Source organism: Orbicella franksi, chromosome 12, assembly GCF_964199315.1.
Source record: "Orbicella franksi chromosome 12, jaOrbFran1.1, whole genome shotgun sequence".
NCBI lineage: Eukaryota > Metazoa > Cnidaria > Anthozoa > Scleractinia > Merulinidae > Orbicella > Orbicella franksi.
The window spans coordinates 21,840,573-21,911,215 of record NC_138156.1 but is presented as its reverse complement, the minus strand read 5'-3'; the positions used below and the strand labels follow the sequence as shown (position 1 = coordinate 21,911,215).

The 70,643-nt window shown below is 40.2% G+C and overlaps 6 protein-coding genes and 1 pseudogene across 7 annotated transcripts in view; 4 read left to right on the top strand and 3 right to left on the bottom strand.

The window, feature by feature from the left end:
- LOC145462898 (uncharacterized) overlaps nt 1-1,791 on the bottom strand; it is a 16,718-nt gene extending 14,927 nt beyond the window's left edge. Inside the window, exon 1 of the mRNA XM_081446558.1 lies at nt 585-1,791. The gene's annotated coding sequence lies outside the window, so the exon portion shown is untranslated. The remainder of the gene's footprint in view (nt 1-584) is intronic.
- Nucleotides 1,792-11,465: 9,674 nt separating this feature from the next.
- On the bottom strand, nt 11,466-16,023 carry LOC145463509 (uncharacterized). The gene is made up of 4 exons (XM_081447260.1): nt 15,870-16,023; nt 13,904-13,965; nt 12,399-12,498; nt 11,466-11,747 (listed from the first exon to the last, which is right to left on the bottom strand). The coding sequence occupies exons 1-4, from the start codon at nt 16,019-16,021 to the stop codon at nt 11,693-11,695; spliced, it is 369 nt and encodes a 122-aa protein (XP_081303386.1). The 5' UTR covers nt 16,022-16,023; the 3' UTR covers nt 11,466-11,692.
- Nucleotides 16,024-16,457: 434 nt separating this feature from the next.
- LOC145462907 (uncharacterized) lies at nt 16,458-20,277 on the top strand (annotated as a pseudogene). The gene is made up of 2 exons (XR_014041265.1): nt 16,458-17,195; nt 18,376-20,277. The product of XR_014041265.1 is annotated as an uncharacterized LOC145462907 (transcript).
- A 2,486-nt stretch (nt 20,278-22,763) lies between these two features.
- On the top strand, nt 22,764-39,668 carry LOC145462306 (cys-loop ligand-gated ion channel-like). Its single transcript, XM_081445805.1, has 8 exons — nt 22,764-22,946; nt 27,244-27,402; nt 28,458-28,649; nt 30,360-30,620; nt 30,755-30,910; nt 34,475-34,651; nt 36,272-36,319; nt 37,045-39,668. Exons 1-8 carry the CDS (start codon nt 22,764-22,766, stop codon nt 37,183-37,185), a joined length of 1,317 nt encoding a protein of 438 aa, XP_081301931.1. The 3' UTR covers nt 37,186-39,668.
- Nucleotides 39,669-40,842: 1,174 nt separating this feature from the next.
- Nucleotides 40,843-49,677, top strand: LOC145462903 (cys-loop ligand-gated ion channel-like). Its single transcript, XM_081446568.1, has 8 exons — nt 40,843-41,358; nt 43,603-43,734; nt 44,116-44,307; nt 45,068-45,325; nt 45,468-45,623; nt 46,535-46,711; nt 47,815-47,862; nt 48,791-49,677. The coding sequence occupies exons 1-8, from the start codon at nt 41,182-41,184 to the stop codon at nt 48,926-48,928; spliced, it is 1,278 nt and encodes a 425-aa protein (XP_081302694.1). The 5' UTR covers nt 40,843-41,181; the 3' UTR covers nt 48,929-49,677.
- Nucleotides 49,678-49,836: 159 nt separating this feature from the next.
- Nucleotides 49,837-60,636, bottom strand: LOC145462901 (trifunctional enzyme subunit beta, mitochondrial-like). The gene is made up of 20 exons (XM_081446565.1): nt 60,451-60,636; nt 59,350-59,400; nt 58,622-58,700; nt 58,425-58,469; nt 58,059-58,090; nt 57,886-57,953; nt 57,605-57,692; nt 57,034-57,155; nt 54,938-55,003; nt 54,776-54,831; nt 54,577-54,613; nt 54,083-54,130; nt 53,424-53,463; nt 53,050-53,174; nt 52,799-52,878; nt 52,324-52,371; nt 51,494-51,581; nt 51,328-51,402; nt 50,548-50,712; nt 49,837-50,125 (listed from the first exon to the last, which is right to left on the bottom strand). The coding sequence occupies exons 1-20, from the start codon at nt 60,527-60,529 to the stop codon at nt 50,090-50,092; spliced, it is 1,428 nt and encodes a 475-aa protein (XP_081302691.1). The 5' UTR covers nt 60,530-60,636; the 3' UTR covers nt 49,837-50,089.
- A 90-nt stretch (nt 60,637-60,726) lies between these two features.
- The window catches only part of LOC145462895 (uncharacterized), a 33,037-nt gene continuing 23,120 nt past the window's right edge, over nt 60,727-70,643 (top strand). The window contains exons 1-2 of the mRNA XM_081446545.1: nt 60,727-63,011; nt 68,554-70,643. The exon at nt 68,554-70,643 is cut by the window's right edge and continues 1,105 nt beyond it. Coding sequence (XP_081302671.1) covers nt 60,848-63,011; nt 68,554-70,643 — 4,254 coding nt within the window. The 5' untranslated portion in view covers nt 60,727-60,847. The remainder of the gene's footprint in view (nt 63,012-68,553) is intronic.

Sequence of the window (70,643 nt, the reverse complement as noted above, 5' to 3'; positions counted from 1 at the left end):
AAAATCGTGAATTAATTTCTCTGAAATTTGATTTCTGACATTTCTCGAGTTAGCCAAGAATAACGAACCAACGCACAAACCCTGCTTTCAACAAGGTTTCACCTTGGTTACAGAATTCTACAGATTAACTCTAATCCAAGGTTTATTTAACCCTCTTTTGAGCAACCGGACTGTGAAGGTTGACTTTAGCTCAGTTTTCGTTTGCCATCTTTATGAATTCGGAATCTCCTCCTCTTCAAGACACTGCCAAAACTGGAGACGTTTGAATGGAATTCATTGGCCGTGGAAAGCATTCCTAAACCTGCATTACGCAGTATTAGTTGATTATGAAGTTCCATTCTTTTTCAAGTTGTCACTAAATTTGATCAAATTGTTAAACAAGATACGATCACTACAAAGGAGTCAGTACGTGTATCTACGGATTGGAAGAACGCCAACAAGTGTAAAGAGTAGTTGTTTATTGATCACTTGATTAACTCCGAACCTCTTAACCATGGTGTAAATTAACGTCAAGAAAGTCGGGAAAAAGAGCAATTTACCGCTAATTTGTCTTTATGAGACATCAAATGAGAGATATACGGTACCTTAATCCACTCCAGGTCAAACCTGCGCACCCAATTCACGATGAAACTAAATGACTTGACGGAATCTATGGAAAGCAGATTGTACGTCGTGCATAACGAATGGAACAAACCCGGGGGGGGGGGGGCACTGCCATATATGGGCTATATAGGTATGTGCCGCTATGAAGGGTATGGTTTTCAAGCAGTTTACTCTAGGATAGGGTATATAAATCAGAACGTTTGGGTCTAGAATAGGGTATCATTTTTCACAAAACTGACTAGTTGGTTGAAGATTTTACCTAGACTAAGGAAACCAGGAATTGCCACTCAAAAATATATATAAAAAAATCAAATCAGCAAGTTTAAATTTACGCAAATCAGCCTCAACAGTGTCGATAGATGGGGGATTTGGGGAGTTTACTCTAGTATAGGGTAGCAAAATTCAGCTGAACTAGCTCTGGTATAGGCTAAGGGTTCCAGGGTCCCAGCGGCACATCCCCACCCAGAAATTCCCAAAGTACCTCCCCCGGGGGAACAAACTGATTACGAGTAACGCCTTCAGGCATCCTGCATAAAACCTAAAACTAAAGTCGCACTCGGACCAGGCTGGTCCACATTGCCAGTACTAATAGCAGTTTCCGTATCATTCAGAGACTGAAAGCATTGCTACTCACTCTCGAAGGGATGTTTGTTCGGCACGTCGGGATACCTTGCAACACTTATGTCCATCGAAACAATGCACCTCCATAAGCTACATGCATGGCTAGATAATTACATTGGTCTGTCACCAGACAGCTCATTGTTGCTTAAGTGAAAAGACTCGAAATCGAAATTGTTGAGTCGATTTTCAATCGTGACTATAATTCCAAAAATCTGAACTTGGCGGTCTTCTAAATGTACCTAGTGAAAAAAAGTCGATCCAACTCAATATGTGAGTCAGAGAAGTTGTCAAATTCTCGAGTAATTTTCTGATGTCTGGCTGCCTAACACGTTTTGCATCAGCGAGGCTCGATACAAGAACGCAAGAACACAAGACCCACAGAACGCTTTTGTTAACAATGTATTATGACTATGTAAGATCAAAAGTGAAAGAGCTTCGGTAGGCGAAACTTACTATCTGCTCGATAAAACTGATAGAACGTGAGACTTTCATATAAATTCATCCTTTTGAACTAAACATTTGCCCAGTTTTCCGATTCTTTTTCGCTTCAGCACAAATGCAAAACTGGCTAAGTCTTTTGTTAGAAGTGGAAAGCATTTTTGAAACCCTGTTTCGCAGCCTTTTTTGATTATGAAGTTACTAGTCTTTTTCAAGTTGCCAGTTACCTTGACATAAGAATTGAACTACATACAATAACTTCAGAGAATTCGTAACATACATTGACAATAACGTTGATAAATTATACTGCCTGGCAAGAACGCCAACATCAGAATGTAAGCAGTCACAGTTTAAAATTTATCAGTTGATTAACTCCGAATCTCCGAAACATGCTATGAACGTCAAGAAAGTACAACTGACTGCTAGTTTAGCTTAATGAGACCTCAACTGAGGGACACACAGTACGTTATAATCGGCTCCAGGTGAAATTTGCGCACTCAATGAAGGATAACACTGGATGAATTAACGGGAATCTATGCTTCAGTGTCCGTGTATTCCAAGAAGCGGTACACAAAGAATTAAACTGATCACGCGTAATGCCTTCAGGCATCCTGCATAAAACTAAGACAGGCTCTTAGTGAGACATCGTCTCCAAATTCGTCAACACGAGAAATTGGGAATATTTTAGCCCAATTACAGGGATGCAAGAGAAGGCACGCAATGTGTGCGAAAGTCAGCGACTTTCCAGACTAAATTTCTCTTTGTAACGCTAGTAAACGCAAGTTAAAAAGAAGCAGAGGAAGTTGCGAATAAATGCTTCCAGCTTTAGTGATGAAGCTTTTAAATGAATTTGCACCAGATTAAAAGTATAAAAAGTTAACGTTTAAAAACGGCACATCCTAAATATTTAGTAGTACCAAAGAATCATCCTTGTTCTTACGATGTGATCAGTTGTGATGTTATAGCGATGTTTCGAATTCGCGCTGCTAGTCTTCATCAGGCGATTGGATCATTGGCGACAGCATCGTGAGACAGACGACATTTCATTGTACACTGCAGTATTTGTCACTTTAATTATGATGGTATATTTGTATGTGTGTAGGTTAGGGGGAGGCAAGGAAAAGTGATCTAAAGTCACACTACCATATAGACAAGTATGGATGTTAATCAAAGGTACACGCACAGCAGTTGGTTGAGAATTAAAGGACTGAGTAGCCTACGAAGAGGCTCGGTAAGGACGGAATATCGGATATGTAGACATGATTGATCATCGCAGTTATACACACAATTTAAGCAGTTGTGAAATTAAATAAAGCCTGATGATCAATCATGTCTTCATAACATTCTCCGCAGTCCAAATATGTGAATTTCATATATTCCTTTGTATTCTTCAATATCTACGGGTATATTACAAACTCACAATGTGGCCAGTTCCCAATTGGCTTGATATATAGGTCAGTTGGTAGAGCACTGCACCGATATGGCAGAGGCCATGGATTCAAATCCCGTTCTGGTCTGAATTTTTTTTCAGGCTTTAATTTCACAACTGCGTAAGTTGTGCGAATAACTGCGATGATCAATCACGTCTTCATACAAACAACACCGTGAAAGCACTTTTAAAAACAATGAACACGCACAATTGGTTTAAAATTGCCCATGATGATTTCTTATTTGCCAGTTGCACTATCTGCCTGGAACCTTAAGCCATGTGTCTCCTTGTAAAATAAAAAAACAAAATTTGCTAATTTTTTTCTGGGTCTGCGCAGCATGGCCTCAGTAGTGTGCCATCAATCGATAAACCCCAGCAGTTTTGCAGTGGACTTCCGGCACTGTGAACAGTTTCTGCAAACGACTGTTCATCAATGCAATTCTGGTCCAGTTCTCCAAAAAGTGGTTGAACCTGTCTTATGTGACATTCAGCAACTTTAAAAAGTGAGGATAAAGAGCTTGAAAGAGGTCGCGAGGCCTCATGATTAGTGCGCATGCCTCCGGATCGAGCGGTACGAGCTCGGGCCATGGCCGGGGAAATTGTGTTGTGTTCTTAGACAAGACATTTTACTCTCAGACTGCCCCTCTTCACGCGGGCTTATAGACCGGTACCGGCGAATTTAACTCTGGGGGTAACCCTTCGATGAACTGGCATCCCATCCAGGGGAGTGGGGGGGAGGGAAGTAGAAATATTCCTGGTCGCTTTATGCCACAGACCTGCGACAAAACTGAGTGGAAGCCAATACAACTGCTTCCGAACCTCTCCACGGTTTGCGACTAAAGTCGATCAGATTAGTGGGAGAATTCAACATGTTAGAAATGATGGGGAATACCGTATCCCCAACAGTCGCTGCACCGTGGACGGCTACGATGCAACTACGAACACCGTCTGCGAATTTCAAGGTTGCTTTTGGCATGGCTGTCGTAAATGCTATCCCAACAGATCCGAAACACACCTTAGATTGGAGCATCGCTGCACTGCCGTATCTCTGCACCCAGGAAAAACTTCAATTCTTGCGTGACAAAGATTACAACGTTTTTTTTTTTTTTTATTGCAATATCTTACATTACATTACATACAAAAATTACCTACTACTTACAATGTCAACGTAACTTACAATTTAATGATAATAACAAAACTTACAATACTAACATTATTTACGATTTTAATAACTTACATTACAGTAATATCTTACATTACAATTTGTTAATATCTTTCACGTAACTGAGAGGTTAGCTACAATAGGAGACTTTCTCACATATTAATTTGTGACTTAGATTTATGTTTCTCAATTTTAATTTTGTTTCTCAACATCGCCAAGAAAGCATCGAAATAAAACTCTTCTTCTTTTCTTGAGGCAGTATATAAATAATATTTGGCTATAATAATGCAGAGGTTTAAACCAAGACGACGAGCGAAGTTATCTGTCACGCCATATATTATTTCATTTTTATCGAGAGTGATCCTATCCCCGTTTTTGGAGCTCCACCAATTCGTAAAGAGAGACCAAAAATGCTGAGCTTCAGAACAGGTAACAAAAAGGTGGGTTAACGTTTGTCTTTCTCCACAGAGGTGACATTTATCATGTTCCTTTAATGAATCTCTAAAAAGTGTCGAATTTGTGGGTAGAATGTGATGAATTATTTTGTATTGGAAAATGGCGAGTCTAGTGTCTTTTGTAACATTAAAGGGAAGGCTATAAATGAGTTGTATTGTATGTTCTTTTAGACTAGTTACAACGTCATCGAAATGTGGGAATGTGATTGGCGGAAAATGAAAGAAGAAAGGGAGGACGTCAGGAACTTTGTAGCCAGCCTCGATTTGGTGGAGCCAATAAATCCCCGTGATGCCTTCTGCGGCGGACGAACAAACGCTGTCAAACTTTATCATCTGGTCGACATAGTATTAGGAGAGAAGATTTATTACTATGATTTTACATCTCTCTATCCATTCATCAATAAGAATTCTGAGTATCCTGTCGGCCATCCTGAAATTATATTTCAGCCGGAAGACACAGACATCCAAATTTACTTCGGGATTGCCAAAGTCACAATCTTACCTCCAGAAAAACTGTTTCATCCAGTACTTCCGCTGCGTGAAAATGGTAAACTGACATTCCCGCTATGTAGAGCCTGTGTACAAGAAGAGATGGAAAAACCAATGCTACAACGGTCCCGGGTTTGCAGTCACAGCGACAGTGAAAGACAAATTACAGGTACATGGTGTATCCCCGAACTGAACAAAGCCGTTGAGAAGGGCTACAAAATAACTTACATTCACGGAGTGTGGCATTTTTCTGAAACGAGGAAAGGTCTCTTTAAAGACTATGTGAATACATGGTTAAAGATTAAAGAGGAGGCGAGCGGCTGGCCAGCTCATGTAGGCAATGATGCCGTCAAACAGCAAGAACATCTGAGATCCTACAAAGCGAAAGAGGGCATCGAACTCAACCGCCACAACATTGAAAAGAATCCCGGCAAACGTAGCCTTGCAAAAATGATGTTGAATTCCATGTGGGGAAAGTTTGGCCAGCGCAAAAAACAAAACTCAAATCAAAGAGTTCGGGGATCCTATGAGGTTCAGTGCATTCCATGAAAGTGATGCACATGACATTTGCTACGTGAGTGTATTGTCTGAAGACATCGTTGAAATTCACTATAAACTGAAATCTAATGACAAACCTGTCTCACCAAACCTCAACATTTTCATCGCTTGTTTCGTGACATGTTGGGCTCGACTTCGTTTGTATGCAGCTCTGGACATGCTACGGAGTGTGGCACGACGGGTTTCAGCCCATGAAAGAACAGGGGGTCAAGTTTCACGAAGGCGTTCCCGACACAGATCAACTGAAAACGTGGTTTCCTAAAGGCGGATTACTCGTGTTGGACGATCTAATGGCTGAAGGAGGGAACGATAAACGAGTGTTGGATCTGTTCACCAAACATTCTCACCATCAGAACGTCACCGTGCTCTACTTGTGCCAAGACATGTTTCCGCCGGGGAAATATGCCAAGAGTATTTCCAGAAACGCCCACTATGTCGTAACCTTCAAGAATCCACGAGATCAATTAGGCATGAGAAATTTACTGTTACAGGCATTTCCCACCCAATAGCAAGTTTTACAAGACACGTTTCAACGTTTGACAGAACGTCCGTTCGGATACATGGTCTTGGATTTACATCCAGGCAGTTCGGACGATCAAAGGATTCTCAGCCACCTTTAAAGGACGAAGGATGTATGAGATGTCACAAATTCATCGAGACATCGTGATGAGTTCTTCCCAAGATTCAATCACCGCTGTATCTCTAATGAACGGATCCAAGAAAAGCGCCCAGTTGGTAAACAAAGATTTGTTGTACCGATTGGATGGGTTGTTTGCCTTTTACCACCGTCAGTGGTGGTGTCATCGCCAGATGTTTTACCACTTTAAGTGGTGCCACGGTTGTTTGAACGCTTTGGCATTGATCATCGTGGCAGCAGGCATTGTCGTAGGATCCGTCTTAGAAAACAGTCTCCTGATTGCCTGTTTAACCGCCGCTGGAACTGTGATTAAGGGCTGGAACGATTTCAAAAAGTTTTCGTTCAAAATCGACATGTGTCGCTTTGCCTACACCACTTACGACAAAACATTGATCGAATTGAGAACCTACGTGCGAGGACTTCCGATGGAGGAGTTTGAGGGATTTTTAATCAAGATGCAAACCTTGGATGACACAATCACTGATTTCACACCCCCAGTATCTGACAAGTGCGCGCAAGAATACGAACAACGATTTCGCTACGACCACGTCGATAAAAGCGGGAGCACTTACGTGTGAGTGGTAGTATGTGTCATGAAGAGCAAACGAACAGTTCGTAAAAAACCAAGGAGACGTAGGAGGACACAAAAAGGGGGATTGTTACCATTGGCAGCTCTCATTCCAGCTTTAGTAGCAGCAGGCAAGGCGGCGGCTCTAGGAGGAATCTCTGGTGCAGCTGGTTACGGTGTGAAAAAGGGTTTGGAAGTTGCTTCGCGTAAACGTCGACGATGAAAAATAAACCAAAGACCAAGAAAAGAAGTAAACAGCGAGGTGGAGCACTGGCACGACGTAAACATAGATTGGTTGACAAGATCGCCGAAGGAGCTAGTATGTTCTTATCGGGACCCTCACCTACCTTTGCTACGCTGGCTTTGAAATTAGCGGGTCAGGCAGCAAAAGGAATCAGAGACAATGTGAATCACTATAACAAGAGACAACGTGGAGGTGCACTGTTTACTGTTCTCAAGAATGCAGCCAAGATCGGATACAAGCTCGGAAAGGACAAACGGTATAAGAGAATGGGTGTAAAGGGTGTCACAGGCAGTTACAACAGACGTCCTGCACCTTGGGAAGTATGATTCGATTACGCAGACAACGCCCTTTCTTGGAAGCTATTCTCCAAGAGGACAATCGGAACAGGAGACAGGAGATGTTAGAACATGCTAATGCAGATCAAATCAACGCTGTAAGCGAAATGGTTCTCAATCTATTACGAAAGAGAATTCCCGTTCACCCAATCACCATGGCGAAACTGCATCGCTATAAGACAACGCTACGCGAGGTGAGGAAACGCAGAAACTCGGTCAAGAGGCGAAGAGAACATCTCCAAAAACAAAAAGGTAGCGGATTCTGGCAAGGTTTGAACGACGTGTTCCAAGCATGTCAATGTTAAACACCAGAGATGCCCACGGTTATCCACTGCAAGGTTACGACTTCGTCCCCAAGCCCAAAGACACCTTGAGCGAATTGGTCATGTTACTACAACAAGCCAACGAAAGAGAAGACGCCCTGAAACGTGATGTGGAACATTGGCATCGAGCTTACAACGCCCTCCTTCAAGAGCATATGGCATTTAAGTACGAGGATCTGTGTTCAGCTTGCAAACGACACCGCGACGAGACCGAAGCAGGTGAGACCATCCTGTTGTGTAAGGAGCGTTCTACAGTAGAAGAAACAAAACGTAGCCTGGAGCTGAAACTAGAAAAGGTTCATCAAGAGGTTCGTTACTGGCAAGACTGCTACGAAACGTTACTCCAGCAACATTTCGAGGATGACAGAAGAGGTCATGATGGTACCCACAAAAGAGTTTGACCAATTGGCTCAGTATTACAAAGGAGAAATCACCGACAATGCATTGTTGAACAAAGCGGGTCGATTAGCCGCCGAAAGTCACGTGATACTCCGTGATAAATCGATTCCAGATTCGATCGCCATCAAGAAAATTAAACCTCTAGCTCGTCAGAGAGGTCGTTTAACCAAACGTATCAGACAAATTGGTCCTTTGTCGAGCAATAGTGCTGATGTCGGTGAAGAGGAAGATGGGGAGGAAGGAGATTTGGTGAAGGGTCCGTTGGAAACCATGTTCAAACAATTGATTAAGAACGCTTCTCGAGGTACAAAAACACCAAAGATCAAGGAAGAAGCTACACCGTCTACGTCAGGTGTTAAAAAGAAGCAACCCGCTGCTAAAACACCCATTCCACCACCTGACTCGGATCTGGGAACGCTCCTAAGAAAGGCTGACATTCTCCTGGGTAAAGACAAGCGCAAAGGCAAGGGCAAACGTAAGAACGAGGCCGAACGTTTAAAACCTACGAGTGGTTGGGAAGACTGGGCCAAAGGAAAGAAACTGAGAAGAAATCTAAAACACGATTATGACTCGGACTAAGACCCGTACGCGCAAGTATCGTCAACGTGGACGTGGTTTTGACATTCAAAAATTGCTAGGCAAGACGGGGAGTGAATTTCACTGGCCTGGGTACCAGTACATGGGGTCTGGGACCAAGTTGGCAAAGAGACTGAAACGAGGAGACCAGGCATCAACCGACTGGACAAGATTGCCAAACAACACGACATCGATTACACTCGCGCTAAGAATTTGCAAGACAAGTGGAAAGCAGATACAAAGATGATCAAGGCCATAACGAGGTTACCCGGCAACAAAACGGTGACTGAAAAGATTATGAAAAGAATCATGCAGATGAAGAAAAAGTTAAAATTGTAATCGATTCTCCCTTCGGAGTTCATGTTGTTATTATTCAATAAAAGTTGACAAATGAAATATCAGACTCTGTGTTCGTTTTAAAGTAAAGTTTAGTATTAAAATCCTGATTACAATGTGTGTGCTCTATTTTAGAAACCAGGCTTTTTACTCGGTCAACACGGAAACGAGATTAATGACGTCAAAGGGGTGGGGCTTCTGGTTACCATGGATACGTCAAACTCGAGAAAACAATAGAACTCCTTTCCATAACAATACCTTTTCATTTGCATCACAATACCTGTCAAATCTGTACTGGACTAGCCCATACCACTACTGAAGACCTTAACTGTGTTAAAATTACCATATGCTATTGAGGCAAAATTTGACCCTATATGGTCTAAGCTCTTGTAAGCGACCACTAATGCTTGACATTTTGGGTGGTCACTTGCATGAGGTTCCACTGTATTTTCGAAATAGGATTTAAAAAATATGGAGTGATCGTAGAAAACCCGCTCTGCGGAAAAATATTTGGAAATAAAAAATTCGCAGACCCGCTTTTGTTGTTTATATACCAACCTATTTGAGGACAAACGGAACAAATTCCCTTTGACTTGTAGCTGTCAAAAGGGACCCAAAAAATGATTCAGACGCTCACATTTAAAGGTCATGAAAAATTTGACAATTCATTTTGTTTCGAAATTATTGGTGTAGTGGGATAGCCAGCTCTATAAGCTTTAATTTGATATAGGGGTTTAGATATGTACAGTTTAAACTGGTGCTCTAAAGGTGCTTTAAAGGTCCTGAAGGTTTACCGTGACCTTAAATTTATAGGGTAAGAGCTGCACTTCTGGCGGAGCCTCCCCTTGACATGATAAAATCCCATGGCTGAAAAAAAAAAAAAAAAAAACTCCACAGTAGTGGTATTTAGACGTGCCTGAGAAAACGCCCGCCTCCCCCATGGGTGGATCCAGAGTGGAGGGAGCTTGAGAGGGTTGCAGACTTCCTCGCTTTGAGAAACCCTTGTCTTAGGTGTGTAGGAGAAAGACCAACGTGAGTATTCGTACGTTAATTTTAGTGCTTAAACTTGCAGCACTTCCCCCTGTAGCACGGGATCCACCCTTTCAAATCCCAAGGACAGCCCCAAGCGGAACAAGTGAAGAAAACCAGTATTTTCTTTTCTTTTCTTTTTTTTTTTTCGATAATCAAGGAAAACGCAGACCTTGGCTCCAACAGCAGTTTATTAAGCATATTTTTGTAATCGATGCCGACTTAAGGTTACAAACAAAATGTTTAGTTCCTAATGTATGATACGCCAAGAAACTGAACATAACGTATAATAGCAGTGGTGGTGGTGGTAACAAAACAAAATGGAGCAACAGCAAGTGCACAAGAAACTAACTCGAAGTTGAAAGCACAAGTTACAAGAAAATAGGTCTGCGAACTGAAAGCCAACAACGGAAACACATAACTGGATAATACAAACCAAGAAGGCAAGCATGCAAAAATTACGAGGAGCCGAGGGAATAGTACTGCAACAAACCCGGCATCAGCGAAGCAAAGCCCGCATTACAGAAATATCACTGATTAGCGCAAAGCAAAATACTAGACCGCGAGCAGTCTCTCTCTTACTGGCAAATCCGTGAGGAAGAACACTAAGAAGGCAACCCAAGTTAGTAGTCGTGAGCATACGAGCGTCACATTCGAAGCCGCGGGCCGCAAGTAGCGCGGGGGAGTCACGCCCGCACGCTCACTTGTTTTGCGTTTTTCCCCACGGATTTTCGAGGAAATGAGAGCGTGCTCGCAGTCTAGCAAAATATAAGTGTGCAAACTAAAGGGAGCCGAGGGAAAAGCACTGCGCAAACCCCATGTTTGAATTTTCACTATTTGTCAGCCCAAATCTTGAATTTTCAAGATTTGGCACGCCAAATCTTGGATTTCTAAAGTTTGAATTCTCAACATTTGGTAGGTTTACACAAAAACGCAGCAATCTGGGGCAAGAAAGCAAGCACCATTTTTGGGTGGGTATCTAGATGCCGTCAGAGATGCTAACAAAATTATCCAACAACAGGCCAGCAAAAGACCACGCCCACTACAGGCAATGACATGACGCACATAAAACTTCATTAATTTACAACTAAAAGTTTATCGACTAAGAGTTACTGCAGGTCATTGACCCAGAATATACAGAATTGTGCCTATTGTAGTGAACTTTTATCGATGGGGAGACTTTGTGGTGCCTATCATAAAAAGTGTGCTTTTCATTAGGGTTCAATCCTGGACAACATTGCTTGAAAACCACCTTCACAAAAATTAACAAGTCTAATGTCAACTTTAATAGGTGTTGCTCTCTGAGCATCACATATTGATTTATTTATAATGAAAATTTGTAACAAAAAATCTAAGTGTTCTTAGTATTACAATGTTTGCAGAGCTTTCACGTGACACTCTTATGCTACCTACATCTACTTCTACTTCATTACAAGTTGCCAATACATCAATTAATGGATTAATCTAAGGATGACAGACTGCTCGTCTGTTTAGTTTATGGACAGAATCTCTATTTCAAACAGGAGATCAGCATTTGCAGGAATTGTGTGTACAGTTAAGGAGTATAAACAATTCTTATGTCCTAAACAATCACCTGTCTATAATTTTAAGAAGTATAATTTAAGCATTTTTGTCTCTCATTAGTTGTTACCTGTTCTTGTTAAGTGACCAAGAACATTTGGTCATGACTGGCTGATTGTGAGCAACTTTATCATTTATTTTCAATTTACATTGCAGGCATTTTCTTCCCCTCCTCACTTTTCCCCTCTTCCTAAGCCTTCGCATACCTCTCAAGATTTTCAGTCACTTCTCGTACACTTGGGAAGAAAATCACATCAGAATTATTGGTCACGGGACATTTTGTCATCAGAGAGACGTTGTGGTATATACAAGTGATGTTACTTACAAGCTCCAAACACAATACATATACACACAATCAGTGTCACTACTTCTGCTTGGCTAAACTACTGTGAATTTGCCTCAAAATAATAAAATAACTAAGTGAAGCACACCAATTCCCTCCTCCATGCCTTCCAGCTGATTAACTGGTTCACCAATATGCACTGCTCATGTTTCAAAATAAAAATCCCACATGCAAGAACTCATTTCACAACATGCACTGCTCATGTTTAACAATAAAATACAAGCTACAAGTAGAACTCATTTAAGAATAATTATTTGTAACTGAAAGGATATCCCCAAGCTGGAAAACCACGTGATCCATAACCCTTTGCAGCTGGGATAGTGAGCTTGGCTATTTCACCTTTACTCATTGTCATGCATCCTTCATCCCAACCTGGACATGAAAATGAAACACATTATTATATGGCTTGTGTTTGTAGCTGATGTGACGCACACTATGATTGGCTAACTCTGGGACGTTACTCTCCCATGCTGTGCATGGGCCAATTAAAGGCAGGCAAAGACAAAGCAAAAAGCCAAATAATAAACATGTTATTAACCTCAAACATTCGATCTTTACAGGAAAATCTCAAACCTCAGCCTTGCAATATTGACCTGGCTATTGCTCGGTCAATATGGCAAGGTCTTGGTTAATATTAATACACTGATTAACTGTATGCACAGAGGCTGACAAAAAGAGATGTCTGCCTTCATGCACTCACTGCATCCTTCAGTAAGGAAGGCATTTAAAACTCTGACATGAAATTTCTCCACAATGCTTTACATAGTATTTTGGATCAATTAAAAAATAAAACAAAACAAACAAAAATAATATTAAAAAATATATTAAAACAACACATAACACTACACTACCGCAATCTGATTGGTTCTCAGCACAGTCCATATTTTCCTTTCTCTGACCAATCATGGTAATGATGGGAAATGGCAGGTGAAATCGACATGTTGGTCAATTTTCATGAGTAAACAAGAGGTAATCATCAACCTTTGCCCTTTTTACACTTCAATCAACGATTAATCCACACAAGTTTATCTCTATTCACTTTACGATGGCGAGGAAAGTCACTGCAAGTAAATTCAAATGGGTGTTTTAAAGCTGTGGGAGTTTCTTTCGTTGTTTCTAAGTGGCGCTGTAATGACATGTTATCTTGTGTTTCTCCCGGTTTCTCATGGTGTACAATTTTAACTAAAAAAATGAGTCAATTTCAGTTGATTTTACCTCTTTGATCATTGGTGTATTTGAGGGAATTTCTGTGGAATACCCTTAATGAATTTCCTAACTTTCTGCTATTTAATTTACAGTATGAAAGCCTGATTTCAAGTGATTTGCAATGAGTGACAGAAAATTGTTTTTGTAGTACAACTTCAAACTTTGCACAAAAATTCACACCAGAAAATAATTTTGAAGAACTTAGTGGTGAACTAAATACAATAAATATTAATTTGTAAGAAATGTATCCGTTCTTTGATACATGCTTTTGGGTCTAATATCTAAGTTAGCCATTGCAAAATTTTTTACGAATGATTTGTAGATGGCACGTAAGCTGATTTAGAGACACAATGGCATAAACAAACCCACTTGTAAGCCAGTTTGCCACAGGAAAAAAAAATAAACATGTTACTTGCCAGCTTGGAGTCAGTCTGTGTAGTGAAAAACTGTGACCTTGGGCTTGAAAATGTTGCCTGAAGCCATGGGCCTCAAGCAGCATTTTCAAGACCTCAGTCACAGTTTTTCACTATATGGACCTCCTAGGTGGCAAATAGCATATATATACACTGACCTTGGATCACTTTCCCCAATCCAACTTGGAATGTGAATGGTTTCTGACCTGGATCCTTTGTACTTTAAAATAAGATTTTTAACAGTTGTAATAATAATATTACAATAATTATAATTATGAGCTAAGTATTTCAATGGGTGAATAGCCAGATAAACAAGGTGGTACCAAAATATTAAATTGACCATCACTTGCACAAAACAATACCAAGAAGTGTGTTTTTTTTTTCATATTATTATTGTTTTAGTAGAAACCTTCCTTGTTATCACACAGAGTTGTAATCTTGACTGCAAATAATGGTCAGTCTTCAGGCAGTGACTGATCAAATTTTTCCCCTTATCCAGTATTATCCTGTCCATGGTCAGCTATTGCTTCAGGCAAATTTTATTTCAATCATCAGTGACTACCGGTAGATCACTTTACAGATAAAAAGAAATTAACTTGAATGCAATTGGTAGCTCCCTGGTATGCGCCTTTGTGTTGCAATGATTGTGCATCACAAGTATTAGAATAGGGCACTTTGAGCTAAAGTTGAACAAAGCATGGACCATACAGGTCTAGGAGCTGGGCCTCGGGAGAGGGTGGTGAACTCCCTTATATAGGCTATATAGGTATGTGCAGCCCCAAAGGGTATGAATTTTTAGCTGTTCTGCCTTTTGGTCATAAATAGGATATCCATTTTGGTCATTTTGGTCTCAAATAGGGTATGGTTTTGTACTCTTGTTTTGAATATGTTTTTTTTTCTTTAAAGGAGCTACTTTTCCATCATTATTGATAAGACCATCAACAAAAGCCCCTTACAATGCCTTTAACATCGGTCTGAACTAGGTGACTAATCATGAGACAGGTCGGAAACAGGGTATTGATTTAAGGGCTAGGTCTTAAATAGGGTAGAGAAAATTGAATATTTTGGTCTTACATAGGGTAAGGGTTTTGGGAAGCGGGACATATACCCACACCTGATTTTTCTGGGAGTACCCCGCTGGGAGCTGGGGGAACTTAGTAGACTTGCAAATTCAGATAGGCATTCATGTTTAAACTCCACCAATCAAAACATTGCTCTGTCATCCCTTATAGAGTGATGTTGTCGACTTTCATTTTTTAACTGATCAAAATGGTGACTAAGGGTGGGTTCCTTTGGGGTGAACTAGATCAGGATCAGTGATCCAAGATCACTCGGATCATAGTTCATCAAAGGAGCCGAAGAATCCACTCTGGTCATGAATTCATTGGATCCTTTGATGCACCATGATCCAAGTGATCTTGGATCACTGATCCTGATCCAGATCACCTCAAAGAAATGCACCCTAAGTAAGACAACGTTGTACAGAAGATGTGCCTGTTGTTCATCATAGTTACACAGATACAGTGAATGATTGTTTGAACGTTTGATTTGTCCTTTTCAAAATTAACCACTAGCAGCCCTGTAGCGTAAATCAGACACTTTCTATACCTCCTAATTTTTCTTAAGTCAAATGCATGTGATTTTCATACAACCTGCATATAATATTCCGTACATCACCGAAGATTGTAGAAGATTCCCGTGGATGTTCCGACAAATTTCCGGGGTCGCTGAATGTAGCAGCATGAATTGCCAAATCTTGACACCATCTTGCCAAGATTACGCATATTTTGAGGAGATTACTGAGGCGAAGTATGGTGAGATCTTGCTGTGTTGGAGTCTTTCCTGTTCAGATGTATCGCGCACACCTGATATTTGGCCGTTATCATTTAACAAACAAACTTAAAGCTTATAAAGTCTATAGAAGAATGAGAAAAACTAAGAAATGAAATAACTGGTTGAGAGGCATACCTTTAGAGGCAAAAGTTCGTAGAAATATTCAAATACAGATTCCAAAATACAAGTCACGCAATGCTCATTGCAGGAAGTTCAGTGAAATCGAACACGCTTATAATCACGAGTTTCCACAATTTATAATGACTATCATAGTGATCGGAAAATACATACCTCCAAAACTTTTTGGGTGGATTTGTATTTAAAGATCCAGTACAATGTACAGTTATTGTCGCGCCCTTTTGGGGTGTAGGACCGCTCCCAGCTCTCAAGACCTCTTTGTGAACACCCGCCATTTTGTGAAGATTATATGTCCCAGCATTCATTGCCGCTGCTACAATCTCGTTTCCAGTGACTGCGGCCTTGTCGTAGGAGAAAAGCGTGTAGCTAGTCACGTGAGGACCGTGAGGTCTCTAGGAGGAACTTGCCACTGATATGATATATATATTTTAGTACTACCACACCTAAAATGTGTGTAATTAGCTCACAAGAACAAATATGATGGCTACGAAGATACAAGGAATATGTTTAGTTTCTTACAAAGTTCGCAAGACTTTGGTCACTTTACATGCAATTTTGGGAATTATTTTCTGATGAAGTCCCACCTCAGCTTTCGTTGACACGACACGCGGAGACAACAAAGGAGATTGCTCTCTGTCCGTGATATTTGCGTGTGACAGTTTGTTACCTTTGCTGTGTTCAAAGAAGGCTTTTAAGTTCTAAAATTGTCAATGTAAATCTCACCAGAAAATGAAACAAATTTCCATTGTGGAGATGTTTGTCAGCGCGACCGATAAAACGCAAAGCATATACAGTCGATCCGTAGTGAGCCCAAGATCTTTCTTTGTCCTGGGCAAGTTTAAATGAATTTGACCGACTCGACAAAAGTTATTTGCCCTGAGGCATCCGCACTGTTTTTTCACAAGCTGCTGCGTTTCCTGGAATGGGCATGAGGCCATGGGTACTCCAGTTATTGCGATTCAAGTTGAAATAAACAGGGTAATCTACGCCATGCTCAGTAGAATGTAGTGATGTGCAGAGGTGAGCTCTGCTTTCGATGTAGAGCAAGAGGGCGGAAAGAAACAGAACTTGTCAGCGACGCCTGTCATAAAAACAACAGAAAGAAAAGCGGCGTCCGAGGCAGGACGGCAGCTCAAATTACTTTTTCCTTGCTTGACAAACCATCCACAGTGATAAACGTTATGTTTTGACAAGTTTCAACCGCGAATGATCAATGAAACCAATCAGGCGGTTATCCACGCATTCCGGGAGTAGCACGTGGTCTCTACCAGACGCCCTTAGCTGATAAGCCCCAGGACATTCAAAACATACGTTGACGAGCATGACTTCTCTACAGGTTTCTTCGTTAGAATCCATGGGGGACAGACTTCTATCCTATTGAAGCTTGAAGATGTTGAAAAACGTTTAATAGAAATCGAAGACAACACTCATCCAGACAGGGGTAACAGAAGTAATTTTCGTCTCAAAAGGGAAGAGAAGGTAGGCTAAGAAATGAGCTCGTTAAGAGATTTTATATTCCCCAAATTTGTTTCTAGACTTCGGTAGTCAGGTCGTTAGATTAGTCATAGCGTTTACCTAAAAAGAAACGTGGAGTGAAATGGCCAAATTACGATTTAATCATGTCGCTCTGCTTAGACTAATAATATTCATCTTCCTCTACAGTCAAAACAATTAATACTATATGGTTGCATGCCGCTCAGGCATCCAAACTGGCGTGTTACTAAGTTTAACAAAACAATACAATTAGCCGGGTCAGTAGTTTAAGGCAAATAAATGCCTTAATGAGTAGTAACTTCTAATCTTCTTGAAATACCTTCATAGAAATACATCGTAACTTGTCCGAAGTCGTGTGTGTCTTCCCGGGCCATCGATGGTGAATCATGATCAATCTTTCTGAGATACTGTTGCTACCCACAGCTGCAGTACCCCGGCCCCAGCCCTAAGGATATCTAGGCCGTATATATATTAGATTCGCATCCAAGCTCTTTAAGGCGAAGGTCTACCTGAATTTAAGTGAAGTTTTAGGATTCAAAGTTTAAAGAGGGATTAGAAGGAAAAAAGAAGTTTTGGAACCCCACCAGACAGTTGAACGCCCCCCGAAAGGGCACCCCAGGTTGGTGGACAACTGTTTATTGGTGTACGTCTACCAATTTTTAACTTCAAATTCTAATTTTAAAGCAACATCAAATCTTCAAAATTTCATATTTCCATAAATTTTACTAATCCATCGAGAAAAACTATTTATCCCCAAATATACCTAGAAATCACCGCTCTTCGCGGCGGTTTTGATATCTGTACGGTCGTGTTAATTTAGACTCCAATTTCATGTTAAAAGTACTCTTTATTAAATTGTACAATTCATGATTCAACGAAAAGACGGTAAATTTAGTCTTCCTGGCCTCAAAAGGCATACAGGAGAGTTATTTCCTTTTATTTGAGTTACGATAAGCCTTGTGGAAAGCTAGCTCTAGGACAGAACTGTATCAAGATTATCAGTGACGAATCAAATTCTGTGGCTATGTCCAGACAGATATGCATAAACATCATGGAGAAAGTCCTTTATTGTTGCGCAATAACAAAAGTGTATTGTATTACTCATAAACACACGAGTTCCACTCTCCAACGACTGAATTACTTTTTGACTACTGTTCGCTTTCAGGAGATGAAGGATCGCGTTCACAAGCTTGCGAAAGAAAGACAGCTCGGGAAACCAGCCGAAGAAAACGAAGCATCGGCAATGCAGCAGGAAACTGCAGTTTCCTATCTTTAGAGTAAAACTCTATTTTTTGGATAGAGAAACTGTTAAATCGTTCTGCGTGGGATAAGAGCCATTTACACTTTAAATACAAGACCTCATAGAGCTTGAAACTGGACCACATAGTTTAACAAGTTGAAACCAGTTTTTGCAGAAAGGCCCTCTCGACTCCAGCTCAGTGAATTACAATATGTAAAGTGAAACTTTTGGAAACCGGTGATGTAAGACACGAAATAGTGTGAGGTCTATGGCGCGTTTTCAGGGTCAAAATTAAAAACTAACTTTTCCACCTTTCCTTACCTGCTAAGTAAAATCTCTGTCATTTCCTGTCTTTGAAATTAGACAGTACGCATCTCTTTTGACCTCCGAAACAATACATTCCGCGTTTCCTGAATACTAAAATCATAACATCCGGCATATTTTGACCTTTGAACAAAATTCTCTGCATTTCCTGACTTCTCTCGAATTTAAAGTCCGGCATGTTCTGACTTTCAATGTAATTAGTTACCGAATACCATACTACTTAGTTTAAACATCTCAACTAAACATCCCATGCCGGCACCTGACAAGCCATTTAGTTCATAATGAAATCTCGCTGCTGAGCCGACATTCTGATTTGCAACATTTGCAAATGCGCGTTCTCTGACTTCTCGATTCTACCAGGCGTCTTTTCCGCGCAAGCCTGGATCCCCTGATGCAAACCTAGTGCCAGGACCGGGGGTTTTCCCGGGGATTTATGAATGGAGTCGACGGCACAAGAGCAATTCTTGAGCAGTCTCCGCCATGCATCATTCGACCTTGCAAGGAGACTTCAACAGGACACAGTTAGTGAGGATGTGGCTGATTATGATCTGTTCCGATTGGAACAAATTTCTCGCCATTTGGTTCGACTTGCTGACAACATGCAGGTGTTTGATACAGTTCGACCCTCACTCGCCACTTGACGCGAATGTTGTCGGAGGTAGAGCGGAATTGGTATCATTCCTCCCCAGCAGTAGCAAACCAGCCTAGAACGGTTGGGCGTCCTAGGTTCGAGATTCCACGGGAGCAACTGCAATATCTTGCCGATTATGAAATCAACTTACCCGACATGTCCAGAGCCCTTGGTGTGAGTGAGAGTACCATAAAAAGACGTATGCGGGAGTACAATATCTCCATTACCGACAGGACGACAACCATTAGTGATGATGACCTTGATAACATGGTAAGATCCTTTCCTAGGGATTTTCCAAATGCGGGATATCGGAGGGTCCAATCGCAGCTAGTGTTGCGCAATATAAATGTGCCCCAGCTGAGAGCCCGAGAATGCATGCAAAGAATGGATCCGGAGGGACTTCCAATGAGATGGCTATTCCTTACACCAAGAGCTGTGTACTGTGTTAGTGGGCCACTTGCACTATGGCACATAGACGGGAATCATAAATTGATCAGGTGAACCTTATTCGTAATTGATTATAAATAAAATTTATTCAGATTTATTGTGCCTAGTTTCTAATACAGGTGGTTGTTGGTTAGTCTCCTTTCCAGCCGGTTTTTTTTGGCGGGGGGGGGGTGGGGGGATGTCACGCAACGCTTTCTCCAAAGAAGCGTTGCGTGACACCAAAAAACGGCTACGAAGGAGACTAGTTGTCGGTAGTGAGGACAGAATCCATCAAAGGACAGCAAAGTATGGACTCATGTATTTTTAAGTTTCAGATGGAAGATTGTAGTGCATGGTGGAGTTGATGGATACACAAGATTTCCTGTATATCTTAGGGCTGGAACAAAGAATACCGCAGCTACTGTTCTTGGCCTTTTCCAACAAGCAGTGGCAGAATATGGACTCCTCTCAAGGAATTTTTAATAAACCCTTGTTAAAATAAAGTGTACAGTAGCCTCCAACAAAATCACTTTTCAGTCATCAAAATGCTTCTCAAGACAAATAGATTTTCAAATTTTCCACGGTCTTCACCCCATTTTCCTCCCCCCCCCCCCTCCCCCCGTGCAGGAGGAGGTAAGCCATTCCGGCACTCCTCTACACGTGTGGCCTCCTTTATCATGACCCTAGAGTGCGCCGCCTACTTTATGATTTCCTCCTGCTACTTTATTTCAATTTGAAACCCCTGATCACATGTCATGTGTATTATTGTAGGATCCACGCCTACGCGGAAAAGACGCCTGGTAGAATCAAGAGGTCATCAAACGCGCATTTGCAAATTTTGCAAATCAGAATGTCGGCTCAGCAGCGAGATTTCATTATGAACTAAATGGCTTGTCAGGTGCCGGCATGGGATGTTTAGTTGAGATGTTTAAACTAAGTAGTACGGTATTTGGTAACTAATTACATTGAAAGTCAGAACATGCCGGACTTAAAATTCGAGAGAAGTCAGGAAACGCGGAGAATTTTGTTCAAAGGTCAAAATATGCCGGATGTTATGATTTTAGTATTCAGGAAACGCGGAATGTATTGTTTCGGAGGTCAAAAGAGATGCGTACTGTCTAATTTCAAAGACAGGAAATGACAGAGATTTTACTTAGCAGGTAAGGAAAGGTGGAAAAGTTAGTTTTTAATTTTGACCCTGAAAACGCGCCATAGTTTGGCTTGCCTCATTTATATAATGTATGTTGCAGAAGTCGGTTACTATGTTGTTACTATGTAACACTGCAGAGATCCGTTCTGTGTCATCAAAGGTATGTTTCTTCCTGAATTTGTTCGAGCTTTTCGTTTCCTGAGCTTGATATGTAGGTTTATACCTCTTTTGTTCGTTCCGGCACCACATGATTTAAATTTAGCTAAATTTAGATGTTCACGTCTGTTGACTGTTTTGCGTCATGTATACATTTGTAGACATTTTTCTCGCGCCAATAAATTGAATTGTTATTGTTCCCTCTCTTTCATGCCAGTCATTTCAAGGGGACGGTAGTGCATAAACAATGGTGTGACTAGGCGGATTTTTTTTCGTCTCGCGCTCCGCGCTCGTGTATCGCGTTTCGACCTTTCGCTCTCCTGATTGGTGCGGCGTGGTCATCTTGATTGAAAAGTGTATCAAGCTCGCTTGAACGAGTCCAGGAATATCGAGCATGACTTGCACAATGTCGTGCAGCAAAGTTTGTGAAATTGTGCTCGCCTCAGTCAAGATTTTTTAAACTTGACGTGGATGGTATGTATTCGATTTTACTCAGATTAGAGGTTAGATACTTAGTGGCTCTGTTACCACTGGATGCATCAAAAGCTTTTAAAATCTTTCAGCTGCTGTTGTAATTATCGATCGTGCGCGAAGATCAAACAGGAACCAGGGAAGGAGAACCAATATTTGATAGTCTTATTTGGCAACCTCGCTTAGCTTTTCTGTGTCGTTTTTAGTGTCCAGATAACGTGAGACCGAATTATTTTAGAACCTGGCGACTGGTTGTTATTTTCCCTGCAAAAGCGAATTTACCCCCCGAGATTTACTCGCGCTGACAGTTCTCAAACAAAAGGCTTCCGATTTTCGGAGCAAGAGGATGAAATGATCGTCAAGCTAATGAACGGTTAGAGTTTTAAAAACCACAGGAAAAGCTCTTAAGACGAACATTTGACTTATTCAGGCCTTCCAAATGAGTATAGTATGTAGATACATGTAGCACTATTATGATATGATTTTAGCTCGGTGACAAAGTTGTAAATCAATAAATGATCTCAACCGTGAAAAGCAGTAGGCGTTTTTCAAAATCGAGGGCTTTGCGGGCAAGCGTTCCCTCTCTCGCACCACCACCCCCTGCTTCGTCGAATGTTTTGCTCTTGCTCCAATTTACGCGAGGCTCAGAATGCGGAAAAGCTTTTTATACGAGAACGCTTGCTAAGCAGGCTAACAATGATATCGAATTCTTCGTTAGAACCCATAGAGGAGAGGTTTTTTATCGTTCTTTTAAGACTAGCAAGGATTGACGCTTCTCTGTCAGGACTTGAAGATGTTAAGAAACTTCTGGGGGAAATCGAAGATACCACCATGATTTTAGTTCGGTGACAAAGTTGTAAATCAATGAATGATCTCAGCCGTGAAAACCAGTTGGCGTTTTTCAAAATCGAGAGCTTTGCGGGCAAGCGTTCCCTCTCTCGCCCCACCACCCCCTGCTTCGTCAAACTTTTGCTCTTGCTCCAATTTACGCGTGGCCTAGAATGCAGTGATCCAAACAATGCCCCCATCTCTTGAAACAATAGAAGCTACAGGTTTCCAGAACCAATGAAAATACAGGTCTGGAAGAGGTGCTGGATTACTCAGAATGCGGAAAAGCTCTTTATACGGGAACACTTGCTACGCAGGCCAAAAATGATGTCGAATTCTTCGTTAAAGCCCATAGAGGACAGGTTTTCTATCGTTCTTTCAAGACTTGAAAGAATCGAAGCTTCTCTGTCAGGACTTGAAGATGTTAAGAAACTTCTGTTGAAAATCGAAGATAACACTCATCCCGACGAAGACCACAAGTGTGGTTTCCGTCACAACAACACGGAGAAGGTAGGCTTCGAAATCATCGGTAAAAATTTTTTTACCAAAGTTCTAAGTTGTTTTTGTATGAGCAAAGCTTTACTGAGAAAGAAACGCGAGGTAAAATGTCCACATATTATGCATATGCTTATCCATAGTTCGGTGCCAAAGCTTAAATTAATATTCATATAACGCTGCGCTTAAATGAATTTCTTCGATTCAACTTTGAAATATTATGTGACCCCGTGAAAAGAAGGAGATCTCAAAGACGACGTAGTGACTTTCACTCAAGTTGAGAACAGATTACAGTTATAATCTGATAATAGGCCATTTACTTTGGGCTGTCAGTTCTTGTGCATTACTTTGAATCATATGAAGATATTTGCACTCTAACTATGATTTGCATTAAAATGAACCTGAAGGTGGAACACATTTTCATATGACTGGTTTTGCACAAAGATGTGTTTTGAAACAGAGGCAAATGGCCTATTTCAATAGTTCAATTTCTATCCAAGTGATCAAACTTGTCGTAACAGGAACTTACAGCGTGCTATTGGTGAATCAGTAATTACCAATTTCTTAAAATTATCATTAAAACAAATTTCTGCAATTTCTTTTGTCAATTAAAATGTGGATTGAAATGTATACTAATAACTCACAGAATTGTATAATAAACTTTGCATGTTCATTTACCAATTAAAGCTGCATTGATTGACAACTGCAGCTGTTTAACAACACCAGAAAATGCCACGCAAAAGACAACTTGGAAATGGCCCATTGGTACCTTTATATCTCAGATAATTTCAGACAAGACTTCTAAAGAAATAAATAACTTTATGATAAAAATAGTTGCTTGTAAGTTCATAAAAAGGAGTGCCTTCGGAAATTGTTCCCAGTCCCCCTTGTAAAATAGGTACCGGGATCCCGCCAAGATTCTCGGCACTCGCCGGGATCCCGCCGAGGTGGCCCGTTTTTCCGGCGGGATCCTTCCCCTGAAAAATTCCCGCCGCGTATCCCGGCAAGAATCCCGCCGAGAAATCTGTACTTGCCGAGATCCCGCCAAGAAAAAAATCTGCGGCATCCTTGCCGGGAAGCAAAGTCTTGGTAGTATTCCCGGCGACAACTAAATTCTCGCCGAGAAAAAATTCTTGCATGGAAATTCCCGCCGAGAGTTGCACATTCTCGTGGCCGAAACCAAAGGTAGCCCAACCTCTCTCTATGAACCACACAAGCAACACGATATGGCATCGAATTATAAGGGTTTATATGGGATTTTCTACAAGATATCCATGGAGGTAGTTAAAAGTGAAAATTCTCATTAAAAATGGCTTACCTTATTCCATACGTGTGTTGTTTGCTCCTGGTGTGGTTATTTTACCAATATAACTTAATTTAAGCGACTTTTTTGAATTCCGGTATTCCCTTCATAAAGAGAGGACCTTGTCCTCCATGGATATCTTGTAGAAAATCCCATATAAACCCTTATAATTCGATGCCATATGGCGTCGCTTGTGTAGTTCATAGAGAGAGCTTGCGCTGCCTGTGCTATCGTGAGCCATATCCATGTAGTTAAAGTTTTATATTTATTACGACTCAATCCCTTACAGTTCGGCATTTTGAAAAAGAGCCGTGAAGACAAAGTTTTATCTATGAATACGCCGATCGCGTCTAGACAAACTGGAGCTTTTACATGTAATGGCGACGTCTAGCCGAGTGCTCTTAAAGTTTTAAACGTGCTTTATTGAAAGAAGAAAGATAAGATTTTTGTCGACTTTCGTGTGTGTAGAGTTGTTTTGAAATTTCTGCATGATTTTAATTAGAAGTCCTTAGATAGTATTACCTCGCTGCTCTCAGGATTCCAGTGACCATTACGCAGCGATGATCTTCGATGGCAAACTCCGAAGATTGCCTGTAATATAAACGCTCACTTGGCGTTGAAAATACTCTTTGTGGCAGCTTAAGTCTTCCCGCCAAGGTCGTTAACCCGGGAATTCGATTGGCTGACTAAAATCACGTGGGACATAGTACACGCCATCCCGCGAGTAGGAGAGAAAACCTTCGAGAAAGTTTGAGGGCTTGTTCGAGTGCTGCTAAAAATTCACATCGGAAAAGAGCTGAAAAATTGTTTGTTTGCCTGGTTTGTTTACTTCGAAGCTTCAGCAAGGACCTTTTCTGCGGGGAAAAACTGTTTTGTTGAAGTTGTTCTAAGATTATATTGCGTGCCAGCCGTGCGAGCGTCAAACCGTGGACGTTAGTTGTGCGAGGAATTTCACGAAGATTTCAAGCTATCCTCGATGGAACTGTATACGTATACGCTGAACAGTTCTAACAGACTCCAAAACCTGAACTTCGGATGAAGATAAAAATTTTTAATGAGAGCCATTCACGCTGGTGTGAAGTGGTACTTGTTACCACTTATAGTAGGCGATGATTATAATTTATGGGACTAAGTTAAGTTGACAAGGCTTCTTCACGGCTTCAACAGATTAAGTTTGGTAAATGTTATCTTCTTCGCTCGAGTAAAAGGTTAGGGTGCGTTCCTTTGGGGTGATCTGGATCAGGATCAGTGATCCAAGATCACTCGGATCATGGTGCATCAAAGGAACCGATGAATCCACTCTGGTCACGGATTCATCGGTTCCTTTGATGAACCGTGATCCGAGTGATCTTGTTAGGGTGCGTTCCTTTGGGGTGATCTGGATCAGGATCAGTGATCCAAGATCTGTCTGGATCATGGTGCATCAAAGAAACCGATGAATCCATGACCAGAATGGATTCGCCAGTTCTTTTGATGCACCATGATCCAGACAGATCTTGGAACGAAATAAAATACAAAAAAAAAAAAAAAATCCTCAAAGGAACGCACCCTTAGTTTCCCTTTCGTTGTTAGGGAAGGTACGTTCCATTCGCTCCCTTTCAGTCTCCTCCTTCTTCTTCTCCTTTTGCATTTTTATCTGGGCAAGGTGCTCAACATACTCTGCCACAGGCATTTCGGGGACAATGTATTTATCTGGAAACTTTTTAATAGCCTCACTGTCCCCACTGACTAGTTCACTTTCCTCAAACAATCGCTTAATCTGTGCAAGTTGCTCCATCTGACCTCATGAAATCCTCGCATTCACCACAAGCGCATTTCCCTCTTTCTATTACTCGCACATCCTTGCCCACTTTCAAGTTTTCACCGTGCAATCACACGCCACACAATTAACTGCTTTGTGCACAGACGCGGTTATGTGAGTAACACTTCCGGTTAGTTATTTTCACTTCCGGTTATTTTTGTCTTGGAGGAGGTGGGGGGAGGGTCAGATGTTTTTGTGTAGGTATTTGTGAAGGGTCATGCATTAATCCATTCTGGGAAGTGGGAGGGCCACGACTTTTTTCGCAAAAAATTTCTAAAATACCCCGATCCACCTCCCCCCAATAAAAGACGTACCTTCCCTCATTTCAGTAATGATTTTCTTTTACTAAAAACTTTGTTACGTGCAGATATCGCAAAGTGTTAAAGTGAGCACAAGGATATTCATATTCACATTTCTTTATAGCGTGAAGCATCTCATGCCAATTTGTGTACATGAGCTTGTTCTTAAATCGTTGCCGCCGTTTTTCTGTGTCACTGACATATTTAAGTAGTATTAAATCTAACCGCCGTATGGCTGTATGCGTAGGTTGTTGATTAATTAAGTTAGTTTTGTCTGTATTTTAACTACTCTCAAGTACGTAAACACTGAAGCTATAACCTTTATTTAGAAGACAATGGCGCCAAAAGAAATTCGTGGCAGCATTTCCAAAATTTTGCTGAGATTCCCGCTGTGAATCTCGCCCAGAATTTCACTCCCCGCCATGAATCTTGACGAGATTCCAAGCAAGATCGTGCCGAGATTTTGGCCGCTGTGAATTTGCTTCTCGGCGAGGATCTTGGCAAGATTCGCAGTAGGATCCTGGCGAGATTTTGGCCGCTAGGAATTTTGCTTCCCGGCAAGAATCTTGGCGAGATTCACTGCAGGATCCCGGCGAGATTTTGACTGCCGGGATGTTTACTTCCCGGCAAGAATCATGGCGAGATTCGTGGCAGGATCCCGGCGAGATTTTGGCCGCCAGGAATTTCGATTCTCGGCGAGAATCTTGCTGGGATCCCGCCGGGATTCCCACTGAGATCACGACGGGATCCCGGCAAGATCGTGGTCCTTTTTTACAAGGGCTGAACCTTGCTGCATTTTGAAATTGTGGTGAAGACCTCTTTGACTGCACTCATGTCACTTACCCCCACCCATACCCCTCTTTTACCCCAAACCTATCTCCCCTTACCCCAAACATACTAAAATAATTTTCATTGCAAGCACTTTTTTCAAATCAGGTTAATGTGGAGATTAGAACTAGCATCATATCTGTTGGTGACATTGATACAGTTGGTCAGCAGTTTAAATGTGACTTCTATCTTTCTGCAACCTGGCAAGAGCCACAACTGCAGGGAAGAAGAGAGTCAGAGGTGAGGCTACATGTGGTCATCGTTTAACTGTTTTGACAGCATGGGTATTTTTACAATTTTTTACAAAATTGATGCAAAACCCTGTAAACCCAAAGATAAGATCTGGGCGTGATGAAAGTGGTCCCTGGATATTTTAGATTAATGAATCTAGTGCTTTACCCTGGTGTGAATCTTTCAAAGATCCTCAAGAATCCCTCAGGATCTTCGTGAAGATCTTATCAAGAATCAATCAACATCTATGCAAGATCTTTCAAAAATCTCCAGCTTGTCTTGAACATTTTCCTCTTCAAGAGGTACATAGACAGAAAAATCATGAGGCATAGAAGTATAGGAGGATTGGCTTATTTACTAAATTTTAAATGTATTGTTCCTGAAAATATATTCACTCCTCGACCCACAGAAGGTTATATGGTTCAATATGCATAAAACACAATTATTGTTTTGTCCATATGTACTTAATGACTGTCCATTGGAATTCATATACTTGAGCCGAGTATTACGTCCACTGAACATAGAGGGCAGAACTCACACATGACCGCTTTCATGTGGCTTTGATAGCTCAGTTGGTAGAGCATTGCACCGGTAACGCAAAGGTCGTGGGTTCAAATCCCGTTCAGAGCCTGAAATTTTTTCAGGTCATTTTTCCAGTAGTGTTATGGCTGCATTCGCATCTTTCATTCTTTAAAGAATTGAATTGACTTGAATTGAATATATGCAAAGTGTGCAAAACAAAAGGTAATGCTACATAGATTTAAATGTGGTGAATGGTAAATGGGAGACTTTGCAAGGAGGCGAGACTTATTAGTGCTTTTCTTTGTGAGCCCGGGCCATTTTAATGTCTTCACGAAAATTTTGCGAGGCCCATGGTTTCTGAAGGACCTTTAATGCCACCCCTAGATTTAATCTTATTGGCATCTTTGTGTGTGTTCCATTAGTCAAAAGTTTGCTGAGCTTCATAACCTGTTAACTATGCTGATGATAATTGCATGCTGTATGTTGTTTTATTGTTTATTTATTGCCAGCTTCAGTTTTTGAATTTATTGTTCTTTTTACAGGATATAAAATGGCCTAATGAATGGCTCCCTAGGATTGTGTTTTTCAATGCCCTGAAAATCGAAAAGATGGAGAAGAATCGCTACTTATTTTATGAGCCAGGAAATGAAATACCATTTGCTAAGGAGACCTACAGAATAAAAGGTTACTTTAGAGAAAATTTGGAGCTTTGGGATTTTCCTTTCGATTGTCAGGTTTTGTATTTTACTCTGTTCACTTCATGTATTTGCTTTATTGCGCTATTAGGGGTGGTGAATGATAAATGCGAGACTTTTCGAGAAGGCGAGACTAACGTTTTTCTTTGCGAGTCTGAGACATCTTGACTTCTTCAATTGTGAGACTGAGACTTCAAAGTCTTTTAAATGCCAGCTTGAGATGTTTAGACGTTATTCAAGTTTATATAGAAAATATAAACAAATCGGTACTTCAAGACTTTGTTAGTCGTGAAAAAATCGAGGCTGGGAGACAGCTTTGTGAAAAAAATTGAGACTGCGAGACGTGCACAACTGTTAAAAAAATGAGACTGTGAGACCCGTGAAATTCAACCAAAATTTTGCGAGACCCATGGTTTTTGAAGCACCATTTGCCACCCCTACTATTGTACCGTTATATAGAACATGAACTCTGCTCGTTGCTCAGTGGACGTTTCTGTGTTTCACCGCCATCAACTCATAATGGCAGACCTCTCAGCAGACGTTTACTACAAATGGTACACAAGGACATGTCAGTGGCTTGTGGATTGACCGTAGATTTCAATCCAGTTAATTTTATTTGTTTCTTTATTTCAAGGTTTATTGGTCATAATGTCATAGCCAACAACCCAATCGGTAGTTACTGGTTTTGAACTTTTGAGTTTTATTGAAAGGTGTACAATATATACTCAATGATTGCCCTCCACTCTTGATTATTTAACTCCTTTGGATACGTTTTTGTAAGAAGCACCTCTATTCTGATAATCAACTCTTTTGTTAAAGTAATAAATGATGACCAATGCAATGTTCCAATAAGTTCAGTTAACTATATGCCCCTAGTGTCCAACATTAGAGATAATTTTAAGTACACACTGGGTTTAGTTTTATAAGTTTGTTTTGTCAGTTAAACTCCAACAACAGCGGCTTTAACCAAGTTCAAGTCTTTAATTCCTTGAATCTTTGCTATAATTACAACTACCTATAAGCGTCAAATATTCTCATTTAATTAAAATTACTTTAAGAATTTTTTGGAAGAGTTTTCAATTTTCAGATCATGTTTTCCATTATCTTAAGAATGCTGATTGGCCATTTATTATTACATCTGTCTTACATTATCTTATGAATCCCCAGGATTTACAATTTCTCTCTTTCATGTGGAGTCACACTTGCCTAATGGTTAGTGCGCTCAACTCCACATCAAGTGGTCTGGGTTCAAACCTTGGCCGGGGACATTGTGTTGTGTTCTTGGGCAAGACACTTAACAGGGGGGAGTAGAAATACTCCTATCCGCTTCATGCTACAGGAACCAGGATAAACTCCGGCCTGATGGGCCACTTCAGGCTCATATGCAGACTACCTTTACCTTTCGTGAGAAATTAGGTAGGTAAAGTCTGCATACGAGCCAAGTGGCCCATCAGGCCGGAGCTTATCCCGGTTTCTGTAGCATGAAGCGACTAGTAAGTCGCCGGTAAGTTCGGTAAGTTCGCCGGTACCCATTTATACACCTGGGTGGAGAGAGGCACTGTGAGAGTAAAGTGTCTTGCCCAAGAACACAACATAATGTCCCCGGCCAGGGCTCGAACCCGGACCGCTTGATCCGGAGACGAGCGCACTAACCATGAGGCCACCGCGCCTCCCATTCGTGAGAAATTAAGGTTATCTGTATTTCCACTTGTACTGGGTGTCAAGTCCGTCTAACTGTTCTTTTTGCAGGAATTGACCATAACCCTCATGTCAGACTGGACTGCCAAACAAGTGGCATTCGCTAAAGACCTGAGAAAGGCGGACACCATACGACCAGAGACCTTCACTGCCGATCAAGAGTGGTACTTATGCAGGCACATGGTCACCAAAGCAACGATTACGGAGAAAGCAAAGGGTATTGGCAGCCCAAACGACTATCCACTATACCACATTACGTGCCACGTCAAGAGGAAGAATGGTTACTACCTCTGGAATATGGCTATGGTTATTGTAAGAGAACTTTCTGTGGAATGCATGCAATATATATTAAATTATGTAGCTTTCATACAATTTTGCAAGTGTATTTTTCTTTTACAACGATAGCTTCTTGTACTAACCCTTATTTGTTCTTGCTCTTGTTTCAGTTCCTTATTTATATCCTGTCCTTTTGTTCATTTTCTGTGGAAATCTCCTCACCTTCTGATCGACTCGGTGTCACCCTTACTCTTCTGTTAACAGCAGTTGCTTTCAAGTTTGTTGTATCGCAGAGCTTGCCAACGATTTCATACTTGACATTACTGGTGAGTTGGTATCTCTCACGTTTTGCTGTAACATTTCATTTTGAAGTGGGACTTACTGTTGGAACAATTTGGCCAGTATATCTATCTTGGTGATCCTCCTATATGAAAAGGCTGGAGATGCTCGTTGTCTCACTCAAGGTCATTCCACTGAAATAGAGTCTGCGCTGAGATTTTTGTGAAACTTTGCCTATTGATTGTTTTTATAACAAAGTTTCCATATAACGCGCGCTCTGATTGGCTGAAACAGCGTGCTTTATCAGAGAACAGAGCACGGGTTGATGACGGTAAGTTGGCTTCCAAATTTTGCTTCGGAATTTTGACAAATTTGACCCAAATTAAACATCCCCTGTGACTCAGACAAACGCACTAGAAGCGAGCTATTTTTCTGCAGTAAATATGGCTCACAGAGACCATTTCTAGCAACAGTAGTGTTAAAACTGTACTAAAATAACAAGTTTTGCTAGATTCCCGCCGACAAAACATGTACAACTGTAGCGAAATACACAAATTCTCAACCTAAACAGTGCTTCGATAAAGACATTAATTTTGTTAGGAAGGCAGAAATTATACTAAGAAGTAAAACAACGACAGAAAACAATTGAACTGTCTCTGTTTATGATGAGAAGCTTTATTTTTGTAAATTTACAATTAAGAATGCTCATTTGCTCAAACAACACTTACATGCAGTGTAGTAACGCTCGTTCTCCAGTCATCTCAGCGAAGTAAACCGACGAGTGGTCAGTGCAAAACTTGCTCTGATATTCTCTTCTGTGCTCGAAGTAGAACCAGTGGGAGTCGTTAAGTCTTTCTAACTTTTACGCTAGTTCGGGCAATCTTGCTGCATGCGGCTACAAGCCGTAAATAACTGTAGCTCCTTTCAAATTCAACCCGGCATTTTGCATTTTCATCCACAAGCTTTGAGCTCCGCGTTTCGTAATTTCCACTGGAAAAGTGCTCGTTTTCATGGGCCACAATACGGCCGGATTCCTCTGGACTATAAACCTTTACCTGCCTTGAGATCCGTATTTAAAAATTAACTTAAAAGCGAACTTTGAAGGCATCGTTCTTCTCTCGAGAGCCGTTCAAACTTCTCGAAACTGAAAGCGTAGCTGAAGTCCAGTTTGTGATTGACAGCTGTCGCTTCGTTAGCCAATCAAATTATTTGAACAATTCTAACAAGGATTGTGATTGGCTTATTTTAGCGCGCTTTATCAGAGAACAGTGAACGGCTGACGCGACTTTTGCTCGTTTGGAAAATAAAGTTTGGTTTGAAAATTCAGCCGAATGCGTGGGGAAATTATCTGATTCTTTATCATAAAACAAATAAAGAAGCCTCGACTGTGCTCTGTTCTGTTGTAAAGCACTTAGGAAGCGGTAGAGCACTCAAGAAGTAGGGAAAAACACTCGACTACGTCTCGTGTTTTCCCCTACACTTCTTTCGTGCTCTACCGCTTCCTGCGTGCTTTACAACAGAACAGAGCACAGTCGAGGCTTCTTTATTTGTTAAATATTATAGGAACTTAAATTTTGAAATAAAAATGAGGGGTCCCCATGTTCGTTTAGGAGCAACAGCACCTTGTTTATACCCAATTAATCCTTATAATAGCACCATGATTGTAGTCACGATTGCTTGCCAAATTCACGACGATTGTTTTTTGTTCTACTCTGAGAATTGGTCCATATTTATTTTACACAGAGAAATTTATTACTCAATTCAAAACAACAGAAAAAAAATGATAGGTCACCACACTCGTTTGCGAGAAAATGACGATTTACCTCTATGGCGAGGTCCAGCCGTAAAGAAAAAGCCGCCATTTTTTAATGCGCGCGCGCTAAGCACGCGTTAAATTATGCGCAGTAGGGATGCGCAATACAATACTGGGGAATGACCTTAAGCGGCCTTCACACAGCAAACTAAAGTTGGCAAACTTGCGTTGGCAAACTCAAGTTGGTGTATGTGAACGGCACAAATACAGTCGGCAGACACGTTGGCAAATTGTTGGTGACGAATAGAACTTGCCTCTATATTCTTGCCAACGTTTTCACCAACTTTTTCGTGTTGCTAAACTCTTTTCTGACGTGTGAACGATTGGCAAACATGTGTTGTTAACTGTCAGCCAATCAAAACACGTGCTCTATTCACGTGATTCCTTTGCGTGACACTTCACAAAATGGCGGACGCAATTGAAGATGAACATGAGGCCACTTTTAAATTTATCGAAGAGGTTCAAAATTGTCCGGCTGTGTGGGACATTTCATCTGTAGTCTACAAAGATACCGTAAAAACAAACCAAGACTTGAACAAACAAAAGAAAATGGAGGAGCTAGCGGACAAACTGGGTTTCCTCCAAACCTTTCTATTTCTCTACCGTTTTCTGTTTCTTCTCTTCTTTTCTTCTGTTTCACTGTTGTACGTGAGTGCCACGCACTAAGTCGGCCATGTTACAAATAACGGTGTGTTGTGATTTAACGCGAATTTGACGTGTGAAGGTACGAGTTTGCCAACACGAGTTTGCCGACATACGTTTGCTGTGTGAAGGCCGCTTTATGGGCATAAATCAAGGATTCTAGTCTCACTTAGGGGGTTCATGACGAAACACCACTATTTTTCGCTGCCAAAGTATCTTTTAGGGTGCACTCGATTTCTGCCGGTCTCTAGAGTCCAGTCTATTAGTGCAGGCTCTGTTCCTGAGGAGCGGCTAGTTAACGAGCCTATTCCGTCTCGAGTGGTATCCTTCAGGGTTCAAAAAAAGCTCCAGCCATACCTAGATTAGTCTCCTTTAGGATTTTTTAAAATAAAAATTCAACTTTTTTGATGAGCATTTCCGACCTTTTCATATGCGTCAGGGAGTTCCCCCCAGGATGTCTATGAAGTCAATTCTTGCAGTTTTATGAAAGGAATGAAGAGTGGTATGAAGAAAGAAGTTTTATAGTCTTTTGTCAAACTTTCATTAAGCCCAAATTTTTAACGTTTCAGTATTTTAATATTGCTTCTATATCGTTTACGTATCCATGAAATTATTTGCTTCACTATTTTATGTATTTCAAGGGTGATAACTTATTACTTTTAGTGATACCCCTGGTTTTCAATGAATGGTTGAGGTTTGGAACAATGATTTTACTTTTTGATTTTTTTTCATAGAGATTTTCAGTTGAAGTCTCGGTAGTCTCCATTTGGCGCGGAAATATGCTCGGATATTTGTCCGCGGGCATCATCTGTTCCGAGAAGCGAACAGTTTTCCGAGAGCGGAAGTCGAGGAAAACTGTGAGCTTCGAGGAACAGATAATGTCTAAGGACAAATATCCGACCGTATTTTCGCTCCAAATGGAGGCTATTGTGGTTATTTTCCTTCAAATATTTTTCGCGACATGCGCGGTTTTGAAAATTGGGGAATATTATTCAGTCACATGACGCGTTTAAACCAATCGCACACGAGCGAAAATATTTGATGGATTATAAAGAATGATATCTTGCAGAGTTAAAATTCATTCGAGCGACAAATGAACACCGCTATTATTCTTTTCAGTCGTTTATTGTTATTGCTGTCTTTTTTTCCCTCATAGGACAAGTATGTTTTGTCCTGCCTTGTGTTCTTGTGCTGTATGGCCATTGAAAATGCAGTTGCCGCTTCAATTCAAGACCCTGACACGCAAAAACGTTTTGATCGAATTTCCCTCTATTTTGGTATCAGCTGCTTTCTTGTCATCCACATTGTGGCTGTGGCGATTGTGATTACAAAGGTGAGATCCTTAAGCAATGCTTGGCTTCTCATTTTCCTTGATTTTAGGCCTGAAGAATCCCGCCGGGGAGACTCTTATGTGGACTAGGCGGCTACCAGGATTTGACATGAGTCGTGAACGGGAGCCCCCAAACAAGAGTAGCATACATTACTCGCAAAAAATTTCGGAAGATTTTATTTTCGGACCAAAAAAGTGCCTGAAAAGAAAACCGTCCGAAATTTTTAAGTATCCGAAATTTTGAGCGTCCGGAACACTTACGGTACGGTATAAAATTTTAAAGTAGCCCCAGAGCTCTTAGTTTTCTTTATGGAGCGAACTCTAGTGAAGACACTGCTTAAGATACGTAACGGCTTGGTACAATTTGTGTTATTTTCTCCTTGGTATATCTCTAAAACCTTGAGAGTGTAGCTAAACTATCATTTTCTCAGATGTTTTTCTAGGCGTATATTTACTTTAGCTATGTTTCATCACAGTGTCCGAAATTTTTGTCTGAAATGAGGTTAAAGTTGTCCGAAAATTAAAGGTCCGAAATTTTTGCAGGTAATGTATGTGAAAGGGGCGGGATACCCATTATGAGTTTAAATTCAGGATTTTGGTATCAGGTAGGGCTGTCAGGATGGGATGCCAGTGTTTTTGATCACCAAGGTATCTTAAAACGTTGCACACGAAGAAGTAAAAAGCTTGCCTAACATGTTGGCAAGTTAGATCAATCAGGCATGAAATCTTTAAAATTTCTTCTTAGACGAATGCATTCGACGAGAATATTTTTATTCTCAGTCATGTCTCGATTTTTCTATCTGGTTTAGAGCAATATCTTTTAGAGATCAATTATCAACTTGAACCACACCCAGATTGATCTCCTTTAAGGTGGCTCAAAACACTTTCCACCACTTAGATTTTGATAAGTCATTATAACCACTCTTTATCACTTCATGCTACAATCATGATATCAAAAAACTGCCCAATCATTGGCGAACACGTTGTTATGATTTTCGTAACACAATAGATTACAATAGCAACAGTATTACCTGCTAAAAACACCCTTAATTACAGCTTAAGAGGCTTATAATTCAAAACGGCAAGGTGAAATGTTTTTTCTTTATCAAACTTTATTAAGGATGAAAAGACGCAACTTTTGGCAAAGTTTAAAAAAATTCTGTACGTAGCGTTCAGAGCCACCTTAACTTGTTACAACTTTAAGGTGGCTCTAAACCCTATGTACAGAAGTTTTAAAAACTTTGCCAAAAGTTGCGTGTTATCATGCTTATTAAAATTTGACGAAGGAAAGAAGGTTTCACCGTGCCGTTTGTGAATTATACGCCTCTAAAGCTGTAATTAAGGGTGTTTTTAGCAGGTCATCTGTTGCTACGGTAACCAATTGTGTCACGAAAATGATAACAACGTGTTCACCAATGATTGGGCGGTTTTTTGATACCATGATTGTAGCATCAAGTGATAAATGATGAAAGCACTGGACGTGAACTTATGATTACTCTGTCTGCTTTAGATTGGTTGATCTAACCGTAACCTTAATGGTTACAGGATAACGTGTTAGCTTGTTAACATGGTCAACTGTTCCTCGCTTATGTCTCAATTCGTATCACTTTGCCTTTCTTTCAGTTGCGGACAAGGAATCAAAAACTGGTCGAAAGCAAAAACAGTTTCGACGTAAGTATCTACAGTAGAGAATTCATTCGTCATCGCGCCCGTTATAATTAAAAAACATCGAGAAACGCAAGTGCCCCATGATAAAGGCTGAAATTAACTTTTTCTTGTTGGTGCTTTGATTTGGTACTTGATTGCTGCTGATGTATACGTGGTCACAGCCATGGTTCTTTTGGTTCTCTTTGGCCTGTTCAACGGGTAGAAGCAGAGAAACTTCGTTGAGGATGCTACCAAAACAGAAAAAATGTCGTAGACGAACCGCCGGAATTCGTTGGGACCGTTTTGCGATGCTAGCATCGTAGTCTGCTGTTATAGTTTAGATGACATAGGTTCCCGTTTCTCTTTTCCCAACTCGATTGCTGCCTAATAAGTGATTTTTAACGCCGCGTTTTAATCCGTTACACCAGAGAGCTTTTGGTTTGTTGCGGCAACAGTCGGCAACGGTATGTTTCACGAGACGATTTTTAACCGCGCAACTTGCAAAATTCGGGCAACAATGTTGTAGGTTTTTGAGTCGCTTTCAAACACTGACAACATGTTGCCGCGACGAGATGTTGCGTTAAAAGTCACCCTGTGCGTCATGTTACACGATATCGATTTTTAACGCAACATTGTTGGGTTAAAAATGGGCTCGTGTAACATTACCTTAAAACTGAGTGTGTATACTAAACAAATAAAACCACACCAAAGAAGGCTAATTTACTTTTTGATTGCTGTCCGCTTTTCAGAGGAGTAAGGAACTGGTTAAGAAGTTTGCAAAGGAAAGACAGCAGAAAATAGCACAAGAGCCAGCCAAAGAAAACGAAACATCAGACCAAGACGTTTGTAGAGGCTTCACGCCCGCAGAGAGGAAGCCGTTGATATGTTAGACTGCGTGTATGTCGAGTGTTTATGTCCTTATGTTGAAGATGTTGAAGATGTTTCAATCCAACGCAATGAAAGAGATACGGTCGTGACATTTTTGACCATTTTTCCCTTTCTCTTGGGGTACCCAGGAAATTATTTAAAGGACTTAAAGAGCCCAGGATAAACCAGACAAACTACTGGTCTTCCCCGGGGGGACTCCCATGTAAAAAGGACGGGGGTGCTCGTCGGAAATCTTGAAAAGAATCCCTAAGAGGTACCAAGATCCTGCTTTGCGGGTGTGGCTTGAAAACTTTTTCACCCCTAAGAGGTACCAATTCTAAAACAAAACATTATCTCCTGTCATTTTTGTTTTTTGGCTCAATACCCTGAAAGACACCACGAAGGCCCCTGCTGTGGACCCTTTTGAGGCTGAACACCCTTAGAGGTACCAAAACCGCTTTTTTTTACCCCTAAAAACTTCTGTTTCTCATGTTTAGAGTAAAACTCTATTTTTTGGATTAAAAAAAAAAAAACTGTTAAATCGTTCTCCGTGGGATAAGAGCCATTTATAATCTAGTTAACGGTCACTTCTGAAGATGTATGTTGTACATACGAAACGTCAAGGAGATTAACTTTGTTTAACATGCGTTTTGGTTCCATGTTTATTACCGTGGTTTGTGTTTTGTTTCTTCTAAAGCCATTTATAATTTAAATACAAGACCTCACAGAGCTTGAAATTGGACCACAGGGTTTAACAGGTTGAAACCACTTTTTGCAAAAAGGGCCCTCTCGACTCCAGCCCAATGAACTGCAATATGTAAAGTAAAACTTTTGGAAACCAGTGATGCAAGACACGAAATAGTGTGAGGTGTGTGTTAGTCAGTGTGTGTATGAATTTTAATTTTTTAGTATCTGGAGATTTACAGTGTTCAGACTGAGTGTGTGTGGGCGTGCGCAGTTCTTGCATGTGTGTTATTGTTGTGATGACTGCTATTTACGGTCTCAAATTTCTGGAATTCTCCAGTGCTGAAATGAAAAGTAAAAAGAGTGACAAAAACGTTCTTGGCGTTATTATTGTTGTGATAGCTGTTGTTTAAGATGCTTCAGGACTCATGAGTTTACTTCACGGTCATCGTGTTACTGGGACTAAACACCATTAACTAAAAGAATGAAACCCGCAACAGCCAGCCAGCCACCCACCCACTGCGACAAAACCACTCGATCGGTCCGAAAACATCGAACTTAAACTTCGAATGAGTGAAAATCGTAAAGAAAAGACAGCAGAAAATAGCACAAGAGCCAGCCAAAGAACACGAAACACTAATCACGTTTTCGTTGCGCCAAGACTACGTGCGCTAAAATGTACGGGTCGCTCTGCCAGAATGTGTCTGGTTGTGACTGATTGGGTCAGTTTGGTCGTGATGTTTGGCATAATACTAGTCTAAAGTTTGTCAACAGTCGTTGGTCGGCTCCCGGGTCGGCTCTTGTAAGTTTCCATCCGTCTGAAGTCGGTCTGTCGGCTTTAACTGGTTTGTCGAAACGTCAGTAACCAGCACCGGGCCCCAACAACAGCTCATTTCAGAACTACTCTCACCCAGACGATAATACTACACGAGCTACTGATACTCCTGGGTTCAAACCATTTTTTATGTTACGTTCACTTGGACGTCAGACGGCGAACGACTTGCGAACAATTACATCAGTTCGGTAAGTACCGTCAGACGAGTGCACCAACACAACAGCTCTTCAACTACCTCTGCAAAGATCTCGGTGTCGTTCCGACCGGACTTAAACTGAAGTCCCCGCTGAACACACAAGAGGCCCAACAGATCGTCAAATCCATCTGCAGACGTCTGGTCAAGGCGGAAAGTAACTTGTAATCGATCAAGTGTGACTGAAATTCTGCGCAGGTATTATGGTAGCCATCATCGCTTTCAAATTCGATATGTTAGCCAATCAGAGGTCGAGTCTACCGTCCTTGTATCCTGCGATCTGGCCTGATATAGCCTGATTTTTGACCGAATTTGGGTACTGTAAATTCGTTATCGTACATTTTTGGTACGCTTCGAAGGCATATCAGACTCGTTCGCTCTTTCCATGGGCATTTTGACTCGAATGCGTCTCATAGTCCCGGCAGTATCAAGTTATATCTGAGAATCAAATGAGACCAAAACTAAGTGCGTGGTGAGTAGGGACCGAGTCTCCTTCCGTCAGAAGAGGCTAAAATAATTTTTTTTCACTGTCTTTCCTATTCTGATAACCTCGTCAGTGTCAATCAGAAAAAAATCCGCAATAGCCACGGTCAACAAAACAAGTATCTTATCCTGTGTAAATAGGGGATTCGTTTTGCGGGGGAGGGAGCTGATGTGCACAGTAGTACAAATGTCCTGTTCAAGATGATGATCATGAATGCAACTACCATGATTCCCTGCAAGCGCATCTAATAGGCGGAATTGGCCATTTTCGCGCTGTCAAACGCGCGCGCTCTGATAGGTATTTCTGTCGCGTCAGATGCATCAGAATTGTACGATTGAGTTCTTCTCAACGGTTTTCGCCACGTACGAAGAAAACACACTGGTCAAAACAATCAAAATGACATATGGTTTTTCGCGTGGAAGGACTAACCATTTTTGAGACACTTAAGTATTATTATGTGCATGCATATGAGATAACAAACCAGCGATCAATTTGAGAACCATAATGGAACGGAATCACAGGAGAAAAACCTCCGGTGAAACGAGATTTGAGTTGAATGCCATTTTATCTACATTCAAGTATTCCCGCGCGATATTCTTAAATAAGAAGCAACAACAACAAGTGTTGGCCGGGAGGAGCCCTAAACAAGCGTCCTTCCCCTATAACCAGGATGCGGGTTTTAAAGAGTTTGACAGCAGCACATCCAGTGAAGTTCCTCCAGTCCATGAACTGTTTGCTGGATTCATTGGTCCCTATCAATATGCTATTCCACACAACCCACAAGGTTGTTGTACAGTGATGTCGGGAACTGAACACAGACCTCCGTCCCGAGCGCCTTCTCAGGAACAGAGTCTTAACAGTCTCACCCCTGAGCTGCAACCGCTACTACATGGGAACAGTATTAACAGCAAGGCTGAGAACTCTTGGAGTAGTTAATCTTAATTTTGTTATGCTATCGCTATCACTGGTTAATTTTGCGTTTGCTGAGCTCTAGGCAACCGCTTCAAAATCCTGAAATCATACTATGTCTTTTTTTGAGTGAGGGCGGGGGGGGGGGGAGGGGAAGAAGGTGGGGCGGGGAGATAGAGAGGAGGAAATAGAGGGGGGAGCCGAGGAGAAACGATTTTATCCGAGCTTGGTAAGTTACATAGTTTGCGTACATAATTTTTTAAGTTTAAGTTTAATTTTACAATTAGTTTTACTTCACGCAGTGCAATAAATTAAAACCTATAGGTAAAAAGAAGTAAAAATACTTTGGTCTGTCCCCAGCTAAACGGACTGGTAAAATAATATTCATAGCTCAGTGTATAGCTTAACAAAGACTTCTTAAGTTTTCTTAGATCGAAATAGGAATGACGTGTAAAAAATAAATCATATAAATGAATAAATAAACAAATCAATAACAATCTCAAGGCTTTGTTTTCTTTCTTACAAGTAACCTGAAGCAACGTGGAATGTTCAATCACAAGCTTCAGCCGGACGCTTACTAAAAACTCAAATTAATTAGCTACTTGTAGCTGAAAAACCACTAAAAACCACTAAAACCACTGAAAACCACTAAAAACCACTGAATTCCGATCTAACATTTTGCTTGTTGAGATCAGATTTTTACTTTATTTGCGACGCAGTTTGAATGTTTAGCTTCAATCTCGGTCTCTCTTCTGGCTTCCTAAGTACGCAATGCCCAATGCGTTTGTTTGTTTATCTTCTCGCTAGGTCTCTCTCCTCTAAGTACGCAACACGTACCTACATGGTCGCTCAGTCCAATCCTCCTCCGAGTTGCTTGGAGATCGTAGCTTCAGGAGAACATTCGTTCACGGTCAATGATGTCTTTAGAACCCATGGAGGACAGGTTTTCTATCGTTCTCTCAAGACTAGAAAGAATCGAAGCTTCTCTGTCAGGACTTGAAGATGTTAAGAAACTTCTGGGGGAAATCGAAGACAACACTCATCCCGACGGAGACAACAAGTGTGATTTCCGTCACAACAACACGGAGAAGGTAGGCTTCGAAATCGTCGTTAAAAAGATTTCTTACTAAAGTTCCAAGTTGTTTTTGCATGAGTAAAGCTTTACTAAGAAAGAAACGCGAGGTAAAATGTCCACATATTACGCATGTAATTTCTTTCTGTTTTCCATCCATTACGCTTATCCCTAGTTGCAAAAGCTTAAATTCAATATTCACATAGCTAGCTCTGTATAAGATCAGACTTATATGAATTTATTCGATTAAACTTTTAAATATTATGTGACCCCATGTAAAGAAGGAGATCTCAAGGAAGACATAATGACCTTCACTCAAGTTGAGAACAGATTACAGTTATAATCTGAAAAAAGGACATTTACCTTGAGCTGACAGTTCACGTGCAATACTGTCATGTGAAGATGAGTTTGATTAATTTGCATGAAAATCAGAACCTGAAGGTGGGACACATTTTCTTATGAATGGTTTTGCACACAGACATGTTTTGACCCAGAGGCAAACGGCCTATTTAAAAAGTTCAATTTCTATCCAAGAGATCAAACTTGCTGTCACGGGACCTTATAGCGTGCAGTTGTGAATCATTAATTACCAATTTCTAAAAATTACCATTAAAAAAAATTCTGCAATTTCTCTTCTCAATTAAATTGTAGACTGAAATGTTTACTAATTCATAGAATTGTATAACAAATTTTGCATGTTCATTTACCAATTAAAGCTGCATTGATTGACAACTGCAGCTGTTTTAACAACACCAGAAGATGTTAAAACTATTAATCTTCTTCACTCAAATGAAATGAATATTTAAAACATGTTGAAAAAAAGGAATAATAATAATCCTGGCTTAATTGGTGGGAATTTGACAGGGTTTGACACTAACTTATACTGATCATGATACCCATTCCCACTTTAAAAGAATTGATGTGAACTTTCCAAATGGCATTATATCAAAATTGATATTCACTCTCAAGAAGGGTTTGGGTTGGGGGGCGGGGTGGGGGGGTGGGGGGTGTTTAAAACAGAACATGGCCAAATGATGAAATGGCACTTAAACAGTATGGGATATGGTTCGGTTACCCCAAACAATTATTTAGAGCTATCCACCTTCAAGTCAGTGATATTTAGGCTGACTGGAGCACTATTTAGGCCAATCAGAATGCTGTTTTAGGCCAACTGTGGTGCCATTTCATCATTTCACCATTTCATGCCTGGGATAGGGTACTCTCTGAAAGTTTGAGTGGGAGTGTGTTGTGTGGACCTTTGAAACCCTTATCTAATTTCAGATCAAAACATGCAATCTTCCCTTCCCTATTTCAGACCTGGCCTTAGAATAGGCTATTTCTGAGTTATGTTTGCCTCTGTGTCAAAGCATGTCTTCATGCAAATCCATTCATATGAAAATGTGTTTCAACTGCACCTTCATATTCATGCAAATCAAACTCAAATTCCTAAGAAATGTTTAGCTCAAGGACTCAGGCAAAAGGCAACTTGGAAATGGCCTATTTGTACCTTTATATCTCAGTCTATTTCAGACAAGACTTCTTAAGAAATAAATAATTTTATGATAAAACTAGTTTCGTGCAAGAATTGAACTAAATGGCTAACCAGAGAGCTCTTGAAGCTTTGCACTCTTGTAAGTGCATAAGTCCATAGAAGGGAGTGCCTCTAGAAAATTGTTCCCAGTCCAACCTTTTTTTAATTGTTTATTTATTTATTATTATTATTATTATTGTTATTGTTATTATTATTATTAATTTACAAACACAATCTAAATAGGAAAAACTCAAAAGAGAGGAAAATAGTAAAATTACAGCACCATACTTACTTACAGTATAATATGATAGTTAAGACTACTTGTATCGTTTAATTTGCATAAGTAAAACAATACAGTTTGTAAATGTCCAGTTTTTTTGTTTTGTTTTAAAGTTTCAAACAAAAGGCAGCTCTACTAATGCTGCACTCACTACATATCTACAGTATGGTAAGCATGATATTACTAACCAAAAAAAACAAAACATGAACACTGTTTATATCATTTACATAGTTAACCAAACAAAGTAAACACATCATCAATGCATGTTACATAATATTTTGAGCTTTTTTTTCTTGCCGCATTTTGACCCTAGAAGAAATCATGGCATAGATCGTGACCTCTTTGACTCATGTCACTTACCCCAAACATACCCCTCTTTTAGCCCAAACCTATCTCCCCTTACCCCAAACATACTAAAATAATTTTGATTGTAAGCACTTTTTTCAAATCAGGTTACTGTGGAGATTAGAACTAGCATCATATCTGTTGGTGACATTGATACAGTTGGCCAGCAGTTTAAATGTGACCTCTATCTTTCTGCAACCTGGCAAGAGCCACAACTGCAGGGAAGAAGTCCAACAGAGGTGAGGGTACATGTGGTCATTGTTTAACTGTGTTGACAGCATGGGTATTTTTTACATTTTTTTTACAAAATTGATACAAAACCCTGTAAACCTAAAGATGAGATCTGGGAGTGATGAATGTGGTCCTTGGATATTTTAAGATTAATGAATCTAGTTTCTTGCTACCTTGGGCAACACTTACATATAAATTTTTTTTCCTAACGGCTATATATTTTCGTTACTTTACATATGTACCTATAAAATGTATCTCTGAAATTATAACCTAAATAGTGTAAAAATGAAAGTATAACATGCAAAACAAAAGGTTGCTACACAGATGTAAGGGTTGTGAATGGAAACATTGCCAGCTTCAGTTTTTGAATTTATCGGGTTTTTTTACAGGATATAAAATGGCATAATGAATGGCACCCTAGGATTGTGTTTTTCAATGCCCTGGAAATTGAAAAGATGGAGAAGAATCATTATATATTTTATGAGCCAGGAAATGAAATACCATTTGCTATGGAGACATACAGAATAAAAGGCAATTTTAGAGAAAATCTGGAGCTGTGGGATTTCCCACTGGATTATCAGGTTTTGTATATTAATCTGTTCACTTCATGTATTTGCGTTGTTGCATTATTACACCTTTCAATAAAATGTGAACTCTGCTCATTGCTCGGTGAATGTTTCTGTGTTTCACTGCCATCAACTCATTTAGCAGACCTCTCGGCAGAAGTTTACTACAAACTACTCAAGGACACGTGTGTGGCTTGTAGATTGCTAGATTTCAATTCAGTTTTGCTTGTCTCTTTACATCAATATTCATTAGTTGTTGTCATAGCCAAAAACCCAATGGCTGGTTAGGTTTCAAACTTCAGTGTTTTATCAAAAGTGTTTTATTGAAAGGTGCAGTAAACCTAATGATGCATATAACTAGAATATGTAATACCCAATGATTGCCCTCCACCTGTGGTTTTTTAACTCCTTTGGGTAGGTTTTTGGAAGAACACCCCTATTCTAATGACCAACTTTTTTGCAATAAATGATGACCAATGCAATATTCCAATAAGTACAGTTGACTATATGCTTCTAATGTCTAACATTATAGTTATAAAGAGTAAAATACCAAACTCTAATAGTAGCAACTTTGACCAATTTTTTGGAAGAGTTTTCAATTTGCAGATCATGTTTTCTGTTATCTTAAGAATGCTGATTGGCCATTTATCATTACATCTGTCTTGGGTTATTTTATGATTTCCCAAGATTTACAATTTTCCCCCTTTTGGGAGAATGGCAATCTTTATCTTCAGTTGTGCAGGGTTTCAGGTTTGTCTAACTGTTCTTTCTGCAGCAATTGACCATAACCCTCATGTCAGACTGGACAAACAAGCTAGTGGCTTTTGAAAAAGACCTGAGAAAGGCAGACACAATACGACCAGAGACCTTCACTGCTGATCAAGAGTGGTACTTATGCAGGCATGTGGTCACAGAAGCAACAAGTACTGTGAAAACAGAGGGAAGCAGTGCAAATGACTATCCACTCTACCACATTAAGTGTCACGTCAAGAGAAAGAATGGTTACTACCTCTGGAATATTGCTATGATTATTGTAAGAAAACTTTCTATGAAATGCATGCAGTACCTATTAATGAAATTATTTAGCCCCCATACAAGTTTTCTAATGTGCTTTTTCCCTGTCCAAAGACAGATTCCTTATGTTAACCATCGTGTTGTTCTCGCTCTTGTTTCAGTTTCTTATTGATATCCTGTCATTTTGTTCATTTTCTGTGGAAATCTCCTCACCTTCTGATCGACTGAGTGTCACCCTTACACTTCTGTTAACAGCAGTTGCTTTCAAGTTCGTTGTTTCACAGAGTTTGCCGACAATTTCATACCTGACTTTACTGGTGAGTTGGTGTCTCTCACTCTTGTAACATTTCATTTTAAAGTGGGTCTTGTTGGAACCTTGACCAGTATGTCTATCCTGGGGGAACCCCCATATGAAAAGGTCGGGGATGCTCACTGTTTCACTTAGGGGCATAAATCAAGGATTCTGGTCTCACTTAAGGGGTTCATGACGAACCACTACTATTTTTACCAGCTTAAGTTTCTTTTAGGGTGCACTCTAAGAAACAATAATAAAAAAAATGCCCTTATTTCCGTTTTTAGGCTTGATTTCTTCCTCAGTGCCTGTCTCTCGATTCCGTCTATTTGTGCAGGCTTCATTCCTGAACAGCGGCTCGTTATCGAGCCTATTCCATTTTAACTATCTTTCAGGAGTCAAAACAGCACCAGCCATGCCCAGATTAGTTTCCTTTTAAGAATATTTTTTAAATTCAAATTCAAGTTTCTTGACGAGCATCCCCCCCCCTCTTCATATGGGAGTTTCCCCACCCTGGGATGTCTATGAAGTCAATTCTTTCGGTTTTATGAAAGGAATAAAGAGTGGTCGAAGTAAGAAGTCTTATAGTCTTTTACCAAACTTTCATGAAGCCCAAACTTTTAACGTTTCAGTTTTTCAATATTTCTTCTATGTTGTTCACGTTTCTTTTGAATTATTTGTTTCACTATTTTGTGTATTTCAAGGGTGATAAACTTATTACTTTTAATAAAACCCCTGGTTTTTCAATGAATGATTGATGTTTGGAACGATGATTTGATTTTTGATTTTTTTTTCGTGGAAATTATCAGCTGAAGTCTCAGTAGTCTTATAGAATGATATCTTGCAGAGGTAAAATTCATGTTAGCCACAAATGAACCCCGATATTATTCTTGTCAGCCGTTTATTGTTACACTCATTTTCTGTTTTTCCTCGTAGGACAAGTACGTTTTGTCTGGTCTTGTGTTCTTGTGCTGCATGGCCATTGAAAATGCAGTTGCCGCTTCAATTCTGGACCCAGACACGCAAAAAAGTTTTGATCGAATTTCGCTCTATTTTGGTATCGGTTGCTTTCTTGTCATCCACATTGTGGCCGTGGCGTTTGTGATTACAAAGGTGAGATCCTTTAGCACTGCTTGGCTTCTCATTTTCCTTGATGTATGATTAGAAATTCAAGTTTTTATGCGGACTGCGCGGGGCCCCCAAAAAAATTCGGACGATTTTATTTTCGGACAAAAACAGTGTCTGAAAAGAAAACCGTCCGAAATTTTAAGCGTCCGAAACATTTAACGTACAGTATAAAATTTTTAAGTAGCTCAAAAGCTCTTAGTTTCATTTATGGAGCGAACTCTAGTCGAGACACTACTTGAGATATGTAATAGCTTGGTAGAATTTGTGTTATTTTATCTTTGGTATATCTCTAAAACCTTGAGGCTGCGGTAAAACTATCATTTTCTCAGATGTTGTTTCAGTGTAATTCGTATTTTCTAGGCGTAAATTTACTTAAACTATGTTTCATCACAGTGTCCGAAATTTTTGTCCGAAATGAGATAAAAAACTGTCCGAAAATTAAACGTCCCAAATTTTTGCAAGTAGTCTATATGAAAGGGGTGGGATACCCATTGTGAGTGTAAATTCACGATTTCGGTATCAGGTAGGGCTGTCAGGACGGAAGGTTAATGTTTTTGACCATCAAAGTATCTTTTAACGTTGGATACGAGGAAGTAAAAATCGTGTCTACGATGTTGGTCATTTAGATCGATCAGGCATGAAATGTTTAAAATTTCTTCTTAGGTGAAAGCATTCGACGAGAAGATTTTTATTCTCATTCGTGTCACTGTAGCTTTTTCTATTTTTCTATCTGTTTGACAGTGGTATCTTTTAGACATCAGTAGCGCTTGGTCTCCTTTAATGGGCGATTTCGACAGGACAGTTTTGCCGCGCGCAAAGACCTGAAAAGCCTCGTCATGATATGTGAACTATGTGAAGATCGATCAGTGATGAAAACGTTAACATTTTTCCTTGATTAAAGCACTGGACGAGAACGTTTATATCTTCATCCAAGTCACTGTAGCTCTTATGATTACTCTGCCTGCTTTAGATTTGTTGACCTAACTGTAGCTTTGATGGTTACAGGATAACGTGTTAGCAAGTTGACATGGCCAATTTAAGCGTTCCTCACTTGTGTCTAAATTCGTATCACTTTGCCTTTCTTTCAGTCGAGGACAAGAAATAAAAAACTTCTCGAAAGCGAAAAACGTTTCCGGGTAAGTATCAGTACAGTGTAGATTTCGTCCGTAATCACGCCCATTAAAAAATATTGAAAAATAGCAAGTAACCCACGATAGCTGTCTGTCAACTTTTTGATTGTTAAGAGTAGAAAATTAAAAGGCTGGGGTTAACTTTTTCATGTTTGTGCTTTGATTTGATGATCGGTTGCTGCTGGTGTCTGCTTGATCACAGACATGGTTCTCTTGGTTTTCTTTGGCCAGTTCAGCGGGTAGAGGCAGGAAAACTTCGTTGAGGATATATATGTTTCCGTGACATAGCCACGGAAACAATACTCGAGAACCTACGCTGGCCCTCTCTTACAAAAACCATGGAAAAGCACTGTGCACTGTTAGTTAACAAGTGCTTGGTCGGAGAAGTTCCTCTATACTTTAAAGACTATTTCCTGTTACGCTGCCAGAGCGACAACCAACATGTTTTTAACAGATGCACTAGATCGTCAATCACTGACATTATACTTCCTAAATTTCATTTAGATGTCGCTAAAAGTCTTTTTATTATCATGGTGCATGCACATTTAATAGCCTTCCAACGAACATAAAGATTTTACCACCTAAGGAACGTTTCAAGGCTATCTCCGATTTTTTTTCTTAGGTTATTTTTTAGAACATTTTCAATTCTATATCCAATTTTTATGAGAACGCTATTACCTTTTTAAGCTTTTAAATTTTTTAAACATTTCAGCGTATCTTTTAAAGTAGTTAGTTTTTTTTTTATAGATATATATTATTTATACATGCTCTTTTTATTTTATTTTATACAGGGCCCCCGTTGATACCAGTCCTGCGACTGAAGGGGTCACCCTGTTTAAATATTGATTATTATTATTATTATTATTATTACTAAACAAACAAAACGACAATAAAAGACGGCTAAGTTACTTTTTGATTGCTATCCGCTTTTCAGGAGACTCTGCAACTCGTTAACAAGCTTGCAAAGGAAAGACAGCAGAAATTAACACAAGAACCAGCCAAAGAACACGAAACATCAGACCAAGACAAAATTACGTTTGTAGAGGCTTCACGCCCTCAGGGAGGGAGCTAATGGGACGTTAGACTGTGCGTGCTTGTCTTTACGTTGAACATGTTTCAATCCAACGCAAGAAAAGAGATACGGTCGTGACATTTTTGACCATTTTTTCCTTTCTCTTGGGGTGCCCAGGAAATCATTTAAAGTACTTAAAGAGCCCAGGATAAACCAGACAAACTACCAGCCTTTCACAGGTTGAATTGCAAACAGGTTATGTCGAGTTCATTCTCGTCACCAGAGTCTCCGTTTCTTTTGGTCACGTGGTCGGCGGAGGGCTCTCTTCTCGTAACGACATTTAAAATGAGTAGCACGAGTTTACAATAAACTACAGTCGGCAGCTATCTGACTCTCGCAGGGTAAAATTTTGTAAGCACATATTGTACATACTGAATTGATTACTCTTAATTTTGTTATTGATGTTTTATACCCAGCCCAAGCCAACTCTACTCATTAGCTTTCATTGAGCACCTCATAATTTTGGAAATACTGTAAAGGACGTTCTCACACATTCTGAAATGTTGTTGGGCTTCAAAAATCGTGTACAATGTTGAGAACCTCTCTTGTACATTATCATTTTTCTCGGAATGTGTTTTATTACAGTTGATTCTATTTATTTCTAATACCTGTATGTGATTACATAATGCGCATTCATATTTATACATACTGGGAGTGATCGTATATTAGGGAGTGCGTTCGATATGTTATGTGGCTGCAGTCTGATGGGGGAATGTTACAACTGCTTTGTGCTTCGATCGATGTGCAAGAGGTGAAACATTGGCCGGCCAACATCAGATGCACTTAAGGGGGCGTGTAAAAAATCGCAAATTCCGTTATCCTCACCGATTCATTCGTTTACTTCCTCTTATCAAGGTGGCAGTGAAATTCACTCAAATGACTGAAAAATACTCCGACTAACAACAGGCTATCAAGCAAAAGTCCATTTACTAAATCCAGCTTTATTACCAGTTAGTTTTCGGTACAAAATGAACCAACAAAACGATTAGAACGAGACAAATTACCACAAATACTATACGAGTTCTTCTCGAGCTCTGGAGAATCTCCTTGAAGGATTATGTGCCGCGCACTTAACAGGCGTTTATTTGGAATCTGTAAGTAACTGGCAGAGAGAACCAGTCAACAGCGAGAGAATATTGCATCTTCTTAGGAAACTTCAGTTCAAGATGGATATCGTTCCACAATCATGGCGTGTCCCTGGAAGAAAGGAAAACAGTCAACTCAAAGGTGTTAATTCTCCTTACTGTGTGTGAGAATTGTTTTTATGCGAGTTGGGAGATTATGGTAGCACATCGGCACAACATTCCAGTAAGGTATATTGATGCCATATGGATCTGGCGGGATGTGTCCTCTTGAAAGGACAAACACAAGGGCATCGACGTCTTTAGCCTAAGAAAGCAGACGTACTTTCGGCTCTCGCGTCTCCGCCGAGACAAGCTACAGCCGGAAATACGTCTGCGTTCGCAGGCTATGACGTCTTCTGTAAAAGCCATGTTCTTCCCGGCAAGAGAAAGCAAGTGACTTCCAGAGATGTATTCAATCCGAGCAAGGTTCAACCTCGGTTCAAAGACTCTGCTTCAACCTCATTCCCGTTCACTAGAGCCCTTGGTATTACTCACCAGACCCCCAGCAGCACAAGCAGCGACCAGACCGTATTTGCCGCCCTCCTTCAGTAATCTGTTGGCAGCTGTGGTGACCAGCCGAACACCAGTGGCACCAAATGGATGGCCAATGGACAGCGAGCCACCCCACGTGTTAAATTTCTCCATTGGTGGTACACCGACCTGCAAATTAGTGGAATATATGTTCGATTACTGTAAACCCGCGATTTTCTTTAGAGGAGTTAATTAGCAACTCGGCAAGGAATACTTGGGGCCAGGATGACGTAGCATTTTGAATTCAGTGTGCTTTTTCGCAAGGGCTGATTTAGGCCGGCTATGAAGAAACACTTGGGAATTTCCGCCAAGATTAAAGCAAACGCGGCGATTGTTCCACCCGCGTAGCCTGCAAGCAGACTCTAGTGTTTTGGATTTGCACTCGAGCGCTGCTATCTGGCTTTTCACTTTGGCACGCGAGCGAGTTTACAAACGACGAACGACTCGCTGCCGACTCGTCTCGTCTCCCTCTCGCGGCTTCGCCGCTCGCATCCCCGGTCCAAACACGAGAGCCTACTCGCAGTCCACCACCTTTTACGACACTCAATTGAAAATCTTTCTAATGTACAGAGATAGTAGGATACATTGACCTGCTAATGCAGTCTATCTCGAGAGATCTGCAATCCATTTCAGCCCTCGCATACGTTACTCATCCTCGCTTTCTAATGGGTTCCTATCATTTTTCAAACCACTATTGTTCGACTACGAATCACAACAGTTTGATGACAAATTGCTTTTTCTCACCTTTGAGGACCTTCCCATGTAGTTTTGTGCAAACCAGTCAGAGTCCATGGCTTTCAGGTTGGCCAAAATCTGACCCTTAAAGATGAGAAGAAAGAAACCCAAAACATTACTTGAAAGAGTCCCAAGACACCGAGCATTTTTAAAAAGGGATTCAAAGATGACTCACAGCAAATGCTTCGTGGTATTCAAAAACATCAATGTCCTCCATCTTGAGTCCAGCCCTTTCCAGAACTTTAGGTGTGGCATAGGTTGGTCTGTAAGTAATGATAGAAAAGAAGAAACTCAAAAAAAAAAGGTTAAAATCAAAACTTCATGTCGCACCAAATTAACTGCCGCGGATGTCGCTACTTGATTAAATTTTAGTAATTTCATATATCTACTTTTGAAGTAGAGTGGTTTTCACTTGAGTGTCGAAAAGTAATTAGTTTTGCACTAACTACGCTACACGCCACGATTGGCTTAAAAAAACTCGCGCCACTTTTTCATCCAATCAGAAGTAAAACCAAAACCAATCCTGACTCGTCCGCACCCTTTTTCCCGTGCTTTATGTCAGCTACATGTAATTTCTTCGAGTTTTGATTGGCTCACTGTAGTGTCTATGTCCTTTTTGATTGGCTAGAGTGATTACTTTGGTTTTGGTTTTACGACACTCAATTGAAAATCTTTCTAATGTACAGAGATAGAAGGATACATTGACCTGCTAATGCAGTAATAGGCCATTTCCGCGTTGCCTTTTGCTTCCGTTTCAAAATGAATCCTCCCGAATCGGGCTTGTAAATAGTTCTTAGATTGGACAGATGAATTTTAGCTCGTTTGTCTCACGATGGAGTCACTTTGAGATGTTGATCGCGACGTTTCGACTGCTGTACTGCTAGTCTTCATCAGATTACGAGGTCGATTGTTTCGTGTCGCTAGTTGTAGCAACTTGGTGCTACAAATAGAAAACAAACAAAGAAAAAAAAAACAAAACGAAACAAAACAAAAACGAGAACATACCCCAATAAAAGTTGGTCTTTGGGATCCTGAGAAACGTAAACAAAGTCCCTGCAAGCAGCAAATGAAGGATCGAAATTAATTTCAGAGTTTACAGTAACACAGTTTGATCACACAACCAAGTTAGTTCAGAGGGCCAATAACTAAAATCAACCAATCAGATTGCTCCACTGTCGGTCCAATATTCTCTAAGTATTGGACACTGTCCTGAAACATTTTCTGGTAGTTTCAGTCGTGTAATAAATCTCTTATTAACCAAGCTAGCTCGGGACCGTACTGGGAGAATATCGGTTCGCGGTCTTTTTTGTACACGCCGAGTGCGAGGTCCGTACTGTCAAGAGCTCGGGCCGATATTCTCCCAGTACGGCCCTTTGTTGTCGGTTAAAAAGATATATTCCTCAATCCTTAAAACACCCTACTTAAAACCACTGAGAACAAGGATCTTGAGAGTGTTATAACACTACAATTCAACCTTTACCTCAAGTATGCCTTTGGTTTAAGTCCCATGGCCAGAGCTTTGTCCTCACTCATTATCAGACAAGCCGAAGCACCATCCGTCTGCAATCAGACAAAAAGACATTTTTGAAACCACAGAATGCGTAGCGGGGAAAGATGTCAGTTGCGTGAAAGAGAATTTCACATCGAAAAATCCCAAAAAGTGAATGGTCTTGGACGAAATATCTATTCTGTTCAATTGGAAGGTGAATCTAACAGGGAGACTACACTTACCAAAAAAGAAGCATTGGCAGCAGTAACAGTACCATGGGGTTTGATAAACGCTGGTTTTAACTTAGCCATCTGCTCCGGAGTGGAGACGCGGATTCCATTATCAGCTGTCACAGTTACAGTGCGTCCTAAAACAAACAAAGAAATGACACTTTCTTTCAGTACTCCTTCTCAGATGATGATGGAAAAACAAAACAAGGGGAAAGAAAAAGAGTAAGGTAAGAAAGGAAGGCCTGATCACAAGATATGCATAAATTTGTTATGGTTAATTTTAAATGATTAATAAGTAAATAATTTTAAAAAAGTAACTAACTAAACCTAAATGAACCACATATACTTGACATCAAAAATTGCTTACAACATAGTTATACCCGTACCAGGTACTTTGTATGGTACAACATCCTCCAGCTTTCCTGCCTGAAAAAAAAGGGAACAAAATGTTTCAAATTTTTACTCTCATATAAAATTAGAGTAAGGGCTCCTTCATGGAATTTCATTAAGGGTAAAGTGCTGGTTTTGTTCACTGGACACGTCATAGCTATGATCCTTGGCCGATTCCTCTAAAAAAAATGCTCCCTGACCTATACTACTGACCTCCAAAAGTTAAAGATATCTTCAGTTACACACATTGGACTATGAATTTCATGAGGATTAGGTATGTAAAAGGTAAAGTCAGTCTTCAACCCCAGTTGGTTTACCAGACTCAAACAATGATAACCCCAGTTTCCATCGCAAGAAGTGACTCAGAGTACATGATTGTATTTCTAATCCCACCCAGATGGGATGCTAGTCTATCAGAGAGACCCCCAGCTTCAAGTTCACTAGTAACCAATTAAATGTCTGGACAAAGATAGACACTGTGAGAGTAAAGTATCTGGTCAAAGGAACCCAGCCAGAGTCGAGGCCAGACTGCCCAATCTGGGGTCCAGTGTCCACTCTAACCAGTAGGCCATGGTGTCTCCTAAGGAAGATTACACTGCAGTAGAACAATTTACTTGCAAACCATCCACAGATGAAATAATACAAATTCTCTTACACTTGCTGCTGTATGTGCCAGTGTGTGAGATCTTAAAGCAAATTCATCCTGAAAGTTAACAAACCAGAAATAGATGTTAGACCTGCTTGGGGTGAAGTGACAAATATTATGCAAAGAATTCGGGATAGCACTTAATTTATGTCAACAAGGCAATAACCTTGTTAGCAGACTGTCCACTGTGTTCTGCTTACTTAGGAAGGAATGAAAAAGTGGACATCCATGAAGTATGAAACTACTCTGAAGCTTGACAAATTGTTTGGGAAATTTGTTCCACGTGTGTTAAAGTACAATGTAAGAATGTGCCTCTAGAGAATTACTTGAGGTCTAGTCAATTCAAGAGGGAGACTTCCTCTTTCAACCTACAATAACATTGTGACAGGCAATGATCATAACATTGTTGGCCCTTTAGAAAATGTCTGCTTCAGTCATTTTCTGACAGTCAGCGATGCAGACTTTTACCTTGGAGAGAAGTGTAGAGAATAAAATGGTTTTACCTGTTCCTGTCTGCTGATACCAAAAGCAGCTGCCAGTCTACAGGAAGGGAAAATTAAAGAACTCAATAGAGTGAAATATGATAATGATACTCCACCACAAAGTTTGTTTCAAAACAGTTGCAAACAACTTAGGGATTTAGATTGTGTGAGCAACTAAAAGTATTACTGACAATACTGTTAAAATGGTAAGGCTCTGTACCTGTCACCACTATGCCCCATAGTTTCACCAGTAGAAAACTCAGCAACAGCTGGTAACTGACAACAACAAAAACAAAATGATGTGTTAAATTTTTTCCTTTCTTTACCAGACACAATAACTGGCAAGGAAAATCAGTGATGAAAGTAGAAATGGGCATGTTACCTCAGGAGAGAGAAAACTTGGTCTGATCTTGGAGAGAAGTCCAAGTCTGGCACCAAGGGATTTGGCCTAAAAAGTTAAAAGAAAAACAAGATAAGAAAATGGAGATAACTGTTTTTTCATTTGTGTTACGATGGAGTAATACTGATTTATTGATTGTGATTTTTCGATTGCAATACTGGTAGTATTCCGATCAGCACCTTAACATGACGTCATCATGAGACAAATGAACAAAAGTTCATCTGATTCTTCTATCTTACACCACGACAAACAATAACCACATCTTTAATAACGAGGGAAGAAGTGATGGCAAAGCACAGGGCTCGATACTAACTTTTCAACTAACTAGCCAAGTGGCTAGTGACTACTTGGACACTGCTAGCCAAAAACATTTTTTTTTACTAGCCAAGCACTGAGGTTGGCTACCTTATTACATGAAATTTTCATGACACGTTTATTTTGCGATTTGGGGGTGTGCATATTTCACGACACTTAAATTTGCGATTTTGCAAAAATTTGTATATTGAATCACTTTAACACAAAATTTGTTTCCTTGGCAATGTTACTTAGACATGTCTTTGAATTTAGTATTAAAACTGACTTTATCAAAGGTACAATAACATCAAAAGTAACAAAAACACAATGGCGGGACTATAGGTCAACAGTAACATAATGTGTTATGTTCCCGACACTTACTTATTTGCGTAACTTTAATTTCGCATTTTTTTCTATATCGCGAAATTTGCAAAATTAACATGTCACAAAAATTTCAGGTAGTCCAATAACAGCAGAGTTACTAGCAAGACTTGAAAGCACAACGCAAGTGACTCTCTTTAATACATATGTTGGTAATTAGAGCGGTTTTCAATTGAGTGTCGTAAAACCAAAACCAAAACCAATTACTCACCAATTAGACTTCTCAGTTAACCTCAAACTGTAGTAAAACCAAAACCAAAACCAAAGTAATTGTCTACTTACTTTTGACACTCAACTGAAAATTGCTCTATACTGTACTTAAACCAGTTTAAAAATTGTTCCAGTTCCTGAAAAGACTTTCAGGACTCTGTTTTTCTCTGAGACTTCCTTGAAAAAATATCGAGACCCCAAGACGTCACTGTCAAAACTGTCAAGACTTCCTCACAGAAAGGCGCCGTAGAAATGTTTCAAAAGCAAAACAACTATCTGAACAATACTGTAAACTGTTGCTGGTGAAATTTGACTGCTAAAAACGGCTGATTTAAATGTCGAAGGAAATAAATTTTTCTCATCTAATTATTTCTGTAGTGGTAAGTTTGTAAGTATGCATACAACGACAAATCACCCATGTATTGTTACGCTAAATGAAATGTTATCCCTTTACAGTTCCACACTATTTTGCACATGAAAAAAATTTCGTAACAAAAAAGAGCATTGATTTCTGCTTTCAGAAAATGCTGTCTCGTTTGTCAAATATTTCTTTCAACAAAAGTAACATACACTGTATTCAGTTCCCTGTTTACGTACCACCCAGCGAAAAGTAGACAAACTTGAATTTGCATACCTGCTGAACAGCTCATGCCCGGTACCATGATATGTCCACAATGAAATTCTGACCTTGTTTCTGAGAAAAGTGTAAATTTTGTGTTTGTCTTCCTTGAAGGAGACAGAAACTAGCTCAGCCAATTTCATTTTGTTGACTAGCCAAAGTGGCTAGTGGAAATCAAAAACCTATTAGCGAAAACTAAATTTCTACTAGTCTGTGGCTAGTTGGCTACCCTGAAAGCAGCCCTTTATCTAAAGCCATGACTCATGGATGGAAATTAACACTTTCTATCTCACCCATAGAGTCTTAATAAAATCGAATGATTACACCTCCGAGATGGGGGTTCTGTCAAAGTCAATACCTCTATGTCTCCCATGTAACGTTGCGCAATCTTTTAAGCGACTTCTCTTAAAATAAGTTGCACTGTGCAACATACTGCTCAGTGCACAAGCTTGTTGTAAAACACAATGCATGGAATACATATACTGCACCACCCACTGTATGTACACTGTTTAACAGAACCATAATCATATTATGAAACCTTTAAAGATCATGCAACATAATGCACACATATTACCTTGTTTAAAGTAAGCAATGTTTTCCTGAGAGGTCTGCTAAGTCTGATGGGAACATCCGACATAAATTCCACTCCCCCGGCAATTGCCGTATCGCACTGACCACTGGCAATCAAACCAACAGCTAAACAGAAAACAACACATTCTTTAAAAGGACATGCATACTAATGTAAGATGAAAGTCGACAGACAGAGAAAATACTGCTTGGGCTTTGAAAAAATATTGATACTTCAATTTGTTTCAGCAGGGGTTTCATTGGCATTTTCAGCGTGAAGGTAATATTGATTTTCACTGGCATGCAAAACTTTTTGAACTGAACTTCTTTATAGGAAAACGTTCCTGTAGATGGTCAAACCAGGCAGGCATAGTCATCCTCACAGATGGTCAGTTTGCCTGGTGCATGGTCCTTAATGAAACCCCTGGTTTTAGCCTTTGGGCCAGTGCATGGAATAACAGGCACATGAATGTATAATTATCTCTACAAGTGTTGGATGAATCAAGAAGATTGTTACGGTAATGAACTGTAAATTATGATTCATACACAAGTGTAACACAAGTTCAAGTTATTTTCACCTGAAGTAATGGCTTGGTTTGATGAGATGCAAGCCATGGTGACAGTGTGACATGGAGTCTTGTCTGAGAAGCCAGCACCTAGGGCAGCCTTGTGAACCAAAACATAAACTCAGCAATTCATGTTTATTTATATCCCTTTAGTCTGAAACTAAATTTTAACCTAACCCTATGATTTTCTAAATTCTCCACACCTGTCTCCTGGACAAGATGGTAAGATGCTGATCACTTTAAGAAAGTATTGAATTATTATAAACAGGTATTAATCAAGAAAAGTCCCGGACCTCTCTTGCAATATTGCTGGTTTTTACTTCTTGAATAACTGTGCCAATAACAATATGGTCTACAGCATCTGCAAACAAACAAAATGTTAAGTTTTAAAACATAGAGCAATGAAAAGCTTTTTTGAAAACTTGAAGCTTGTGAATGAGTGTTGCACGCTATTGATTTTACCTACCTTTACTTATTCCAGTTTTTGACACCAGACCCCTGAAGTTAGAAATTTGAAAAAACTGTATGAAAATATGAGATAACAACTTTTTTTTTGGGGGGGGGGGGGGGAGCTCAGATACAAGTTTGTATGATTTGAATCAAGGCATTCAAACAACTTTCTTCATTTACAGTATGGCCAAGTGCATATGCTAGGTTTAACTTCCTGGAAATGATTTTCATATTTTTCTACCAAACTGTGATCTTGCCTTTACCACTCATTCCCAGCAAGGCGAGTAGCAATAAACCAGTCACAAGGTGTTCATGATTACAACACACAACATGGATCTATCTTCACATGTTCTCAATGTAAATGGCAAGTGCCATGACTTACTCTAGTGCTCCTCTTTGAATATCATGTGATAACAAGTCAGCGTAGCTGAAAATTAATGGTAAAGGTATGTTCAGTCAGTAATGCAAATCTTCCAGGTTATTAGATACATCTCCAATTTTTTGGAGTGATTTTATTACTGTGCACTGTTTCATTCCGCCATTTGGGCTGAGCTCCGCTAAAAATACCCACTTACTTACCTAGTGCCAGCCATGAGAAAAGGAGTTCGCACTCCTTCCACCAAAACAATGTTCCTTCCAGTTTGTTTTGGGGTGGTACCTAATAATACATGAAAATTGCAACCAGAAGAATGTAGCGTTTTCAGAAATCAATACAATGACTAGCAAAATAACTTAATTCTCTAGTTTGATAACCTGAGTTTACTAGCTATTCTAGCCAGGTAAGAGCACAACTACCTCAGCTGTTTACCTACCATCTACTCTGCAACTTGGTGATAACTGGCTTGGAATAATACGGCAAAGTGAGAATTGTGAAGTACCTACAAGATCATGTTATTGCGGTCATCACTTGCCTGTAACAAGCTGATGTAAAACCTTACTGCTGTTAACATCCAATTACTAAACAATAGCTGAGCATATTGCTATGAGCTTGCATGTGTTTGATGTCTCTGATCCCTTGTTCTAACTACATTATTCAACCTGTCCAGCTTGTCATTTTATGTTCGTCCCTAGTTATATTCATCTTTATTTTGCCTATACATGTATAGGTTTTAACCTTCCTTTTTGCTTCATGCTTTGCTATTATCTCACAGATCTCCAGGGCTGTTCTTCTATATATGAGTAAACAATTAATTTGGATTCTGGATTCGAAGGCAAAATTTTACATCACAAAGAATGTTTAAACTTAAATTATTAACTGCATAGCTTTAAACAACTTAATTACTGGTAAACAAAGTGATGAGGTTTACCCTTGGAGGATGCTTTTTGCTTTTGAGAAGTACTTGCACATCTCAGGAACACTATAAATAAAAGCAACAAAGTAAAAATACCATTGCCTATGATAATTTGCAGCTTTCATATTTTCAGCCCAGGGAATTTAAAGATTTTAAGAATTTTGTCAGCTGAAAACTACAGCATGGTAATTTTTGCAAACTAAATCCTGCTACAGTCTCCTTGTCTTTTTGCACCATCTTACCCTAGGAGTTAGGCCTTTGTTTAAAACATGAAATCAAATGGTGAAATGACAAAATGGTACTAAAGGTAATAGTCAATGTGAGATTCAGGTGTTTATAAGGATTAACCTTTACAGTAATAATTATTTTTTGAGAGATAAGCACTGTCGAGCCAGTGAAAGTTAGACCAAGTAACCTGACCAATATTTGAGCTAACCAGAGTTAGTATTATTAGCACTATTTAGGTTAACTGTAGTGCCACAATTTTTGTCATTTCGCCATTTCATGCTTTAAACACGCCCCTTACCTTAAATATTCCAAGTTGTGCCCCTGATAACAGTCAACCAAACAGTGTAATTTTAAATTCTCTCCACCAGCTAATTCACAAATTGTTTTCAGCATCTGATTTAGTTTGACGGTGATTATTTAATTCGAAACCTGTTGTTTGCAGGGTGGACAATACTATCCAGATTGAAAGTGCTAACAAAACCGAATAGATGTACACCAGATGACAATTTTTTTGAATACTCCGGCATGTGCATAGTTATATGCCGCTTGAACAACTTGGCATCAAGATTTCAGGCTATTCAAGACAGCTTTAGTGAAAAGATAAGCTTATGCAGTAAGGTTATTTTAAAAAAAAATCGTACCGCAATATTATCATCATCAGCGCGATAAAATCTAAAGACATCGTTAACAAAAACAAATCAAACAGCGATAAAAAGCCCACTCTAAATTAAAGTTGCGTGAGTTTACTGAAACGTACAATTAGAAATGTGGACTTTGATCTTATCCACGTAAATACACCAACGTCTTGTAAATTTCCAGTTTAACGAGAACTTGCCGTAAAATCAAAAAATATATTAATGAAAGGTTTCCTTAAATAAATTTACTTACAAGTATTAACGTTTTTACTCTGACAGTTCCTTGCAAAGGTTCTTAAAACTTTTCCACTGCAGTACACGCTGGCCGCCATATTGGTTCTGCGGGAAGTGAAGGTAACCACGCCTTCAATGCTCGATTGTTTACGATTATAAGTTCAATCAATGTCAAATTATCCGACACTTAACGAAGATTGCCGACTTTTTCCGGATATTTGAAATTATGGTCTGCGTTGAGGTCTGCGCATGCGTGGTCTTCCATGTGCGCGGGTGCGCGGGTTCGCAGGACTTCAATTCACAGAACTAGTGGAGAGCTCGCAAATTGAAGTCGATTTGTGAGCTCCAGTCGGCTCGAAATGATCATCTTGCAACGACTGAAGACCTGCTAAGTTACCCTTGTATCGTCTCCAGTTATGGCGTTGCAAGTGAAATTCCCGTTTGGGAAATTAGTGAGCGTGCTTGTTACTCACGTGGAGGCTTCAGGCGACTTCTTCGTTCAAATCAACAGCGAGGCGGGAAAATTAGATGCAATCATGGAACAAATTGAACATAATGTGTTAACCGGGAGAGCAAGAGCACCAAAAACCTCAGAAATCGTGGTCGGATCTATTTATTTAGCCCAATATCAAGAAGACAGTCGATGGTACCGCTCTCGAGTGTTAGGTGTGAACCCGACAGAACAGCAGTGTGAAGTTTTTTTCGTGGATTATGGAAATACGGATTTTGTACCACTAAATTGCATCAGAAATGCCGAGGAGAAGTTTTGTGAACTACCACAGCAATCGTTCGAGTGTGAATTGGAGGGGATTAATCGGTTCCGCGATCAAAGCTTCGAGGAAACGGTGGCTTTGCTAAATGAAACCATTGTGGAACAAGAACTTTACTGCAAGGCTGTGCAGCTGAAGAAAAACTGCGTTCTAGTTACACAGCTTTTCTTTGACGAGAAAGGTACCAAGTCTGTTTTTGACCAGATGCAAAGTGGAGGTCACGGCGCTGAGGAACATTCCATGATGAGCAACGGAGAGAGCACTTTACCTCAACAGTTGAACCGAAAGAGAGAAGTGAAATTCAAGACGATGAGTCTACCTGCTGATTCATTCCATGATCTCAGTGTCACCTGGGTTGAAGATCCGTCACATTTTTGGTGCCAGCTTTTGACAAACACAAACACAATTGCTGCATTAATGGAGAATCTAGCTGAAGTGTACACTAATCTGGAGCCAGCTGCGTTACCCCTTCAGTCATGCACAGTGGGGTATCCTTGTTGTGCAAAGTTTTATGAGGACGATGCTTGGTACAGGGGAGTCATCACCAATGTGAGTTCCATTGCTACTGGACGAATTGAAGTCAGATTTGTGGATTACGGCAACTCGCAGGACACAGAGCTGTCAGACGTGAGAGATTTAAAGGATGAATTTCTCAAGGACCCATGCCAAGCAATGTACTTTGCTATTGCTGGTGTTGATCCAGCAAGTAAGGATGGGATGTGGGCAGATGAAGCCAAAGTGTTATTTGAGAAGTTGATCAACCTTAAACATGTTGTGGGACTTGTAACCAGCGTGGAGATTGATGGAAGACATCGAGTGAAGCTAATGGACACTACATCGGATCTGGACATGGAGCTCAACCAGATTCTTATTGCAGCCAACTATGGCGTCAAGTCGGCTGACACACCCACCACTACCACCTCGACTGTAACTACTTTGAAGTCATCTCAGCCAGCCACCAAGCCTATGTTGCAGCTTGTCTTTCCAAAGGAAAAAGTTCAAGTTGGCATAGAGGAGAAAGTTTTGGTGACAAACATCATCAACCCTTCAAAGTTCTACTGCCAGTTGTTTAAAAATGGTCCTAAGCTGGAGAGTTTGATGCAAGATATTGGACACCACTATTCCAAACTTGGTGCAAATGAAGAACTTTTGTCATCTCCATCTCCTGGTGATCCATGCTGTGCTCAGTTTTCCGAAGACGGTTGTTGGTATCGTGCTATGGTAGTAAACTCTTCACCAAAGGGAGTTACTGTACAGTATATTGACTATGGAAACTCTGAAATGCTGCCACTTAGCAAGATCAAGAAACTGATTCCTAAGTTCTCCGACTTGCCACAGCAAGGGATTGAGTGCACTCTGAATAGGATCAAGCCCACGTTTGTGGCAGGACAACCCAAGTGGAAGCCTCGTGATACTGAGACATTTATGGATTTGGCTTTGGAAAAGGAGGGCAAGTTGAAAGTTATCACCCAGGACAGCAGTGGAGTTTGCAGAGTGGAGCTTGTTGTGAGAAATAGAAGAGAAGACCAGAATGTCAGTGAACAGTTGCTGATCAATGGTAATGCTGAGCTAGCTGATGGAGCCCTGCCAGTTTCTGAAAACTATGAGAGCCTTAAATCACAGACCTTTCCCGAACCTGACCTGAAAGTTGGCCACTTTGAAGATGTGATTGTTAGTTACACCGAACATCCATGTAACTTTTGGTGCCAGCTGCGGAAATCTGCTACACAGCTGGACTCACTCATGGCAGAGATCCATGATCTTTACTCTTCTGAAGGACACAGGAGTTCCATCTCTAATCCGGCATGTGGTAAGATCAGTTGAATTTTAAATTTTTTTTGTAACCTGTAACATAAATACAACACCAGAGACAGTGTTTCATCACATTTTCTAACAGTAATGAGTTCAAGAAATGGTGATCAGTATCTAAGAACCAGCCATGCTTTGTAGACATAAATGAGCAGCTTGCAAAAATAATTGAATTGAACTTTTATGGGAGCTCATACATACTAGTGCGTTCACTTTAACACACTATAACATGAAGTCCAAATGTAGTCTAATGCAGCAAAATGCACACCTGCATTGAATCCTTCACGTTAAGAGTGCGTGTTCCATGTTCGCTTAGTTCTGAGCAGTACTGCAGCTTTCTCAGGTGACAATAACCTTGAAGAAAGTTCTCTGTACTAGAGTTTTCTTTTATTAATGCCCAAGTCGCTAGTGGAGGGAAGGTGCCTATGAAGCCCGGGGGCTTCAACTGCAGTCACGTCCCCAAGGCGCTAGAACACCTGACTGGCCTGCCCAACCCGCAACCAAGCCACGAGCCCCCCATGCCAAGCCCCCTACAGGCACCCGTCACACTCAAGCCAGACGGCATTGGTGGAAAAAAAAAAAAATAAATAAATAAGTAAATAAATAAATAAATAAATAAAATAAAATGCCGAAAAGAAAGAGGGGGATAGGGAGGGAATGCCGAGAACCGCTAAACTGTAATTCAATCCACAACGCCACACTAACAGAGCGATGAACACACTGCGAGCACATGGGACGACAACACATGTACTAACCAAATATACCGCTGGACAATGTCAGCCCCAGGGTTCTCACGACCATATGACTGTTGTAAACGCTACAGAAACGCACCAAACGCTAAACAAACGCTAAACAAACGCTAACAGATGGCCAAGGCACTAACAAACGCCTACAAAAACGCTACTGACCAGACAGGCTCCTGGTCATAAACTATGTAAAATTTCATTGAACAAACGCTACAAAACGCACCAAACGCTAACCAAACGCTCACAGATGGCCAAGACACTGACAACCGCCTATAAAAACGCTACTGACCAGACTAGCTCCTAGTCATTAACTATGTTAAATTTCATTTAACTATATTATAATGTTCAGGGGTTTCAGAGATGGCTGGGCACTGCGGAAAATGGCCAGTTGTGAGAACAATTTTGCCTGCCTGGTTGACCATCTAGAGGAAAGCTTTCGTTATAAAGATTAGGTCAGTTGATAAAGTTTACCCGTCTGTGAAAAACAGTAGCCCTCCTGCTTAAAACATCAATGAAACCCCTACTTGTTATCAGTCGCAAACTATTTCTTGCCATGGTTTTCCTCTGTGCTGAAGCAAAGGTGTGAAATTACTTTTGACAAATTTCAATGTGTGAGCTTTTTTCATTCATGAGGTTTTCTGTTAGCATTTTTGTCTTTCAGTTCAGACTGAAGTCCATTTCACTTGGCCAAATGCAGACAGTGCATTTACTGTTAGTTTACAGGACACTTCTCCAATGTCCATTATTGCAAAATGGGAGATATTCATTGCACATGCACAGGGCTTGACACTAACTTTTCAACTCACTAGCCTAGTGGCCAGTGATAACTTAGATGTTACTGACCAAAAATTGTTTTTACTAGCCAAGCGTTGTGGTTGGCTACCTTATTACATGAACTGTTCGTGACACATTTATTTTGCAATTTGGGGGTGCACATATTTCAAGACACTTAAATTTGGCATTTTGCAAAAATTTTTCGTTTTTGAGTAGCACAAAATTTATTTGGCACTGTTACTTAAACATGTCCTTGAATTTAGTAAACTGACTTTATCAAAGGTACAATAACGTCAAAAGTAACAAAAACGCAACGGCGAGACTCTATGTCAACAGTAACAATGTGTTAGGTTCGCGACACTTATTGTTCACGCCACTTTAATTTTGCAAAATTTGCAAAATTAACATTTCACGTAAAATTTAAAGTGCCACTGAAACGAAATTGTCGTACTCTCTTTTATTACCCCAATTTGTAGTTTCAAACGTGCTTAAAATAATGGTGAACTTTATTTCTGTCAAATCCTAACGGAAAGTGCTTTTTTTAGCTGCTGAAATCGACTTTTTGGAGCAAAACTGTGTCCAGGCTCTGGAACCGAATTTAAGGACCTTGTGATGTCACTGGTTGTATTCACGCAAGAAGCGCTATAGATTCTCTCTTGTTTTCACTTGATTTATTCAAGTCTATTTCAGGGGCACCCAACGACCATTTTCTCTCTAATGCTGTTAGATGCTGTTTTAGGCTATCTGGAGTACTTTTAAAGCTCTGTAGGTTAATTTTAGGTTGCACTAAAAAAATTTTATCTGTTCGGATATTCTAGGGGAACTTGGGTATTCTCGAATTTATTAGGGCTTTTTTGTCCATTTCCCGAAAACCTTAGGTCTTATCACCTTTCCGAAAATGATAGCTGACCTTTTTTTGGTACTCAAAACGACATTTTCAACAGTCCGAAAACAACAGACATTAAATTTCTCATATCACGAAAGTTCAAGGTGCCAATTCTCTCAAGAAAATCAGAGGGGATTAAAGGCCTTCCGAACAGATAATTTACCGAAACGATCCGTTGGGTGCCCCTGCTATTTTTCATATTGTCGATACCTGCTAGTTTTCTACCTTGTAATTTCTGTCCAGTCTTGACAGGAAATACATATCATGAACGTTGGAGGGCGCCAAAGAGTGTAGATTCACCAAAATAAATGCTACAGATTAGAACAGCTCAGTTACTTTTCGAACATTTTGAGTACTCGATTGGAGATTTCGAAGACAAGTGTGGCAACTTTTATATCACGTCCTAAAGCCTAAACACGATATTTAGTCGTCTGTTTTCAGCCTGGTTCTGAAATTTGGATTCTCACGTTTATCTAAGTTCTATTACACAAGGTTCGAATATATCCTCGGCAACTTTACTGCAGTAAAAGCCGTAAGCGCATCAGCCATCCGCATAATCACGAAGTTATTAACGGTCCACAAGCTTTGAGTCGAGTACTTCTTTGTACACAGAGGGCATCTTTTTATGATACTAATAAGTGAGAGTTCTTGTGATAGACAAAATGTGTCTTTGAAAATTGTGATCCGCAGCAGGGTTTGCTTTATCGTCGCATACGTATCAGTGTAAACAAAGCGCGAATTTCGCTTCTCTTTTACACGTATCTCCCAATTGCAATATTTCACGGTCGATGGATTACTTTGAGTTCTTTAGCACATACTTATGTCTATGATCTTCATTTAATGGTATCCAAATTCAAAGCAATTTGTTAAAACGTCACTAGTTTACACTCCTTTCGAAGGTTTATTAAACAGAATTTGAACTAATTTGCATATATCACCTTTCGCCGTCGACATTGTCACGCTTTCTCTCGTTTCCTGAAAACATACCTGTAGGGTCATGGCAGCTTAGTTTACCTTTATAGTTTAAATTCGCTCCCTCACATAAAAGAAGAGGGTTTCTTAAATTGTTGCTGATTTGATAACTTGTAGGATGTAACAGATGCAACTGGACTAAAGGTCACTGTAGCACAATCTCGTCCGCGGTGAAACTCACAAAGCGTCCGGTTTCCTCGAAGCGAAGCGACTCGAAACTCGAAACGTTGTTGCTGCGATTCGTGCAGCAGCAGTCCTGATAATAATTTCAAAAGCCGCTTTCTCTTGTTTTCATGTCTTTTTTACTTTATGAGTGTAGGTATTGTTTAATTGAGTGGTGGCCATTTCACCAAGAGTCCCGATCATTTTGCGATCTAAGAACTCCCACTCGTTTGCTTGCTTACATAAAATATCCTGCAAATATCCAATTAAATAGACTGAAAAGCCCCAGGATCGACTCTCCACCTCTTCTTGTCTAAGGCTACTGTGATTATCTGCTTTACAGCTCTGAGATGTCCTTAAGATGTTTTTTGGGGGGCTTCGAACAGTATTCTCTTCTCCCATAATCACTCTAAATTTTCAGCGCAGCATGAGAGTAATACAACCAGTGACGTCACTAGGCTGTTTTGGCTGCGCCAAGATGGCCGCCAATTTTGGGCTTAACCAGCCAACTTCGAACGGCTGAAAAAGCAGTTTTCGCTTACTGTATGTGAAAAAAAAGTCCGCAGTGTTTCCAAGTAAGGTTGAAACTTTATTACTAAGCAAAAATCTCACATACGAAAATTTCGTTTCAGTGGCACTTTAAGGTAGGTCCAATAACAGCAGAATTACTAGCAAGACTTGACTTGATAATGTTGGTAATTATATTGTGCCTAAACCAGTTTCATAAAAGTTCCGAGTTCCAGAAAAGACTTTCTGAACTCCATTTTTCTTTGAGACTTCTTGGAAAAACGTTGAGACTGCGAGATGTCATTGTGAAAACTGTCAAGACTTCTTCACAGAAAGGCGCCATAGAAATGTTTAAAAAGCAAAACAACTATCTGAACAATACTGCAAACTGTCATTGGTGAAATTTGACTGCTAAAAGCAGCTGATTTAAATGTCGAAGAAAATAAATCTTCCTCATCTAATTATTTCTGTAGTGGTAAGTTTTGTCAGCATGCATATGACGACAAATCACCTATGTATTGTTACGCTTAATGAAATGTGGTTAAATGTAATTTAAGCTAAGTTAAACGCGAAACAATGCTGGTCAGCAGCCTTCCCCTGTTTTGGACATGCGCAGTGGTGTGGGGTCTGCTGGGGGTCATGTGGTTTTACAGTGTGGCTTTTGAGGTCAACTCATTCTCGCATGCATTTGTGCCGTTTCGACTGTGCTTGGCGATTTAGCTCCCTGCCCTCCCTCCCTCTCTGGTAAGTATGAGGTAAGTATCATGGTTCCACTGTTTTTGCAGTGTGACGGTGCCTCGTGGTTGCCACTCACAGGGTTGTCATGGTTGCCTTACAACTCGGCTCTTGTGCACAGGGTTGTCATGGTTACCCTACAGGCTCAGCTCTTGTGCTCAAGGCTCCATTATCTTTCCAGGCACCTTCCCTAAGCTCATCTATTGTTGATGAGTTTAAATGTTATTCCTTTACAGTTCCACACGATCTTGTGCATGATTTTATCAGGAAGCTCGTGTTTGTTCTACTAATTTCGTAACAAACAAGAGCACTGATGTGTGCTTTCAGAAAAGGCTGCCTTGTTTGTCAAATATTTCTTTTGACGTAATAAACATGTTTACGTACCACAGAGTGAAAAGTAGACAAACTTCAATTTGCATACATGTTGAACAACAAATGCCCGATAACATAATACGTCCACAATGAAATTCTGACCTTGTTTCCAAGAAAAGTATTTAATTTTATGTTTGTCTTCCTTGAAGAAGACAGAAACTAGTTTCAATTTCATTTTGTTTACTAGCCAAAGTGGCTAGTGGAAATCAAAAACCTACAAACCAAAACTAAATTTCTACTAGTCTGTGGCTAGTTGGTTACCGTTAGTGTTGAGCCCTGATGCAAAAGTTGAGAAATGTAGAAGGCGCTATCCATTCTAGAAAGGAACTCGTTTTACAAGGATGGCTATTATGAGAACTAGTCTAAACATCAGTTCTTGTTCTCTGTAGGTATGCTGTGCTGTGCACAATTCACAGAGGATAACAAGTGGTACAGGGGCAAAATCACAGGTGTCAAGAGAGGAGGACTCGTGGAGGTCCATTTTGTTGACTACGGAAACTATGAAATACTTCCACTTGCCCGTGTCAAGAAGCTACAAGCAGAATTTTTAAAACTCCCTCCACAAGCAGTGAAATGTGCTCTGGCCAAAATCAGTCCCACTAACAAAGAATTGCTTTCTGATGACGTCATGAACAGATTTGGAGAATTAACTCTAGATAAAGAACTTGTGATGATGGCTGACAAGTATGATGAAATCAGTGGTACATTTGACGTGGTTCTGCTTGACACCACCGAAGGAAAAAACCTGGACATTGCAAGCGATCTACAGACCATCATAGGTCCAAGTACAACACGGGAAAAAGTTCAGATCGTGAAAGCTCAGATTCAACCTGGTACAACTGAACATGTCTTTGTCTCCTCAGCAACAAGCCCAGCCAAGTTTTTCTGCCAGCTGTTGAAAACTACTGCTTCTTTGGATGAGTTGATGAATGGAATGTTTGAATATTATGAACCTCTGAGTCCTCAGCAGGAACAACTTTCTGAACCCTCAATTGGAGAGTTTTGTGCTGCTAAGTTTTCACTGGATGATGGTTGGTATCGTGCCAAAGTGCTTGAAGTCAAAGGCAACAGTGTTTCAGTCTTCTATATTGATTATGGTAACTCAGAGACACTTTCTGTATCAAGAGTGAAGGTACTGAATTCCAAGTTTCAAAGTCTTGCTAGCCAAGCTATAGAATGCTCATTGTCTGGTAATTTTAAAGGTGTGTCTGATGATAAATTTGTAGAACTTGTCTCAGAAAAAGATTTTTCGGCCAAAGTCCTGAATGTCAACAGTGGGATTGCTGTGATTGACCTGGTATCAAAGAACACCAACCAGTCTGTCTGTGACATTCTTAGCATGGAAAGTGCACCATCAGTGCTTTGTAACATTGCTCAGTTGCAATGGAAAACTGGAGAAACAATTGATGTTTTTGTCCCATTTGCAGAAAGTGTGCAAAAATTCTTTTGCCAAGCTTCTGCCCATTCAAGTGAACTTGATGACCTAATGAACAGATTGGAAGAATGCTACAGCGCAAATACAGAAATTGTCTCTACCCTCAAAGCTGGCTCTCTCTGTGTTGCTTGGTACGATGGCTGGTACAGAGCAAAGGTAGAACAGGTGCAAGGGAAAGACACCACAGTCAATTTCATTGATTATGGAGACACTGCAACTGTTGCTCTTGACAACATTAGAACAATCAAGCCTGAATTTAGCTTTTTACCAGCTCAAGCTGTGCAGTGTTGCTTGAAAGGTTTCTCTGCCAGACAAGGGCCAGAAAACTTCAAAGATCTGGTTGTTGAACAGGAGTTTAAAGCAAGGGTTACCAGTGCTAAAAGCGGCAGTGTTTATGAGGTAGACTTAGTGCCAGTAGATGGTTCAGCGTCAATTTGTCAAAGACTGTCCAAGGAAGTAGAAATGTCAGGAGCGCCATCCTTGAATGTGGCTAGCATCCAGTTTAAACCTGGTGAGAAAATAGATGTTTTCATCCCATTTGCAGAAAGTGCGCAGAAGTTCTTTTGTCAAGTCTCTCAGAATTCAAGTGATCTAGATGATCTTATGAACAAACTGGAAGAACATTACAGCTCAGATCAGGAAATTGTAACATCGATCAGTGTTGGAACTTTCTGCGTAGCCCGCTATGAAGATGGTGGATGGTACCGTGCTCAGGTCACTGGCGTTCAAGGAGAGAGCATTGATGTTTTTTACATTGATTATGGTGACTCTGCATCTCTTCCACTTAGCAGCATAAGATCACTGAAGCCTGAGTTTTCGTCATTACCTGCCCAAGCTGTAAAGTGTTCCTTGAAAGGTTATTCCAGCAATCAGGAACCTGAAAACTTCAAAGATCTTGTCATTGAACAGGAATTTTCAGTGCAAGTTATGTGTGTGAAAACAAATAGTTATGAAGTCCAGTTGGCATCAAAAGATGGTTCTGCTTTATTCAGTAGAGAATTGTCTGAAGAAATGAAGACAACAGCAGAATCCACGTGTAGTGTG

Coding starts and splice junctions, on each gene's coding strand:
- LOC145463509 (XM_081447260.1), bottom strand. CDS start 16,021: ATGAATGCTGGGACATATAATCTTCACAAAATGGCGGGTGTTCACAAA. Junction 13,966..15,869: donor CCACCCAAAAAGTTTTGGAG/GTATGTATTTTC, acceptor CTTATTTTAAAG/TACAAAGGATCCAGGTCAGA. Junction 12,499..13,903: donor ATTGGGGAAAGTGATCCAAG/GTCAGTGTATAT, acceptor TTTCATGTCCAG/GTTGGGATGAAGGATGCATG.
- LOC145462903 (XM_081446568.1), top strand. CDS start 41,182: ATGATGTCTTTAGAACCCATGGAGGACAGGTTTTCTATCGTTCTCTCA. Junction 43,735..44,115: donor AGGGAAGAAGTCCAACAGAG/GTGAGGGTACAT, acceptor GTTTTTTTACAG/GATATAAAATGGCATAATGA. Junction 46,712..47,814: donor TGGCGTTTGTGATTACAAAG/GTGAGATCCTTT, acceptor CCTTTCTTTCAG/TCGAGGACAAGAAATAAAAA.
- LOC145462306 (XM_081445805.1), top strand. CDS start 22,764: ATGTCGAATTCTTCGTTAAAGCCCATAGAGGACAGGTTTTCTATCGTT. Junction 22,947..27,243: donor GTCACAACAACACGGAGAAG/GTAGGCTTCGAA, acceptor CTAAAATAATTT/TCATTGCAAGCACTTTTTTC. Junction 34,652..36,271: donor TGGCGATTGTGATTACAAAG/GTGAGATCCTTA, acceptor CCTTTCTTTCAG/TTGCGGACAAGGAATCAAAA.
- LOC145462901 (XM_081446565.1), bottom strand. CDS start 60,529: ATGGCGGCCAGCGTGTACTGCAGTGGAAAAGTTTTAAGAACCTTTGCA. Junction 57,693..57,885: donor CCAGCAATATTGCAAGAGAG/GTCCGGGACTTT, acceptor TTGGTTCACAAG/GCTGCCCTAGGTGCTGGCTT. Junction 57,156..57,604: donor AAACCAAGCCATTACTTCAG/GTGAAAATAACT, acceptor TTTTCTGTTTAG/CTGTTGGTTTGATTGCCAGT.